Source organism: Anolis carolinensis, unplaced genomic scaffold (genome assembly GCF_035594765.1).
Source record: "Anolis carolinensis isolate JA03-04 unplaced genomic scaffold, rAnoCar3.1.pri scaffold_8, whole genome shotgun sequence".
Classification (NCBI taxonomy): domain Eukaryota; kingdom Metazoa; phylum Chordata; class Lepidosauria; order Squamata; family Dactyloidae; genus Anolis; species Anolis carolinensis.
This window is the reverse complement of record NW_026943819.1, coordinates 17,221,268-17,291,985: the sequence shown is the minus strand read 5'-3', so window position 1 is coordinate 17,291,985 and position 70,718 is coordinate 17,221,268. Positions and strand designations below refer to the sequence as shown.

The window sequence follows — 70,718 nt, the reverse complement described above, 5'->3', positions numbered from 1 at the left end:
GTGCTTATCCTTTGCTCTGCTTTGCAACCATCTTGTGATAAGTAGGCTTGTTCTTTCAAGCAGGAAAAATGTATTGTCTTCCCACTCCCTCTGTTTGTGTTGGATTAACAGCCTGTAGCTGATATTCAATTTAAGGCAGTGATGGACATTACCAAGGACATCCTTAGGTCTTCAGTAAAACCTATTTCATTTGGGGGGGGGGGGGTTGCATACTTCTGTGTTTTAAAGACAGTGCTGGTGGCAAACAAAACATTGAGGACTGCATGTATAAGCAATACAAGAGTTCTTTCTGCAACACGTATAACAAAATGATTCTTCCAGACAAGACTTTGAATGGAAGGAAATGGGTTTGGGGTAAGTAGATGTATTGCTTTCACACGTCAGCATTAACTGACCCCTGCAAGAATTTGAAAAATCTCAACTTTTGTAAGCCTTAGAAAAGTGAAGGTCAAGGTCTTCTGTTGAATCCCCACAATTCTATCAATGTTGTTTTTTAACATTTATTAACACAACGAAGTGTGTTAAAGCACTGAGCTGCTGAACTTGCAGACCAAAAGGGTTCAAATCCCGGGAGCGGAGTGAGTGCCTGCTGTTGCTCCAGCTTCTGCCAACCTAGCAGTTCGAAAACATGTCAATGTGAGTAGATCAATAGGTACTGCTCCAGCGGGAAGATAACAGCGCTCCATGCAGTCATGCCAATGGCCACATGACCTTGGAGATGTCTACGGACAACGCCGGCTCTTCGGCTTAGAAATTGAGATGAGCACCAACCCCCAGAGTCAGACATGACTGGACTTAACGTCAGGGGAAACCTTTACCTTTTACCTAATATCACACTTTATTGGAACTAAATGAGTTGTTTCATTTCCATGAAGCCTTATGCTAAAATAAAAATCCATTTGTAGTAAAGATGCTACATTACTTTCCCCGCTCCCTTCCTCCCTTTCATATTGCATGGGATTAACATGGCTACTACTTTGTCCCAAATATTTATACAAACATAACAGATACAGGTTTGGAGCATTTCAGGGTGTGGAGGTATTCATTCATACAAAAATGTAAAATATGTTAGTATAGACTGATTTCCTCTAAACCATTGACAAATGTGGTGGTCCTGATGTTGTTGACCTGGGAACCAGTTCATTGTCCTACTACAGTTTTTTTTATGATGGCCTCAACATGTCAGCAATGTTTGTAAGAAGCAGAGACAAGGCTACACTAAGAAGGGGTAGGAATGTGATTTTCCTGCTTCTTGGGAGGTGGTTGGACTGGATGGCCCACAAAGTCTCTTGCAACTCTATGATTTTATGATTCTATGAATCAAACCATCTCAAGTTGTTTTTGGATAAGTCCAAGGAGCTCTAGCCAGCGTAGCCAAGACCCAGACTATTGGGAGTAGCAGTCAGTTACATCCTATACACAAGGGTTCTTCTGCCTCAGAAACAGAGTTTTAAGGAATCGGAAAAGTGTCTAGATCAGAGCCAAGCAAAGTGTGCCATGTGTACCTGCATAGGACCAATTGTGTAGCCTCCAGGACTCTACAGGGTTAAGTTCTTTGGCCACAAAGGACTTCTTAGGGCATAGAATTACGTTATATGGTGTCCAGAGTGTCCATGGATTCCCCAGGAGTCAAAATAAAATTTAGCAAAGTTTTTATTAAAATGTGTTTTCCTTCCAAATGGCCCCAAAATACACGTAGCACAGGAAAGCTCAAATAAGTACATGGGATTGCAGGATAAATCTGAAAACAGATAATTTTGATTAAACTGGCAAGAAAAGTACAATGTGTGAAGAGGAATGAAATAAGGAAGGATGTTCTTCATAATGCTATGGGACAAAATGCCAAAGTAATATGCCCCCCCCCCCCCCCACACACACACAGTAGGATAGAGTCCTAGGTCAGGTCTAAACTTTTTTCATGTGTGACCTCTTTCCACCTGAGAATGTTTTCATGACCCTGCCAGGTATTTAGATACAAAATGTATAAAATACATATCAAACTAAACATTTACTGTTAAAAAATCAGAATTTGCAAACCTTGGAAAACAGGATGATTTTCCTTTTTATGAAGTACAGCTGAAGCATTTTCTGAAGAGTTCACTATAAAGAGTACAGTACACATTGTTGTTAAAAGATTCATATACATGTCTAGATGGCACTCAGAGAGAGCTGTGCTTTTTCTGATACTAAAGGTAATATGTCAAAGCCATGTGAAAATTTCAAAGACAGAGACCCTCTGGTTAAAAAGAAGTGGAAAATGCCAGGTTGTTTATTGGTTTTAAAGCTAATACTCTCTGCATTATGCTCTTTCCCTTTCCAGCTCCGAATCTGCTTCGCTGCCTAAGTTGCAAAAAAGTAGATCTCGCCACATCTACGTGTGTGACAGGAAGATCAACTTGTATAGCTGCACCAGGACAAAAATGCATCTCCGTGACTGTTAGCCCAAGTATGTTAAATTCCAAGTGACTTTGGGGACTTGATGGTGCAGTTACATATTAACTCATAGCATGACAAAACAGTCAACATGGATTTCTCAAGAACATGTCATGCCAGACTAATCTGTTCTAAGATGTCATAAGGAAGAAGGAGCAGGCTTGTTTTCTGCTGCCTTGAAAACTAAAACTTGGAGCAATGGGTCCAAATTATAGGAAAGGAGATTTCACATGAACATTAAGAAGAACTTCCTGACTGTAAGAGCTGTTTAGCATTGGAACTCTCTGCTTCAGAGTATGGTGGAATCTCCTTGCCTGGAGGCTTTTTAAATAGATGTTGGATGGCCATCCTCTGGGGTACTTTGATTGTGCTTTTCCTGCATGATAAGGGGTTGGACTAGATGGCCCATGAAATCTCTCCCAACACTATGATTCTATGGCACTTTTAACATGCCTTATTGTCTGCGTAGTTGTGCCACGTTATTCGTATGCTATAGTTATGTAGTACTAATATTTTTTCATGGTTCTCATTGTTTGTCCTGAGCTTCTCATTCAAGTAGTTACGGTGTCATCCCAAAACATATTAGATTGATCCGGAACTCTGGATTATTGCCCATCCTTGCCAAATTTTGTTTTAACTTCTACCATTGCTCCAAAAGATTTGTGAACATCGAGTTCATGAAAATAGGGAAGGATTCTGATTTCAAAGTATGGGTGTAAAATGGGATTTCAGGGCAGACATTAATAAGAGATGCAGCTATACTAACATGTTTCCTTTCCTCCTTTTCTACAGAAGACGGGGATAATTATCAGCAGGCTGGATGCACCAAGTCACTTTCTGAGTGCGGAGAAAGTGAATTTTTAACTAAATTCGGTCTTCCTTATCACATAGTAGCTAGATTCTGCTGCGATGAGCGGAGTTTATGCAATGGCATCCGATGAGCACTGGTATGAATATGAAGTTAATATTGTTTCTCCCCTACTGTATTAAGATTTCCAAGCCCTTTTCCCATTGTCACCCACACCTTGGGGAAAGGTGGTAGTGATCCATGATTGTGTATTCACTTTCTCCTGTCCAGCCTACCAGTTCATGCAACTGGATTATTCAGTCTGAAATACTAATATTGTTCTACCTGAGGGAAACAGTTTGCTGTCAGTGGAGTAGTGAATCTACTCTGCACTTCGAATTTTAAAGAAGTTATCCAAATTACTGACTCCTAAAAAGTAGGCTCATTGACTTATGAACATCTTTAAACATCTTTACCTTTTTTCTCAACTGTTATTGGGATAAGTCCCTTATCTAGCCCAACGATAGCATAAAATAAGGTTCACCATAGTATCAGGTGCCTAAGGGAGGTCTTGGAATGTATGAACTGAACGCATAGGGATTGTACTATCCTTGGATGCTTTTTTTTTTTTAAAAAAAACAACAACTTTTTTTGCTACAGTATCTCTTGGTATAAATGATTTATTCGCCTTCTCCATGCTAACTGCCAAAATGTTATTGGGATATTGAAGATGGTTGTGCCTTCTAATAGGTTGCTCCGTCAGAGTGCCTGGAGTTTTGAGGCTCAGCTGAGATGGCCCCGGATGACACCTCTCAATACTTCAAGGCGAAGTCTCAAGGCTACAGATGTAGCTACCACCATTCTTTCCACCACTGCACATCTGACTATGTTGTTTCAATAAAGAGGTGGCAACAATTCACTCAATCTTTTTGTGAGTTTATTTTCCTGGGTACAGTATATTGACAGTGAGATCCAAATGAAATATTAAAAACCCTCTGACCTAAACATCATTGAAATTTCGTGATTTTGATTTTAAATCTGGACATAATTTTTAGAATGGTTGTTTGAAATGTTTGTGAGGAAACTGAATTCTTTGAATCTCAGCACATACCAAACGCCACAAGATGCCCATCAGCAATTCATAAGGTTATCAACAAATACTATGACAAATCAGATCTGCGACCAGCTACCAAGCTGCAATGAGTTGCCTAAACCTTATGAAAATAGATGTGTAGATGGTGCACAACGTTTCTCAGATTCTTGTGATTAATAGTCAGAAACCCTATTTTAAGGAATATAGTCTGCATGAGTTTCTTAGATGACTTTATTAGCCACTTTCAGTCTCCTTTCTGGAGAGAAAAGAGGGGTAGAAATAAACATAAGAAGGAGGAGCCTAGGTATGATATGCCTGATCTTCTCAAGAATCATTATTTCATCACACTTTCTTTAACATTTTAGAATTACGAATTCAGCAGCTTCATCTTCACAATAACATTTTAAGAAAACAATCAGTCAACTAATAGCACGATGCATGCATGTTTGATGGCAACAGTGCTTCCAGTTGTGTTGCACTCATTCCAAACCTGGGAGCAATTTCACTTGTGCAAATACTATCTCACCAATTTGAACCTATTTCTAGAGCACTGTGGCGGGTTTGAGGGCTGAAGTAGTAAACAAACACAAAGTAGCAAGAAATCAACTTAAGGTGCCAGAAATTGTCCTCCTTTGATTTTGAGCAATGCAGAGAGGCCTTGTAACCTGTTCAAAAGGTAGATTGATGCTTGTGGCTCCTTCCAGGAGAAACATTTCTGCCCTTTGTTTTCCTCCATGGAAAGGACAGATTAGAGATGCCAAAACCCTCGGAACAGCTACCAGGAGCCAGATGCAGCCGTACGGTGGCACTCAAAGCAGCTCATCAATAAACATGAATTCAATGTAGTAAATCCAATATATTTATAAAAAATGTCTAAACCAGGGGGTGTCCAACTTTTTGGCTTTCATGGGCCACATCGGAAGAAGAATTATCTTTGGCCACACATAAAATACACCAACACGGATGGTAGCTCATGGGCAGGAAAGAAGTCCATGCATTATTTTTGTGATAATATTGTGCCACCACATATATTATCATAGAATCTAAGAGTTGGAAGAGCTATCTCGTAGGCTATCCAGTCCAACCGCCTGCCAAGAAGCAGGAAAATCTCATTTAAAGCACCCCCGACAAATGATTATCTAGCTTCTGATGCTATATTTCTGTTTATGCAGGCCAAAATCTCACTGGTTTTTTCAGCTGACACATCACATTGTTGGCTCATGTTCACCTTCCTCCCCATGAGGAATCCAAGATCTTTTTCACACGTAGAGCTGTTGAGCCAGGCGTCCCTCATTCTGTATCTTTGCATTTCATTTGTTCTGCCTAAGTGGAGTATTTTGCAGTTGTCCCTGTTGAACTTCATTTTGTTAGTTTTGGCCCATCTCTCTAACCTGTTAGGATCGTTTTGAATTCTGCTCCTGTCTTCTGGAATATTCCCTATCCCTCCCAATTTGGTGTTGTCTGCAAACTTGATGATCGTGCCTTCTAACCCTTCATCTTTGTCATTAATAAAGATGTTGAATAGAACCAGGACCAGGACCGGGCCCTTTGACACTCCACTAGACACTTCTTTCCAGGATGAAGTGGAAGTATTGGTGAGCATCCTATGGATGTGTTTGCTTAACCAGTTACAGATCCAGTGAACTGTGGTTCTGCCTAGCCCACATTTGACTCATTTGTTTACCAGGAAATCATGGGGAACCTTGTTGAAGGCCTTACTGAAATCCAGATACACCACATCCACAGCATTCCCTGCATCTACCCATCTTTTAACTCTAGCGAAAAAAGAGATAAGATTAGTCTGGCATTGTTTTTGAGAAATTCATATTGACTTTAAGTATCACAGCATTGCATTCTAATTGATTACAGATTGCTCCCTTAACAATCTGCTCCAGATTCTTGCCTTGTATTGACGTGAGGCTGAGCGGTATTTCCTAACACAGATGGAGACATTTATAGAATTGCACCAAAGCAGTGGTTGCCGCTCCCCAACCCACACCTCTCCACAGTGAACATAGCATTGGATTTGGGACTTCATCAAAAAGGTGAGAGGAAATCAGTGAATAGATTAGGAAGAGTGGAGACCCGTCTTTCCCCATGGTCTCCCATCATGGCCTCCATTGAATTCGGTTTTGCCAATGTGCGAACACAGAGGGAAAATGGAGGAAAACTTCCATGTGATGAGATCCCTAGTCCCAAATATCTGCTGCATATTCTCTAGTGTTAGAAGAAATCCTGTTGTGAACAATTAGTTCCAAATATCTTCTGCATATACTGTATTGCAAGAAGAAACCCTGTTCTGAACTATTAAATACACAATTATTGATTTCCTTCTTTCATGTCACAACTGATAACCATGCCATGAGTGGTCTCAGTCTTACATTTTTGTTATTTGCCCATTTCCTTCTTCAGATAATTCCAATCTCTGTGTTGTTCATTAAAGCACATTGTGCTGACCATTCAGTTGAATCTTCCAAATGGTCACAGGACACTCTATTTCTTGATTGTTATTTGTTGATAATGTCACCTAAGAATCGATATGCACTGTTCTTCGGGGCTGACTTCCTATTTCCTTCTGACTTAATCCTTAAAGTGATGAGGAACAGAGCTCACTGCACCATCTCCTCTCTCCACTTACATCCTTCCATGACTTTGTTTCTCTTCTGGATCAACCAAAGATGAATAAGATGCTGGCTTCCACTATCTCCATTTTTCTCTGCATGGTCCTCAGTGAGTCCTAGCAAATATGGTGAAAGAGATGAGAAATGTTTGTGAGAGAAAAGGTTAATCTTTTCAAGAACTCCAATAGTATGGGGATAGGAATTGAACTGCAATCTACGATGTGAGGGTGAACTGGCTGTGACATCTGTCACTCCATTGATTGCCAGGGTTGATTCAGCTGTCTGGAACTCTCCAAGAGTCAAAATAAATTCTGGCAAAATTTTATATTAAATAGGATTTTCCTCAAAATGACCCCAAGTCCCTTCTAGTGACAAAGGAAATTCCAAACATGGTATTGCAGGATCTAGTAAAATTCCATTTTTTTTACTTTCTCACATCTAGCCTCCCAGTTCTTGCAGTTTGATTGTGCAGTACACTGAGGCATCACTGCACTATTTGGCAGCTTCAGTTTGTTAAAAGCATGGAAATGAGATTTGTTACTAATGCATTTAGAAATGACCATAACAAGTCAATATCAAATCATTCCACTTTCTTTACATTTGTTTCAAGTAGTCAAATATTTATTGATGGATTTTAATATATATTGCTTTTATATGCACTTTTAACTAATGTTGTGTTTTTCATCATTTTCTTCCATAGTGACGGAGGTAGGTGAGTAATTTATCATCATTTTCATGATCATCAACCTCATGATCATCATCAACCTCTAGTCTGAAATACCAATGTATTTTTGCAAGAAGAAACAGTAACTCATCTGCTACTGTTTTGCCTTTAAAAGAGCAACCTATGACTTTATCACACACAATGGAGTACATGTTTCCATACACTTAGGAAACTGCCACAGATGGTGCCCTTCTCATGGCGTAAGATTCAAATGTGAGGTAGAGGTATCTTGCCTTTTCTAAAGTTTGGGATTTTCCTGTTAATGTGGGATTTGTGTATTGGTAGTGTTTAAATGAAATTTGTGTCTTGCCTGCTTTGCATACTGATTGCATCATCCAGAGTGTACTATAGTCTGGAAAGAGTTAATTACTAAGAAGCTGTGTTGACCTTGATGTGTGGCTGGAACTGGGGAGTGTCCAGACACAAGTGTGTGTGCATTACTGATTGCATCAGTTCAGTTCTGTTCTGCTGTCTGCTGAGAAGTCAAGTCCTGTGTCCATTGTCTGCAAGTCTGTTTGTCTTGATTATTACTGAAGTCAGTAAAACTTTGTATATAGTTTTACCAACGTCTCTGATGTCTCTTCATTCTGTGTTCCACTGATTCCATCCAATTACTGCTGCGCTGCAAATTACTCTGACATTTCCCATAATTTCTGAATTTATTGGCAAGTGACTTATTTTTCAATTCTCCGCATAGAGACGTTTAAAATGCCCAATCTATATATATAAAAGAGTGATGGCATCAGGGCAGCGGACAAAGCAACAAAACTACAGGCCCCCCAACCTCGAAATTTGACAACACAACCCATCACACATGCCTCAGGGTTGATACAACAAAAAGAAAAGAAAAATAAAGTCCTAATTAGAGGGAGAGCAATAATTGTTTTTATCCAATTGCTGCCACTTTAGAGGGCTAATCTCTGCCCACATGGTTGCCTAGCAACCAAGGGACAGCCAGGTTTCAGTTAGGGGACAGGCAAATTTAGGCCTCACTTAGGCCTCTTCCACAGATTATCAGATTTTAACTGGATTATATGGCAGTGTAGACTCAAGGCCCTTCCACACAGCTATATAACCCATTTAGAATCTTATATTATCTGCTTTGCACTGGATTATCTTGACTCCACACTGCCATATAATCCACTTCAGTGTGCATTTTATACAGCTGTGAAGAAGAGGCCTCATATAATCCAGTTCTAAGCAGATAATTTAAGATTATCAATATACAGTAGACTCTCACTTATCCAACATAAACAGGCCAGCAGGATAAGTAAATATATTGGATAATAAGAAGGGATTCAGGAAAAGCTGATTAAACATCAAATTAGGTAATCATTATACAAATTAAGCACCAAAACATCATATTATACAACAAATTTGACAGAAAAGGTAGTTCCACGCGCAGTAATGCTATGTAGTAATTACAGTAGAGTCTCACTTATCCAACACTCGCTTATCCAACGTTCTGGATTATCCAACGCATTTTTGTAGTCAATGTTTTCAATATATCGTGATATTTTGGTGCTAAATTAATAAATACAGTAATTAATACATAGCATTACTGCGTATTGAACTACTTTTTCTGCCAAATTTGTTGTCTAACATGATGTTTTGGTGTTTCATTTGTAAAATCATAACCTAATTTGATATTTAATAGGCTTTTCCTTAACGCCTCCTTATTATCCAACATATTCGCTTATCCAACATTTTGCCAGCCCACTTATGTTGGATAAGTAAGACTTTACTGTACTGTATTTACAAATTTACCAGTAAAATATCACAATGAATTTAAAACACTGACTACAAAAACATTGATTATGAAAAGGCAGACTGCGTTGGATAATCCAGAACATTGTATAAGCGAATGTTGGATAAGTGAGATTCTACTTTGATATGAAATAATTTCTAGGATAGAATAATGCAGAACAATATAATCTCTAAAACCAGGACAGTAAATAAAGAAATAAAGAAAGTAAATAAAGCAAGGAAATTGGAAATTCCACAAAGGAAACAATCAGGGCCAGCTAACACCTCCCAAGAAAGGATTCTTCCAGAAAGGAAGCTGAGAAGGCAGTGAAGCACTATGTATTACCAAAGTCATTATTATTACTATCATTACTATTATTATTATTATTATTATTATTATTATTATTATTATTATTATTGTGTTGCGGTCAACCGTGAAAATGAATACAATCTGGCTCCAAGTATTCAAAAACACTAAAATCAGAATATATAAAAATTAATGTGGTATAATAAAACAGAACAATACAATCTCTAAAATCAGAACACTAAATAAAGAACAACACTCTGAAAATAGGGGAATTCCACACAGAAAACAATCAGGGCCAGCTAACACCTCCCAACAAAGTATTCCCATCATCAAAGTCTGGCCAATCCTCTGTTTTCTCAGGGCCACAGACAGTAGAAGCATATAAAATATCGCAAACAACACCACTCTGAAAACAAGGGAATTCCAGACAGGAAAGAATCAGGGCCAGCTAACACCTCCCAACAAAAAAATCACTCAGAAGAAACTGCCAGGCTTTAAAGCTGCAAGGCCATTACATCCTAATCATTTTTCCTAATTGCAGCATTCATACTTGCCTCCAACAGACAAAAAAAACAACAATCAGAAATATTGTATATTCACAACCTTTAGGAAATAATATCCCCTGATGGCGCAGCATGTTAAAGCGCTGAGCTGCTGAACTTCTGGACCGAAAGGCCGCAGGTTTGAATTGGGGGAGCGGAGAGAGCCCCCACTGTTAGCCCCAGCTTCTACCAACCCAGAAGTTCAAAAACATGTAAATGTGAGTGCATCAATAGGTACTGCTCCGGCGGGAAGGTAACGCCGCTCCATGCAGTCATGCCACATGACCTTGGAAGAGTCTACAGACAACGCCGGCTCTTCGGCTTAGAAATGGAGATGAGCACCAACCCCCAGAATCAGACATGACTGGACTTAACGTCAGGGGAAACCTTTACCCTTGACCTTAACTACCACCAATTCCTCAATACTTTATTTCCCATACCACCATTCTTCGCCACAGCAACGCATGGCCGGGCACAGCTAGTTTAACATATGATGAGACTCCTCCTTTGCCTATTTGTAAATAAACGATGACGTAATTAAGGGGGAGAAGCTGAGATGGAAGGCATAGAATCCTTTCTTCCTCCATAATCTTTAGAACCAAGGAGGTAATTTATATCTTTTTTTAAAAATGGCTAATACTCCTTCATGCTTCATGCTCTGAAATAAGTGTTTTAAAAAGGTGCCTTCACTCAGCTTCAGTGAAAGGGTGTTGAGTGCAAACAACCCCAGGAAAAGTGGTTTCTAAAGTCTGATGCCTTAGATACAAAATATATAAAATAGATAACAAATAAAACATTTACTGATAAAAAAAATCAGCATTTGCAAGACTTGCAAAACAGGCTCATTTTCCTTTTTTATGGAGTACAGCTGAAGCATTTTCTGCAGAGTCTACTATAAACAGTACATATTGTTGTTAACAGATTCATATAAATGTCTAGACGGCACTCAGAGAGAGCTGTGCTTTTTCTGATACTAAAGGTAATATGTCATATCCATGTGAAAATTTCAAAGACAGAGAACCTCTGATTAAAAAAAGTGGAAATGCCAGATCATATTTGGTTTTAAATCTAATACTTTCTGCATTATGCTCTTTCCCTTTCCAGCTCCGAGTCAGCTTCGCTGCTTGGTCTGCAAAAGATTTGATCCCGTCACAGCTAAGTGTCTGACAGAAAAGTCAGCTTGTATAGCTGCACCAGGACAAAAATGCCTGTCTGTGACTATTAACCCAAGTATGTTAAATTCCAAGTGACTTTGGGGACTTGATGGTGCAGTTACATATTAACTCTTAGCATGACAAAACAGTTACTAAAAGTCAACATGGATTTCTCAAGAACAAGTCATGCCGGACTAATATCTTTTTTCGATAGAGTTACAAGCTTGGTAGATGCAGGCAATGCTGTGAATGTAGAATATCTTGATTTCAGCAAGGCCTTTGACAAGGTTCCCCATGACCTTCTTGCAAATGAATTTGTCAAATATAGGATAGCCAATGCTACTATCAGGTGGATATGTAATGTGACCAAACCCAAAAGGTGCTCACCAGTGGTCCCTCTTCATCCTGGAAAAAGCGACCAGTAGAGTGCTACAGGATTTGGTTCTGGGCCCAGTACTGATCATATTTAAAGTTTTTATGACTAAGATTCGGAGCAATGGGTTCAAATTACAGGAAAGGAGATTCCACCTGAACATTAAGAAGAACTTCCTGACAGTAAGAGCTGTTCAGCAATGAAACTCTCTGCCTCAGAGTGTGGTGGAACCTCCATGCTTGGAGGCTTTTTAAATAGAGGGCGGATGGCCATCTCTCAGGGGTACTTTGATTGTGCTTTTCCTGCATGGTAGGGAGTTGGACTAGATGGCCCATGTGGTCTCTCCCAACACTATGATTCTATGACATTATTAACATGTCTTATTGTCTGTATAGTTGTGCCATGTTATTAATATTCTGAAGTTATGTAGTACTAATGCCTTTTCATGATCTTCATTGTATGTCCTGAGTATTAAATTCATGGTAGTTACCATTTCAACCCAAGACATATTAGATTGATCCAGAATTCTGGATTATTGCCCATCCTTGCCAAATTTTGTTTTAACTTCTACCATTGCTCTAAATGATTTGTGAACACTGAGTTCATGAAAATAGGGAAGGACCCTGTTTTCAAAGTATGGGTGTAAAATGGGATTTCAGGGCAGACATTAATAAGAGATGCAGCTATACTAACATGTTTCTTTTCCTCCTTTTCTACATGTCACGACCCAGGCTGCAGAGCACCAATAACCATACACAGAGGCCAGAATCTATCTAATATCTTTATTGAGGAAATATATAAAGTTAATAAAAGCAAGTGTAGGAAATAGTTCAGAAGTAGACCTTTCAGGAAAGGTCAAAATTAGTCCAGGGAAACAATGTCCAATATGAAATATTAAGGTCCAAAGTTGTAATCCAGTAACCGAAACACTCACTTTGCCAAGCAAAGTGAGGGGAGATGACAAGGTCCTTTAGTCCATGAAACTTAGGCAAGGCAAGGAAATAACTTGATTCTTGGATACAAGGCTTAATTCAAGGCAACAAAGAACAAGGAGCAAAAACAGGATCCGTGATAAATTCGTGGCGAGGTCCGGAAGGCAAGGCTGGGTCCGTGAAGCAAAACAAGGTCCTGGGAAGCAAAGCAAGGCTGGAAACGGGAGCGTAGTCCACACACAACCTACTCCCGTAGTTGACGAATTGACTCCGCAAGATTCCTACGAGGGCAAAACACCTAAGTAGGGTCTCGTTTTCCCGCCAGAGAACAATTCTCTGGGGAACCAGAACCGAAAGCCATTCTCTGAGTCCAGATGCATGACTCCCTAAAGATTCCCATGGGAAGCAGGTTTAATCAACCATTTGTTTGGCCGCGATTCTCAGGCTTCTGCGATTAGCCTGTTGAGCTCCCCTTTGTTGTTGACAATAATCACGGCGAGAAAAAGGGGGAGATTTCGGCTCAGGGCTTGTTTGGGAAACTTCTGGGAGGCAAATCTCCTGCAGGTGCAGGGGCTCCATCTCTGGCTGTGAAAGCTCCAATTCTGGCTGAAACGGTGGGAAACCTAAGTTTTCCTCTTCATCTGTCACAACAGCGCTAGGAACAGGACTACATGGCCCATGAGTCATCACACTACAGAAGACGGGGATAATTTTCAGAGGACCGGATGCACCGAGTCACTTTCTGAATGCACAGATTCATCAGTTTCATTCGGTCTTGGTTATCACGTAATAGCTACATTCTGCTGTGATGAGCAGAGTTTCTGCAATGGCTTCCAATGAGCATTGGTATGAATATGAAGCTAATATTGTTTCTCCTCTACTGTATTAAGATTTCCAAGCCCTCTTCCTATTGTCCCACAGATCTTGGGAAAATGTGGTAGTGATCCATAATTGTGTGTTCACTTTCTCCGATCCAGTCTACTAGTTCATGCAACTGGATTATTCAGTCTGAAATACTAATATTGTTCTACCTGAAGGAAACAGTTTAATGTCAGTGGAGTTGTCAAGAGTCAGATGCCAATTAACAAACAAAACAGAGTTTATTCAGGAGATAGGCCAAAAAGTAAACATAAACACAGAAGATAGCTTTAAACACTTAACTATCAGTGTTTAAAAAGCAGTTCAAACAAAAATATATATCAAAAGTATGTTTTAGCAAGCCAACCGGAGTAGTCATCCATCAAAGGGCGAAGGCAGAAGCAAGGTCGAGTTACAGTCCAGGGTCCAAAAGGGTGCAGTCATCAAAACCAGGTCCACAAAATGGCACAAAGAGCCAAGGCAACGATGGTAACAGCAGATCAGAAGCAAAGTCCCAGTCCAGTCTTCTTGAACGAACAGAAATCCCAATGGCGCTTCAGCAACACCTTGCCACACGCAAAGTGAAGTGACCAAACATTCCCAATTTATTCCCCTTCCTCTTGGGTGTCCAAACACTCACACCCAAACAACAGGTGTCCCAGATCTTACTCAGAATCAGAACTCCACACAGCTAGAGCTCGTGGATCAGGCGTGCCTAATTGCTCGTCGGAGTTCCAATCATCCTGCCCACACTCAACCCCATGCACACTTAAAGAACCATCCTCCCTTCTCCAAGCAGCCCAAGTGGGATCTGCTCCTGAAGATACCCCAGGTTCAGTAGTATCCATAGGCCCCAATTCCCCAGACATCTCCGGTGGCTGTGCCCATTCAGTGCCCACTTCCTCAGCCACCACCTGTTCACCAGCATCCATTTCTTCCCCAAACTCCCCATCTGAAACTTCCTCAGAAGATTCCCCATTGAGCTCTCTAATCCGTTTCCTGCGCAACTCCTCCAATGAGCCCTCCTCGCGAGGGTTTTTCCTTCCTCTTCTAATTCCACCACCATCATCCATAGTCCCCGAAGGCGCAGTCACAACAGGAGTGGTGAATCTACTCTGCACTTTAGTTTGAATTTTAAAGAAGCTATCCAAACTAGCCTTATGAACGTCTTTAAACTTTGGACAAAAGCTCTATTATCTTGTTCTCAACTGCTATTGGATATCTAGTAGAAGTCCCTTATCCAGCCCAACTATAGTATAAAATAGGGTTCAGCATAGTATCAGGTGCCCAAGGGAGGTCTTGGAATGTATCAGCTGAACACATAGGGATTGTAATATCATTGGATGTTTTTGCTAGAGTAGCCCTTGTTATGAAAGATTTATTCACCTTCTCCATGCTATCTGCCAAAATGTCATTGGGATATTAATGATGGTTGTGCCTTCTAATAGGTTTCTCTGTCAGAGTGCCTACGGTTTTGAGACTCGGCTGAGATGGCCCCAGATGACACCTCTCAATACTTCAAGGCGAAGTCTCAAGGCGACAGATGTAGCTACTTTCCACCACGGCACATCTGACTATGTTGTTTTATTAAAGGGGTAGCACCAATTCACTCAATCTTTTTGTGAGTTTATTTTCCTGGGTAGAGTAGTAGGAATTACGCTACTTCATCTTCACAATAATATTTTAAGAAAACAATCAGTCAACTATTAACATGATGCATACATGCTTGATGATACCAGTGCCTACAGTTGCACTCTTTGGTGCACTCTTTGCAAATCTGGAAGCAATTACACCTGTGCAAATATTATTGCACCAATTTGAACCTCAAAGCAGCTCGTCATTGAACATGAATACAATGTAGTAAACACTGATAATCTATTTGTGCTATGTATGTATTATTTATTTTTATATTTAAACCCTGCCTTTTTAACCCCGAAGGGGACTCAAGGTGGCTTTGCATATAGGCAACTACTAGATGCCTCAAAACAATGTACAATTAAAATAAACATATTAAAATAGAATTTAAAACATTTTAAAACATTTAGAAACATTACTTTCACTATTAATCACACTATCTGCAATCAACAGTGTCTAAACTAGGGGTTGTCCAACTTTTTGGCTTGCATGCGCTACATTTTGTGATACCTGCCACCACATATAAACAAAGAAAGTCATCGCATAATAATCTGAATTATGTGCTGCTTACCCACGAAACTGCCAGGGTGGTTCAGGGGCTGTTGTGGCTTCCATGAAGCTCCCTAACCAGCTTGGGAGCTGACAGTGTAGTTACAATCACGTCTAAACTGAAGTAGCACAATCTGGATCTGTTCTGGGCTAAGTGCCCTGTTGAGATGCACCCTGGGTGGTAATTTTTTGGGATCCCATTTTCTCCTATTTTCAGAGCGGGGGTTCTGAGATTATTTACAGTTCATAGCTATTCTGAGTAATATTCACATATAGTTATTTTGTGCAAGAAACCCAATTTTATGCACAGATAATAAAATTGAAAATGATTTTCTCACCACAAAATTTTGCACAGAATAAACTTGAGCTGCAGACAGATTTTAACAAATCCAGAATGCTCCTGTTGTAGTTGGGCCAAGGGGCAATAATGATTCTATAGGTGAAACAGCTAGAAGGAGAAAAAGGGCTAATAGAGAGCAGGTGTTTGATGAAGAACAACAAATAAAACTTATGGCTCCTTCGGAGGATGAGATGTTTTATGGGTTTTCTAGTGATGAGGAGTCCATACTAGATGATGATTTCGCAGAGAGTAGAGGAACCAAAAGGTCTACTCGAGAGCAGGAGTCGGATGAGGAAAGAGAAAGGAAAAAGTCCGGGACATACTTACTGCTCCCACGGATGAGGAGACTTTTGAGGGATTCTCTGGGAATGATGGGTCTGGGAGTGAGATGGAGAGTGCTGACTGGACTCAAGTTAATGTGGATGATGAGCCAGCCCATGTGGCTGCATCAGGGGATTGGCAAGCCTCTCATACTTCTGGGACATGGGGAGATCTAAGTCTTGAACAAAGATGGACGGACTGGAGGGATGGGAGGCAAGGTCCACTAACAAGATCAAGATCAGCTGTGATTAATAAGGAAAGGGCGGAGGTCTCATCAGCATCGGACTCTGACGAGTAAGTTAAAAGTAGAGTTTGGAGAACTATTGCCTTGCAGAAGGCAAGGTGTCTTTTGGGACGTTGCTTGGTCGCTGCCTGTCTCCTTGGGTCATGGCTGTACAGCTTCGTGTGTTCCTGAATCCAGATTACTTCCTGCTTTGGCGTTCCTGTCTGACGACTGCTTTGGCGTTCCTGGTTGACGACTGCTTTGGCGTTCCTGGTTGACGACTGCTTTGGCGTTCCTGGTTGACGACTGCTTTGGCGTTCCTGGTTGACGACTGCTTTGGCGTTCCTGGTTGATGACTGCTTTGGCGTTCCTGGTTGACGACTGCTTTGGCGTTCCTGGTTGACGACTGCTTTGGCGTTCCTGGTTGACGACTGCTTTGGCGTTCCTGTTTGACGACTGCTTTGGCGTTCCTGGCTGACGACTGCTTTGGCGTTCCTGGTTGACGACTGCTTTGCCATCTCTGCTTTGGTGTTTCTGGCTCCTGTGTCACGACAGCTCCTTATTAGAGTTTTCAGGCACTTTTGGCTATTTTGTAGGGAAATCTGTTCACATGTCCTTCCCATTTCTCCCTGGAAATTTCCAAGCTCAACGTCAAGGAGTAACAGCCCATGGGAGAGAAACTTGGAGCTAGGAGATTATTACCTGAGACAGCTGCTGACTCTACCTCACATATAGAGAGCATTTCCTCTAATCTGGTGGTACTGAGCAGCCAAATAGGGCCTTATGAAAGATGTGGCTTAATGTTCAGAATCAGACTTCAGAGAAAAGGGATGGCATCATGGTAGTCTCCTCATGTTGAAAGGGCAACTTGTGATTAGGACACACCTCTTGCAACCTCGCTATAGTTTGGGAAGGGTTACAGAAGGGCTGCAGAAACATAATGCTCTTTCCTTAGCTGAATTCCTTTGAGTCTCTTTCCCTTATGCTAACTCTAGACCAGGTGTGGAAATTACGTATCCCTCCATTTATTGTTGGAATGCAACTCCCATCAGCCCTAGGCAGCAGCCAATGGCGAGGAATACCAGGAGTTACAGTCTTAATGCATGGTGGGTCACATTATTCACACTCTATGAATCCATTGCTGATACTCGCTCATTTGTAGCTGCTCTATTGCTATGTTTTCCTGGCAAGACTCTGGCATCTCCTACTTATAACCATTATGCACAAGCCTAAATTCAGTTGGTATTCCCAACTAGAGCAGATTCATAGAATCCGTGAGATTTACCTATGTGTTGACTCCCCATTCAAGACCTGATTCCATGCATCTACTAAGCAAGATTGATTTTTTTTTTTTCGTGTCAGGAGTGACTTGAGAAACTGCAAGTGGCTTCTGGTGTGAGAGAATTGGCTGTCTGCAAGAACGTTGCCCAGGGGATGCCTGGATGTTTTAATGTTTTTACCTTCCTTGTGGGTGGCTTCTCTCATGTCCCCACATGGAGCTAGAGTTGATAGAAGAAGCTCATCGGGACTCTCCCCGGGTTAGATTCAAACCAGCAACCTTTGGGTCAGCAACCCAACCTTCAAGTCATCAGTCCTGCCAGCATAAGGGTTTAACCCACTGCGCCACTGGGGCTCCACTAAACAAGGTGAGTCACAGGCTCCCAAATGGAGGAACTTTCTGTTCTGAATTACAAAAACTACATGTCATCTATTACTAATAGTACATCTCGCTATTAGTCTTTCCAGAGCATTCTGTACTCCTTCTGTTCCTTTTCTTTTAACGATAATTCCAACAATACTTATTCTGTGGTTCATTAAAGACAGCTCCCTGATTTACCTCCCAAAACCGAATCATTCAACTGAGCATGAAATATTCTACCCTTACTCTTTGACATCCGGGTAAGATTGTATTTATTGCAATAATATTACCAATGAGGAAGCCCATTATGCTTCTGTCCTGCCGACGCTTCCTGATAGGAAAAGCTTTAAATTTGTCTTTGAACTGACCCTTCAAAGTTTTGTGAAGAGTTCGTTCATATTTTCTCTGTACTCTGTTGACAAGATTTCTACTCTCCCCATAAAATCTGCATTTACTGGGCTGGAAGAAAAGATGGAGAGAGTTATGCTTGCCATCATCTGCCTCATGCTTTGCTGTGGCCTTGGTAAGTAAGTAGCATGAAATAAATCATTGATGATATTGCAGGAGGTCTGTATGTGAGGCTCAAGTTTTCAATACAAGCCACTTAAGTGTCAAACTCTGCTAGGCCTGTGTATAATCCCAAAGGTTGCAGCACAATCCCTTTCCCTTGACTCAATTGTAAAATGCCCAGTTACGTAAAATGTAAATTGGAGTTTGCATTTGATGAAGCTGTATTTCAAATGCAGCAAGGATTAAATACTTAAGGTGGAAGTGGTGCTTGAACAGAGGTGGAAGTGAAAGCATTGGAATGTCTCAAAAGTGGCCAGACTGATCATCCAATGTGACTGGGGTCAATACAAGTTATAAATGGAGATATATAAAAAATACAGGGTTCTGATTTCAACTGGCCGGTTGTAGTAATCTAACAACAATCGATCTTGACCAACATGGTCAACAGATAATGTGGGAGGGTTTTGTTTTTGGAGGAGTTGACCCTAGATTTTGGGAATTAAAGTTCATCAGCATCCAGAGAGCACTCTGAACCTACCAGATGATGGATCTGGACCAAACTTGGCATATACCAACATGACAAACTTTGAATACTGGCGAGGTTTGGGGGAAAATGATTCACAGTTTGGGGGGATTGTACCCTGTTTCCCCAAAAATAAGACAGTGTCTTATATTAATTTTTGCTCCCAAAGATGCACTATGTCTTATTTTCAAGGGATGTCTTATTTTTCCACAAATTCACATTTATGGTTGAATTTTTAAAAATGAAAATTTATTATCTACTGTACAGTAGTTGTCATCACAAAATAGCATAACCAAACTGGGAATCCTTTCAAGAATTTCTATATTATATTTGATTGCTATACCGTTTTTAAATTACTGTTTTAAATTTCTGTTCGTATGTAAATTTATGTTGTTGTTGGGCTTGTCCCTGTGTAAGCTACCCTGAGTCCCTTCTGGGAGATGGAGGTGGGATACAAGAATAAAGTTTTATTATTATTATTATTATTATTATTATTATTATTATTATTATTATTATTATTATTTCTTGTTACTACCTTTATTTCCATGTACAACAATCTATGGTATGTACATTTACCGATTCTGCATGCTTCCAAACAAAAACTTTACTAGGTCTTACTTTTGGGGGAGGCCTTATATTTAGCTATTCAGCAAAACCTCTACTAGGTCTTATTTTCTGGGGATGTCTTATTTTCAGGGAAACAGGGTAGTTCACCTACAGTCAAAGAACACTGCAAACCCAACCGGCGATGGATCTGGACCAAACTTGGCACACAATATTGCCAACAGAAAATACTGGTGGGGTTTGTGGGTAATTTACCATGATTTTGGGAGTTGTATTTCACACACATCCTTTCTAATAGGAGCATTTGTAAGAAAACAAAAGCAAAGACTGATTTTTCTAATAAATAGCATTACAAATTACCAGACCCAGGCATCACGAGTTACCTAAATTAATATATAAGAAAAATGAAAATACGTTTTTGGGTGACTTCCAGAGAGCACTGTGACTCCCATAGATGGCAGATCTGGACCAAACTCGGCACACAGATCCCCATAACCAAGAGAAAATACTAAACACCTAACCAATAATGGATCTTGATCAAACTTGGCACACATACACACACCGCAACATGGCCAATTTGAAATGCTGGTGAATAAATAGCATTACAAAACCTCTAACCCAGGCATCACCAAATACTTAAGTTAGTACATTTTATAAAACCAATTTTACTGTTTGTTGCAGGTGAGGCTCTCCTTTGCTATAGCTGTAAAATGTTTAAGCCTGGAGGATCGTGTATGCACACTGAAGGGTTTTGTATAGCTAAAAAACAAAATCAATGCAAGCAAGTTCACATCTATAAAGGTACGTCTGTCTCCAAAGTAGTCTTTGGCCATAATAATTTCAGGCAGTGACTCTCTTTATTGCGTGCTGATGTTTTGGATCTTGGAGCTCAATAACAGAGATGGCACGTACTACATTCTTCTGATGCTTCTTGAGAAAACAAAGGTTAGCAATGCCAAATGTTCTTTAACCGTGCCCAAGGAAGCTTCTTGATCCATCCAATGGCAAAAGAAAATGAGATGAAATTCACAGCTTTCCACCCATTTAGCCTGATCTGATTTTTAAAAACACATTACAAAAGTTGGTAAGTTCTAGAGCTCTTTGTGCCATTTCAGAATCCTTCAAAGCTCAGGAATGGAGTGCGACAGATGTCATGGAGAAGCAACATAAATGGAATGGGGAAGGCCTTGCTGTCAAACAGGTCTCAAAGCACACCCCCAAACCACATAGAGCTTCCAGTTTCCATACTCCTTTGTTCAGACCTGCTGCAATTTTATTTTATATATAATATGCTCCACATATAGGTTAAACAGATAAGGTGATAAAATGGGACCTTGTCTGACTTCTTTGTCAAATAGAAACTATTGTTTTCCTCCATATTCTGTCCTGACGATGGCCTTATCATGCAATGATTTCCTTGTTGGCCATGATGCACGGTCACTCTTTGATTTCTCGGATTTTATGGAACATATATTTGTTCCTTCTCTTTGGTTAACTTATTCTGTTTCTCTGCACTGATTATTATTTTGGTCCTATTTTGTTTTGTTTTGACTAGTACCTAGGTATGAAGCATGCAGAGTCACAAATGCATTTTAAATATCTCTTTAGTGTTAATGGGGGTCTGTGAAAGGCAAGCTGGACATGCTAACGCTGTTCTTTGCCTTCTTTTCTACAGCGGCTGTAAGGAATTTCTACAGGTATGGGTGCACTTTGCCAGAAGACAAATGTGGCACCAAGAAAGTGGATCCAAGCTGGGGTACCGTGGTAACCAAATGTTGCAAAAGCAAAAACTACTGCAATGACCCCAAACCTGAGTAATTCAGAACCTCCCCATGACTGGAAGTTGAGCATGGCCTCCAGACGCCAGAAGTGGAAAAAGGGGAAGCTCTTTACCTTATCTGTGCCATTGTATGTCATTGTTCATGTAAAAAGACATTGAAGGTTTGCCTTTTATGTATTGTAATTGCTCTGAGTCCCTCCAGGGAGATAAAGCGGAATATAAATAAAGTGTATTATTATTATTATTATTATTATTATTATTATTATTATTATTATTATTATAATATTATGACACAGCAAACAAGATAGATATGCTGGATTTCATATCGCAAAATCACAAGTCGAACACTTCCCAAGTGTCTAGGACTGTGTGATGTATTTTCGGAGGATGCGTGCAGATCCCAGCAGGGTGGCCTTTTGCAGTTGGCAGATCGTGATTTTGTCAATGTCTATTGTTTCCAAATACTGGCTGAGATCTTTTGGCACGGCACCCAATGTGCCGATCACCACCGGGACCACCTGCACTGGTTTCTGCCAGAGTCTTTGAAGTTCAATCTTGAGGTCCTGATAGCGGCTGAGTTTTTCCTGTTGTTTTTCATCAATGCGACTGTCACCTGGGATGGCGACATCAATGATCCAAAGCTTTTTCTTTTCCACAACTGTGATGTCTGGTGTGTTGTGTTCCAGAACTTTGTCAGTCTGGATTCGGAAGTCCCACAGTATCTTTGTGTGCTCATTTTCCACTACTTTTGCAGGTTTGCGATCCCACCAGTTTTTTTACTGCTGGCAGGTGGTACTTGAGGCATAAGTTCCAATGAATCATTTGGGCCGCATAGTTGTGCCTCTGTTTGTAGTCTGTCTGTCTGCAATTTTCTTACAGCAGCTGAGGATATGATCAATGGTTTCATCGGTTTCCTTACACAGTCTGCATTTTGGGTCATCAGCTAATTTTTTGATCTTGGCCTTAATTGCATTTGTTCTGATGGCTTGCTCCTGGGCTGCAAGGATCAGGCCTTCTGTCTCCTTCAGGGTCCCATTTGTGAACCAGAGCCAGGTCTTCTCCTTATCAGCTTTTCCTTCAATTTTGTCAAGGAACTTTCCATGCAAGGTTTTGTTGTGCCAGCTGTCAGCTCTAGTTTGTTGTATTATTATTATTATTATTATTATTATTATTATTATTATTATTATTATTAGCTGTCAACCCCACAATCTTCCCATTCCCTACCTTGTGCAATGGATCCATTCCATTTTTATGCCGACATGCCAGCACTGAACTCTTGGCAGGGGTATGCCTTTCTATACCCTCTTTGCTATTTTCAAACTGTTTATTTTATAATTTGGCTCCCCCATTATAATTGACCATTGCTGGAACTGAGATTTAGCTTAAACATAATAATAATATTACAGAGCAGTGGAAGTGTGGGAAGGTGGAACTACAAGTGAAGGGACCATAAGCCAGAAAATAGTAAACTTTTGCTTATGTGGCTTTGCCTTTGCATATACCCCTCCCTTCCTGTGAGCTGGTGCCTTTCTCCAGAAAGTTCCAAGACCAAAAGTTAGCTTGAAATCAACAAGTGAGGTCACAGGTATCACTTATGCCAAGTGCGTGTGGAAGGTGAGGAAAACCCTCAGCCATTGGTCAGTTTTAGATAAGCCAAGGGTATATAGTCTTTGTTTGCTACGACATGATTTTGCGATGGCCATTTGCATAGTACGGACCCATTGAGATGGGTGCCTACGGCTGTTCTGACTTATCATAGCTGTGATAACAATAAAAGGCTTGTTTTATTGCTCTTTTGGAATTCTCTCCTTTACTTCCACTCCGGGCCAGTCCCCAACACAAGGACATGCGGAAGCACAAGTGTGGGACCATGGATCAGTGAATCAATGTGGGCATTTGAATGGAGAAAGTCATAATAACAAGTTGTTGCTGATCACATGACTGCCATGGAATAGCAGCTTCTCATAATAAAGTCCTCAATAAACGTATCACTGCAATGTGTTTTCAGAAGTTTGTTTAGTTTATTTCTCTTTTGGCCAGATAGTGTGATTGTTGCAGCGGTCTTTAATACAGCAGAGCATTTGCTTTTGAAACATTTTTTTCTTGGCACTGATGGAACGACAGACAGAACTGCATCCCCGACTGACCTTTTTAATAGAAAATGCTGTGAAAATGCAGGAAAGGAAGGGGGAAAATGAATTATACTTTTGTCTATTTCTTCTGTTTCCAATAATTGTCTATCAACTGCATATGGTTACATCTACTATGGATCCTACCCAACCACATCCAGACATCCTCATTCCTTGTTATTCTTCTGGCACTTTCATGCCCTTATAGTTAATATTACATCAATATATGATCAAAACTCCATCAGGAATTTATATCTTCACTAGCTGTGCCCGGCCACGCATTGCTGCGGCGAAGTATGGTGGTATGGGATATAAAGTATTGAGGAATTGGTGGTAGTTAAGGTAAAGGGTAAAGGTGTGGAGTCCAGATAATCCAGTTAAAGCAGATAATATCAGATTATAAATGGGTTATATAGCTGTGTGGAAGGGCCTTGAGTCTACACTGCCATCTAATCCAGTTAAAATCTGATAATCTGTATTTTATAGGCAGTGTGGAAGAGGCCTAAGTGAGGCCTAACTCTGCCTGCGCCCTGGGCTGAGTGGGTTGCTAGGAGACCAAGTGGGCGGAGCTTAGCCTTCTAACTGGCAGCAATTGGATAAAAACAATTATTCCTCTCCCTCTAATTAGGACTTTATTTTTCTTTTCTTTTTGTTGTATCAACCTAGAGGCGTGGATGATGGGTTGTTTCGTCAATTTTCGAGGTTGTGGGGTGTTTAGTTTTGTTGTTTTGTGGGTCGCCGTGATGCCATCACTCATTTATATATATAGATAAGTGAACTGCCACAGACCTTACAGAAGCATTACATTCTAATTCTTGCTTAAGCGGCTGAGGGGGGAAAGGGAAAGGCCTGAGGCTGTTAGGAATGGTGGGAGTTGGAGTCCAAAACACTCGCAGGGCCAAAGTTGGCCCATGCCTGATTAAGAGCATGCAATGACAGATCATTCATCTTCCCTATCACCTAGCAAGAATGGATGTTTCTGGTGAACTCACCTGCAGAAACTATTTTGGTGTAGCAGTAATTCATTACTCCTGTATTGCAAATAGTTTCCTTGTACTGACAAGTGTTGTCAGTTTTGACTTTGGAACAATAATTGCAGCGCAGTGCACCAACTACGAAGAAAAATAATGGGAGATATTCCACCTGTTAAAAAAATAATTGGTCTCACAATAGTCACAGGCAGGCTGAGGAAGGACACGTGAAAAGTTTTCTTCAGAGGCTTTTTTTCGTGTCAGGAGTGACTTGAGAAACTGCAAGTCGCTTCTGGTGTGAGAGAATTGGCTGTCTGCAAGTACATTGCCCAGGGGACGCCTGGCTGTTTGGATGTTTTTACCATCCTTGTGGGAGGCTTCTCTCATGTCCCACAAGGAGCTGGAGCTCATAGAGGGAGCTCATCCGCACTCTCCCCGTGTTGGATTCGAACTGGCAACCTTCAGATCAGCAACCCAACCTTCAAGTCATCAGTCCTGCCGGCACAAGGGTTTAACCCACTGCAGCATCTGGGGCTCCTGATGTGGATGGGCAGTAATAATAATAATAATAATCATCATCATCATCATCATCATCATCATCATCATCTTTATTTGTAACCCACCCTATTTCCCCAAAGGGACTCAAAGGGGCCCGGGCTGTGGCGCAGGCTGGAGAGCAGCTGCAATGAATCACTGCAATGAATCACTCTGACCAGGAGGTCATGAGTTCGAGGCCCACTCGGAGCCTATGTTTATTTGTCTTTGTTCTATGTTAAAAGGCATTGAATGTTTGCCTATATGTGTAATGTGATCTGCCCTGAGTCCCCTTCGGGGTGAGAAGGGCGGAATATAAATACTGTAAATAAATAAATAAATAAATAAATAAATGTTCTCTTGTTGCATCGTCAGCTTCCTTACAAATCTCTTTATCACTGATGTGATGGAAGGCATTATAACTGGTTCATTACAAACGCTGGAATACAACACAGTTAGTGTGACCTTGTGCAGGATTGCTTCAGGATTCTTTCTGGTCTGTATGCCAATTTCTTCATCGATAAGACACTATAAAACAATCTTAATATCATTATGCTTATCACTCTTTTTGCAGAATACCTATCCCGCTATTTTATCCAAGAATTTTTTATTATAAAGATGGGAACAATGGATTAAAGTAAACTGAAATTATTGGGCTGCAACCCAAATGAGTGACGGCCAAGTATTATGCAGAGTGTGGTCTCTCGCGAATTTGCAGAACTTCAGATGTAAATTCAAAATCCTTTAACAACCTGTTAGATAGAAGAAGGGTCAGCTTTGGTTAGTACTTTGATGGAAGACCACCAACAAAGACCAGGTGCTGGGTGCTATATTTCAAAGAAAGGGCCTGGTAAAACCACCCCAGAGTGTTCCTTGTCTAAGAAAACCTGATGGAATTCATGAAGTCACTATAACTTTTTGACTATGCTGTTTGACCTCCAGTGCAAACACACAGCAATTTCCCATACACTTGATAAATATTAGTCACTTCTCTTATGTATCCCTCTAGCTCAGCTGTCCATCTTACACTTACGATTTTTGCAAAACTGCTAATTACATTTTCTTGTTGGTCCACCCTATTTTAGTTTGTAGGACTGTTTAGATTTACTATGAAGTACAGTAGAGTCTCACTTACCCAACATAAATGGGCCGGCAGAATGTTGGATAAGCGAATATGTTTTGAAAATACATATCACGATGTTTTGAAAACATTGACTACAAAAATGCGTTGGATAATCCAGAACGTTGGATAAATGAGACTCCACTGTATTTACATAAAGCTCAAATTTAAGATAAGACTGTCCAACTCTGATCAAATCATTATTCTCATTTTCCTCGGTGTAAATGTGCTTATGTATCCTTTTAATAACAATAGAGTAAAAGAATACATGTAATAATAATAATAATAATAATAATAATAATAATAAAAAATACAGGAAAATAATACATGTAATAATAAATATAATAAAATAATCAATGCAATAATAATAATAAGATCAGACTGAAATAATAAATGTACAGCAGAGTCTCACTTATCCAACATAAACGGGCCGGCAGAACGTTGGATAAGCAAATATGTTGGATAACAAGGAGAGATTAAGGAGAAGCCTATTAAACATCAAATTAGGTTATGATTTTACAAATTAAGCACCAAAACATCATGTTATACAACAAATTTGACAGAAAAAGTAGTTCAATACACAGTAATGCTATGCAGTAATTACTGTATTTATGAATTTAGCACCAAAATATCACAATGTATTGAAAACATTGACTACAAAAATGCGTTGGATAATCCAGAACGTTGGATAAGCGAGTCTTGGATAAGTGAGACTCTACTGTCCTGCTCTAAGAATTCTCTTCTGCAATGCTTACTTCTTCTTGTTTCTGAGACTTACCTATATTGATGTAGAGCAGAATGAAGTAACCCGTCACCAGAATAGTGTTCATGTTTGGTTCTCTTCTTCTAAAGAATGCAAGAAAGTGTAACACAGGACTACAATATCAAATATGAACCTATAACTGCTGAAATGACATCTGTTCTAAGCCCCAGTCTTCCTACTCTGGATTAGAAGAATGGAGTGGGAAGATTTAATTTTCATCCTGGAGATCAGAAAGGTTATTATTAGAACCTTGTTGGCAATGAAGCAGTGGCAGCCTGTGATCTGAACACTGAGAGTGCCCTGAATACAACATTTTGCCAGATACGAGATACCACTGTAATAATGTCATGAAACATAAATTCATGTGCATTTGTCAATTCTTATGACAAATTTGTCAGGTACAGGGGATAATCTGGGAGTTAGAATAGATGTCATTTCAGCAATTATAGAAATGAGGAAGGCTAAAAGGCTCTTGATAATTTATTTATTTATTTATTTGCAGTATTTATATTCCGCCCTTCTCACCCCGAAGGGGACTCAGGGCGGATCACATTATACACACATAGGGCAAACATTCAATGCCCATAAACACATTGAACCGAGACAGAGACAACAGACAGACAGACAGACGCAGAGGCAATTTAACCTTCTCCTGAGGGGATGTTCGATTCTGGCCACGGGGGGAGCAGCTGCTTCATCATCAACTCTGATGGCACTTCCTCATTCCAGGTCGTAAATTAGTTAAACTTGCCTCCCCACTTTTTTTTATAAGTGGTACCTTATTTCCTACTTGATAGATGCAACTATCTTTCAGGTTGCCAGGTCAGCAACGAGCAGGGGCTATTTTTAATTTTTAATTGACGGGTGCTCACTCCGCCACGGGCTGGCCTCGAACTCATGACCTCATGGTCAGAGTGATTTATTGCAGCTGCTCAACAGCCTGCGCCACAACCTGGATAACTGAGAATCAGCAACATTATCAACAGTATTCGTGGTGGAGGACGTCCTTGTTTTGCTAGGCTATTTCATAGGTTCATAGGGTTTTGAACTACAACTCCCATTGACTTTGCTGGCTAGAGTTGAGAAGAATTTCTGTTCGATAACATCTGGAAACCTGCATTTTGCCCACCTCTAATGTATACAATATGGAGTCCCCAGTGAGTTGTGAGGTCGTAAGAGTAGAGAATCACCCCTCTTATATTGTCACCGGTCCCGCTTCGATTTCAGCTTCAACATCACACTAATACGTGGAAACTTGAGAGCTGGCAATACATTCATCTTTTACATTCATCACAAGGTCAGTATTACTTTTTTTAAAATCAGGAGAAACAACAGTATCCAAAAATCAAGAGATCCCTTGCCTTGACCGAAGCCTCTTACACTTAAAAGGAAACTGACACCAGTTTAAAACCACTTTCCTCCATGGGATCCTATCCTTCTGCCCCAAGCCCCATAGAATAATAATAATAATAATAATAATAATAATAATAATAATAATAATAATCTTTATTTATACCCCGCCACCATCTCCCCAACGGGGACTCGGGGCGGCTTACATGGGGCCATGCCCAGAATAATACAATATAACAGAATATAATAGAACAACAAATCATAGCACATAAACAATAAAACAACAACAATAAAAGAAAATATACACTACATTAAACAAGATCAAAAGAACAATAAAACCAAGGGCGGGCCACATGAACACTAGGTTAAAACTCGGGGTGAGAAAGGAAGTAGGAGTAAAAACCACAGAATACAAGAGATGTTGATCCAGGTTAAAACTATTGCTTTCCATGGGATTCTATTGTTCTGCACCAAACAACAAAGAATACAAAAAACAATGATTAGGTTAAAACCATTGGTTTCCATGATATCATATTTTTCTGTATCAAACTCCATATGATACAAGAGACTGATGATGACTGGGCAATGGAATAGGATGGGAAACTTTTGATGGTTCCAGGCTGTGGCGCAGACTGGTAAACAGCTGCTGCAATAAATCACTCTGACCATGAGGTCATGAGTTCGAGGCCAGCCCATGGCAGGGTGAGCACCCGTCAATTAAAAATAAAATATAGCCCCTGCTCGTTGTTGACCTAGCAACCCGAAAGATAGTTGAATCTATCAAGTAGGAAATAAGGTACCACTTGTAAAAGTGGGAAGGCAAGTTTAACTAATTTACAACATTGGAATGAGGAAGTGCCATCACAGTGGATGATGAAGCAGTTGCTCCCCCCTGTGGCCAGAATCGAACATCCCCTCAGGAGAAGGTTAAATTGCTTCTGTGTCTGTCTGTCTCTGTCTCGTTCAATGTGTTTATGGCCATTGAATGTTTGCCCTATATGTACATAATGTGATCCGCCCTGAGTCCCCTTCAGGGTGAGAAGGGCGGAATATAAATACTGTAAATAAATAAATAAATAAATAATGGTTCCCACCCCACCTGCTCTTCGGTTGTAAACATGGGGGTAAAGTATAATAAGAGGTGGGAGCTCTGAACACAATTGCTGACCCATGTTCAGAGTTTCCTCCTTTCAGGACATTTCAACCTCTTTTCAACCCTGGAACTTGTGATGCGCTCCATGCTTCTCCATGTTAGAAAAGAGGTTGAAGTGTCCTACGAGGGGAACACAACTCAATGTGATGAGGTCGATTGCTGGAGTTTCTTCCTTTCAAGACACTTCTGCCTCTTCTCAATCATGGAGGGCTATGCATGATAGTTGGAAGTAGTTTAACTCATGTGATGAGCTCAGTACCTCTCCATGCTTGAAAAGGGGTTGAAGTGTCCTATGAGTGGGAAATTTCTCAATGTAATAAGTTGGCTAGTCTCTAGATGGAGACTAATCTCACTCAGGGTGTTATATGTTTTCCGGGCTGTATGGCCATGTTCCAGAAGTATTCTCTCCTGACGTTTCACCCACATCTATGGCAGGCATCCTCAGAGGTTGTGAGGTATGGAGAAACTAAGCAAGGAAGGTTTATATATCTGTGGAAGTTCCTGGGTGGAGGGAAGAACTCTTGTCTGTTGGAGGCCAGTGTGAATGTTGTAATTAATCACCTTTGTTAGCATTAGATGGCCTTCCCAGCCTTGCAACTTGGCCTGGGGGAATCCTTTGTTCAGAGTCTTTAGCTGCCCCTGATTGATTCCTCCATACCTCACAACCTCTGAGGTTGCCTGCCATAGATGTAGGTGAAACGTCAGGAGAGAATACTTTTGGAACATGGCTATACAGCCCGGAAGACATACAACAACCTTGTGATCCCATCCATGAAAGCCTTTGGCAACACATAATCTCACTCACTTCATCACTACCAACTCCCTGGAAAACAGGGGCCTGGCTTGGCTCCACTCTGTAAGAGGGGACACTCAGGAGTTATTGTGTCCACTGTTCTAGCCAGTTCCCTATTCCAGAGTTTCAACTAAATCCCCTGCTGAAGTGACAGGAAAGTCTCCACAAGTCATCAGGAATCCATCCAGATCCATTGGTCTCTCGGGACAGGGTATCTTATTTGATGAGTATAGGAGTGGCTGGAAGGGGCTATACCGTGTTTCCCCAAAAATAAGACAGTGTCTTATATTAATTTTTGCTCCCAAAGATGTGCTAGGTCTTATTTTCAGGGGATGTCTTATTTTTCCATGAAGAAGAATTCACATTTATTGTTGAACAAAAAAATGAACATTTATTATATACTGTACAGTAGTTGTCATCACAAACCAGCATAACCAGACAAACTGTGAATCCTATCAAGAATTTCTTGTTACTACCATTATTTCCATGTACAACTGGTATGTACATTTATCAATCCTGCATGCTCTGGTGTTCTGTTTGGCAGGCGCTGAGCATGCTTCCAAACAAAAACTGCTAGGTCTTACTTTCGGGGGAGGGCTTATATTTAGCAATTCAGCAAAACTTCTACTAGGTCTTATTTTTCGGGGATGTCTTATTTTCAGGGAAACAGGGTAGTATAACTCAGGGGAAAAAATCAGTTGATCTTCCAAGCTCATTCTCAATATACTTTATTAATCTTTGAGCCATATTAATCTTTGCTATAGGTATGTTGTAAAGACATTGCTGCATATTTTATTCTGCTTTACATGCTCCAGACGTTAAGATTATTGCAAAATTGTGTGTTACAGCACAGCGTGCGCAATTCGGTGTTATAAGTTCTCCTTGTCCTATCAATGCACCTTGATGCACAGCCTCTGGAGAGCCGTATTACTCCCTCTTCTGGAAAACAAAGAGCAAAAATGCACCATGAATTCCCCCAAATCTACAGTTGACAAGTCACCCTCCAATTCTATCTACTCCATTTACAGCATCAACCTGTTATGAAGTGCAATGTATACATTTGCATCTAATGACCAGAGATGCTGAGATGCTATTCTACTCAATTCAATATAATGTTTTCCTGTTGGTTTGATGCGTCCACCAGATTTCCACACTTTCTGCAGGTTTTTTCAATGACATCATTCAGGATATTCCGATCCATGAGCAAGTCCAGGTTGAAGTATGATTTCTACAAAATGCTTTAGATTATGGCATTTACTGCTTTTCTGATTTGCAGGCTATGTGACTTTATTTGTTACACTACCGTGTTTCCCCGAAAATATGACAGTGTCTTATATTAATTTTTGCTCCCAAAGATGTGCTAGGTCTTATTTTCAGGGGATGTCTTATTTTTCAATGAAGAAGAATTCGCATTTATTGTTGAACAAAAAAAATGAACATTTATTATATACTATACAGTAGTTGTCATCACAAACCAACATAACTAGACAAACTGTGAATCCTATCAAGAATTTCTTGTTACTACCATTATTTCCATGTACAACTGGTATGTACGAGGGCTATCCAGAAAGTAGGCTACGTTTTGGATTTTAAAAAGATCAAAGTATAGGATAAATCATTTACCATATGCAGCTGAAAGACACATCCCAAAACTACAATCTCATGTAATCCCTATTTAAATTTAGTCACATTTCTTATAGATAAATGAGTTTGAAAAGTACTGCACCAGTGTCGTCAGTTCTTCCCCCTTCTCCCTTCCTGCAGCGTAGCCAAAACGCCACGCTGCCAGACACGCCCCCATTGTTGGAAACGGAGGACAGAGGCGGCAAATTTACTGGTGCAGTACTTTTCAAACTCATTTATCTATAAGAAACGTGGCTAAATTTAAATGGGGATTACATGAGATTGTAGTTTTGGGATGTGTCTTTCAGCTGCATATGGTAAATGATTTATCCTATACTTTGATCTTTTTAAAATCCAAAACGTAGCCTACTTTCTGGATAGCCCTCGTACATTTACCATGCTCTGGTGTTCTGTTTGGCAGGCACCAGGCATGCTTCCAAACAAAAACTTTGCTAGGTCTTACTTGCGGGGGAGGCCTTATATTTAGCAATTCAGCAAAACCTCTACTAGGTCTTATTTTCCGGGGATGTCTTATCTTTTGGGAAACAGGGTAGGGGAGGGAAAAATGTGCTTTAAAAATGTGAATGTTGGGGAAACTATCAAATTTGCATTCTTGGGTCACACAAGAGCCTTTTTACCAAAAAAGTTGACAAATCTTTAGTTTCACTGATTCTACCACAGACACTGAAAATTACAATGGTTGGTGACTTATAGTTTAGTCTCAGTTGAAGTAGACCCATTCAATTAGCAGTTGAATTGAGAAATTTAATTGATGCAATGGTTCTACTTTAGTAAGGTTGATCAATCAGATTTCTGCATTTTCCATTCTACTGGTGAATATACCTTTAAAAGTTGTGCAAGCAGTGCTGTACTACAAAAATCTTCTTCGATATTGTCTCATGACTTTAGTTCTTACTGAGGGACTTACTTATAATTAGCACTTTAGTGTAACAGGACTTGAAGTTTCCTGATTCACATGTTCCTTCCTTATGTGCGCAGGTATTATCAATACGTATCTGCATACAGCGGAGGCATGTGACAGCTTCAACTGGAACAAAAAGATGAAAAAGCAAAGTACCAAGGCTTGTTTAAAGAAAGTTCTTTGAGAAAGAAAGAAAGAAAGAAAGAAAGAAAGAGGGCAGTAACAACATGCCCTCCCATGTTTCACAGGTAAGGAGAGAGAGAGATTGGTACATTTTAATAGTAGCTGGAATAATGGGACAACAGAGAATTAGTGTATATACTCGAGTATAAGCCTAGTTTTTCAGCCCTTTTTTTAGGACTAAAAAAGCCCGCCTTGGCTTATACTCGGGTGAGGATCCTGGTTGGCTTATATTTGGGTCAGCTTATATTCGAGAATATATGGTACATTTATTATTTTTCTCTATTATTATTGGTATTATTACATTTATTATTCTGCTCTATTATTGTTGCTACTATTACATTTTTTATTATTAATAATAATACATTTATTATTTCACTCTGATCTTATTATTATTATTACATTTATTATTCTACTCTATTTATTATTACATGTATTATTTTCCTGTATTTATTATTATTATTACATGAATTATTTTACTCTATTATTATTAAAAGGATACATAAGCACATTTACACTGAAGAAGATGAGAATAATGATTTAATCAGAGTTAGTCTTATCTTAAATTAGAGCTTGATGTAAATATTCAAAAACATTTAACCTACTGATGCCTCAATTAATGTAATTTTTGGTATCTATTTTTATTTCTGAAATTTCCCACCCTCAGCTTATACTAGAGTCAATGTTTTCCCAGTTTTTTTGTGGTAAAATTAGGTGCCTCGGCATATTTGAGTTGGCTTATATTCGAGTATATACAGTAACTTGGCAAGTGCCTGCCAAATCAAGGCATTTGAGAGATATGTAATTGCACTAAACAAATAAACATACAGAAACATGCAGTACAATGGGCAGACTCTAATATCCAACTGAGTTTCATTAATTCCCAGATGAACCAAGAATTCAGGAAGGATGAAGCACAGTGTAGAGCGAACAGAAAGGAAATTAACAAATACAAACAGGGAAAATAACATACAACAAACTTGTAAAATACCCTATAGCATATCATAAACCCAAAACTGGTTTCTTCAAGGAAGGAAGGAAGGAAGGAAGGAATAGCAGCACATGATGATGGTGATTTTGATGATTTTATTGTGTTTCTTTTATGACCGGTGGCGCAGCGGGTTAAACCACTGTGCTACTGAACTTACTGATCAAAAGGTTGGTGGTTCGAATCTGGGGAGTGGAGTGAGCCCCTGCTATTAGCCCCAGCTTCTGCCAACCTAGTACAGTAGAGTCTCGCTTATCCAAGACTCGCTTATCCAAGGTTCTGGATTATCCAAGGCATTTTTGTATTCCATGTTTTCAATATATCATGATATTTTGGTGCTAAATTTGTAAATACAGTAATTACAACATAACATTACTGCGGATTGAACTACTTTTTCTGTCAATGATGTTTGGGTGCTTAATTTGTAAAATCATAACTTAATTTGATGTTTAATAGGCTTTTCCTTAATCCCTCCTTATTATCCAAGATATTCGCTTATCCAAGGTTCTGCCGACCTTGGATAAGTGAGACTCCACTGTAGTTCGAAAACATGCCAATGTGAGTAGATCAATAGGTTCCGCTTCAGTGGGAAGGTAATGGTGCTCCATGCAGTCATGTGCTCCACATGACCTTGGAGGCATCTACGTACAATGCTGGCTCTTCGGCTTAGAAATGGAGATGAGCATCAACCCCCAGAGTCAGACATGACTAGACTTAATGTCAGGGGAAAACTTTTACTTTTACCTTATTTCTACTTATTGCTTCAGCAAGAGGATTGTCCTACTGAGTTCACCTAGTGATGGTAGAAATTTTGATCTGAGTCTTCCACTGGTGGCTTAAGGGTCTAATGTCAGTCAGGTGGTTAGTATTTTCAGCAAGATTTTGAACAAACTATCCAAATTATTGAATTATTTGGGGCACCAGGTTGTGCATTTTGGGGAATTATGATAAAAGTAAAACTAAAACTAAGAGCCGTGTGATGCCTAGGGCACCTTTGACCCTGGACCCTGTGCCCTTTCTGGACCCGGATGAAGAAGATTTGGGTTTTCTCTCAAGCCAGCCAGATTCGACACCCTTCCAGATGCCTCATGTTGACATTTCCGAGCCAGAGCCAATTAAGAATGTCCTTGAAACAATGCCGGCTCTCCCAGATTCTCCGGAAAACATAGCGTTTGATCGTAGGGCCTTTGTAAATACAGGCAGATCAAACAGACAGATTCTCCATAGAAGCGCCAGATTAGCGGAGCGTGGTGACTATGGTTAAGCCCAGTTCTCTTGGGAAGAATTGGGGAGTTAGACACCTGGTGTAATAACTGTAACAAGCTCAGTTCTCTTGGGAAGTTTTAGGGAGTTAGGCACCTGGTTTGAGGGAGCTTATGAACTTCAATAAAAGTGTTGTGTTGAGAACTTGCCTTTGCGGTGACAACTTTACATCTCACTGAGAAACATCATCGTCTCCAGCTCCTGGTTTCCGAGCAGCCTGACCGTGCGCTTACTCTTGAGTAGACCGGGCGCCAGTCTACCTCCTTGCCAAGTTTGGACTGCGTTTCAGATACAGAACATCTAGTTCCTGCCTTGCCCTGAAATCCTGTTTTTGGACATTTATTTGAGAGAACTCTTCTTGCTACTTGCTCTTTTCCCCACTCAAAACTCAGGCGGAGTTTGAGTGTGTTTTGATTTCTGGATTTTGAACTCTAATACTGGATATAAGACTCATACTTATTGGACAAAAACTGATCTTTCCTGAAAGGTCAATTGCTTCTACAACTTTGCTGCTTATTTCCTTTTGGAACTTTAATTGCTTTAATAAAGATATTATATTGTTATTGGTCTTTGTGTTGGTTTTCAGTGCTCCAGCTGCCTTGGGCGTAAGAAGCCTTATGACATTGAAGCCAACAGCCATCATTGAATTCTTATGCTAACAGAACTGTTGAAAATATATAGAAAAATGTAACATTTTAACATCACATCTTTGCTTACTGGTAGGGGGGCTGCACATATTATCCTTCAGTGTCTTTGCACCAGCACCACAGAACTTCTATCTCAGTTGAACTGTCTGGGCTTTTAGGGGGTCAAATTGGTTGGAGAATGTATACAACATGCCAGCTATCACTACCATGAAATGTCTCAGCATTCATTTATTTATATCCCATTTTTTCCCTCAAGTCAGGGACTCAATGAAATTTCTATTAGAATAATAGAATAATAGAGTTGGAAGAAACCACACGGGCCATCTAGTCCAACCCCCTGCTATGCAGGAAAAGCACAATCAAAATACCCGATTTAACTTATGGAAGTTAACTTATGTCCCATCTAACTCATGAAAGTTAAAACAAATACAGTCAAAGGTCTATTGTGTATAACATGACTGCTTTTAGTAATAAGAGATCTTCTCTGCACCATTTGATTCGACAAAACTTTTTCTGAGACTCACCTGCATTGATACAGAGTAGGGTTAATAGTCCTATTGCAAGAACTTTGCTCATCTCCGAGTTATTCTCTTCCAAGAATCAGCAGGAAGGAATGCAAGAGGGCCACACGGAAGGAGAAAAACAGAGGAAACAATATAACAGCCTTGCTGTACAGAATGATGGGGGAAATAGTGCATTTTATGTTATTTCCTGACACAATTAGTTTATTTTTAAAGCCTTCTCGACCGTGAGGATGTAGAAGATCAAAGTGATAATTTGCTTTTGGCAGGTCTCTTGTGTGCTTGATAGGGGCAAGAGATACGGGGAAACTGAGATGAGAGAACTGTTTTCCATTAATAACTTCCCAGGTTCTCCCACTCAACCTAGACTTATCATTCAAGTTCTGATGTACAAGGTTTTAAAATGTTACTCATCTGCATTAAAGAGACAAAATCAAACCCTGGTCTGAGATTCGTGGGTTGGGGGTTCAGGTCAGTTTTTTCCCCCTGTAGCACCAAGGGATCTGGAAAACCAATGGCCATAGACTGTCCCTATCACAGGCCACTTAATAGCTGATTATTTTTCTCCAAGAACAATATTTATCTCCCTGCAGACTCACTTTTACAAATCTCCTAAGTGCGGGTATGTTTCCATTGTAATGAGGGTTCCAATTTATAATTTTCAATCCTATATACAGTGTGTGTGTATTCCCCATGTGCAATTGTTATGCCAGTCTCTGCTCTCTGCTTTCCTTCTTTTTCCTGTGTTGCAATTCCTCTTTTGAGGACTGCGTAAGCAGCCACTAAAATCATAAGAAGGCCCAAAGAGAAGGCTAGAGACCTGACAATGACATCAGTGTGAGGTGTTTGACAATAGGGGTGTGCAATTGGGCGAAACCCCCCTGCTGAATCAGCCAGAGCCCAATTTGAAAAACGGATCTGTGCACAGCCCTATTTGGCAATGCATAATACTAATCAATTTTTAAAGTGACCAGTCTTAATCTATATATATAAAAGGATAATGGTATCGCTCCACCGGGCAAAACAACAAAACTAAAGCCCCCCCCCCCCAACGTAGAAAATTGACAACACAACCCCTCATCCACGTCTCTATGTTCTTACGCTCAACAAAGGATCCCCCCCCCCCAAACAGGGAAACACCCACTCTTTGAAGGTCCAAACCCATTCGGTACTCATCACTCTTTCATCTCAAAACACAAAATAAAGAACAACACTCTGAAAAGAAAAGAATTCCGTCCAGGAAACAATCAGGGCCACCTAACACCTCCCAACAAAGGATTCCCCCCCTCTAAGACACGGAACCACCTAAAAAAGCCACAGCAATGTGTGGCTGGGCACAGCTAGTTTACTATAAATATCCAATGTTTCTGTTTCTTAAATTTACTACTTGTTGCTATCTCTTTTAACTCAGGACTAGTTATTTCACACTTTAAGTGAACCAACAGTTTTCCAGTGAATTCTGTCTCATCATATGGGGCCCCCGGTGGCGTAGCAGATTAAAGCCTTGTGACTTGAAGGTTGGGTTGCTGATCTGAAAGCTGCCAGGTTCGAATCCCACTCGGGGAGAGCGCGGATAAGCTCCCTCTGTCATCTCCAGCTCCATGCGGGGACATGAGAGAAACCTCCCACAAGGATGGTAAAAACATCAAAACATCCTGGCGTCCCCTGTTAATGTGGGATTTGTGTATTGGTAGTGTTTAAATGAAATATGTGTCTTGCCTGTATTGCATACTGATTGCATCATCCAGAGTGTAAACATAGTCTGTAAAGAGTTAATTACTAAGAAGCTGTGATGTCCTTGATGTGTGGCTGGAACCAGGGAGTGTCCAGACACAAGTATGTGTGCATTGCTGATTGCATCAGATCAGTTCTGTTCTGTGTTGAGTCGAGTGCTGTCTGCTGAGAGTCAAGTCCTGTGTCTATTGTCTGCAAGTCTGTTTGTCTTTATTACTGCTTTCAGTAAAGCTTGTATATAGTTTTACAATCGTCTCTTATGTCTCTTCATGCTGCGTTCCACTGACTCCATCCAACTGCTGCTGCGCTGCGTAAATTACTCTGACATCCCCTGGGCAACGTCCTTGCAGATGGCCAATTCTCTCACACCAGAAGCGACTTACAGTTTCTTAAGTTGCTCCTGACAAGAAAAAAAAATATTGGGCTAGATTCAGCAGCAACCACCAATCTAGCCCTGGTCACCCATGGAGCCGGCCTGCTCCAATCACATGACGTTGTTCTGGCTCTGTGGGTGAAGGAGGGCAGAACCGGCATGCCGCCGCCACCTCCCTGGCAACACAGGAGGCTTCCTGTGTTGGCATTCCTTCAATGGGAGAAGCCACACACTCCATGGATGCACCATGCTTCCTATTATACTTGGTAGAGTTGAGATGAGGAAAAAGAAACAAAGGACCTCATAGATTGCAACCCTTATAGGAGGGATCAGACCTGTTTCCTGGCTGTGAGTTGGCATTCCTGGAGTAGATGGATCAGCGGCCTGACTTAAGAGATCATATATTCCAGGAGTCCATAATGTGTAGCCCTCCAAATGATTGCAGACTACAAGTTTGATCCCTTCTATCCAGCATAGGAAAGAGTGCAGTTATAAGGGTGCATCCATAGCCATCTGGAGGTACAGTCCAAAATCATCTGGCAGATGATAGGAAGAACAGACTTCTTTTTGCAACCGGCAGTACAATAACTTTCTCAGAAAACCTTTCCAGCAGTGATCCTCATAGTGACATAGGTTCTTGCACATTAACAACTGAGTCTCTAGACATGCAACAGTTTCATTTGAATTTTTGTAGATAAGACTTACTCACTAAAAGTATAGGACAAAAGATCCGATCTTATTAGTTCAATATTTAAGTGAAAATCAATCCATTTGTTTTTTAGAAAACAATTTATCAGTCCAGAAGTTGTGAATGTTGCAGTAGTCTCGCACACAGCATATCATATGCTCTTCAAAATTAATTTTGCTCTTCTTCAGGATACGACACACTTTAGTGCAACCCCGATCCACATTTTCAATATTGGTTCCTGAAAAAAATACCGAGAATGGAGAAAATGTACCATGGAATCCCCAGCAGACAAGATGATTTTCAAAAAGAACTTTCCTTCCTTCAGACTTGAGAAAGCTCAGATTATTCTCATATTACAGTAGAGTCTCACTTATCCAACATAAACGGGCCGGCAGAATGTTGGATAAGCGAATATGTTGGATAATAAGGAGGCATTAAGGAAAAGCCTATTAAACATCAAATTAGGTCATGATTTTACAAATGAAGCACCAAAACATCATGTTAGACAACAAATTTGGTAGAAAAAGTAGTTCAACACGTAGTAATGCTATGTAGTAATTACTGTATTTATGAATTTAGCACCAAAATATCACGATATATTGAAAACATTGACTACAAAAATGCGTTGGATAATCCAGAACGTTGGATAAGCGAGTGTTGGATAAGTGAGACTCTACTGTATTTTTGAATTATTGCCGTCTGGAAGACGGTACAGAGATAGCTTTTACCCTAAAGCCCTGGCTATGTTGAACTCCATGGTTTTGCACTGATGTGGCATTGGGGGCTATGTGCTGGTGGTTGGGGTGTGATGAGTGCATTGTTTTGTGATGTGTGCTGGGAGAGATATTTAATTTTGCGGTGCAATAGCACAATGACAATAAAGCTATTCTATTCTATTCTATTTTGTGCTCTCCAAGAGGAATAGGTGTTTCCTGGGCTCACCTTTGGCAATCACTCTACTGTAGCAGAAATCAAACCCTCCAGATTTGCAGCTTCTTTCGTTATGGAGGCAACTATTATCTTCTACAACCTTTTTGCAGGCCAAGCAGGTAAGCATTCTGACTGAAAAAGAAAACATTGAACACATGAATAATTGGGGTGCAAAAGAATGGGCAACAGCCCATTTTATTAGACACCCAATAAAATTGGAAAATGGGAAAAGATTTGGAATCAGAGAATCAAATACACATATGCATTCGACTTAAGAGAGAACTGGTATAAAATGATATATAGATGGTATATTACACCACAAAAAATTTCAAAATTTTACAAAAATGTCTCCAACCAATGTTGGAAATGTGAACAACAGGTAGGTACCTTTTTTTCATACATGGTGGACCTGTCCAAAAGCTAAAAAATTTTTGGAAAGATATACACGGAGAAATACAAAAAATATTAAAGACTAACATTAAAAAGGAGTCAGAATATTTCTTGCTAGGAATGTTGGATTTGGATAAAGACAAAGACAAAGAGATTCTATTTAACCACCTGACAATAGCAGCCAGAATAACATATGCGAAGAAGTGGAGATCAAAAGAAATACCGAAAAGAGAAGAATGGCAAAATAAAGTCCTAGAAATAATGAATATGGATAAATTAACTTACTGGCTCTCTCCGAACCAAGGATTACCGAAAAAACAAACGAACTGGGACACGGTAAAAGAATATTTTAATCAACTCAAAATTGAGCTTATAATTTGAAATTATAAGAACAACAAGAAAATATTAGAGACAAAGATGGTTTGGACTATAAAATACTAAAATACAGAAAGTCACAATACAAACACCAAGGAATAGATAGAAGTCAACCCCTCCCACATACCTTCCCCCCCCCCTTTTTTTCTCTTTGTTCTTATTTTCATTTTTTTCTTCATTTTTCTTTCTTTCTTTCTCTCCACCCATATTGTTCTCCCACTTTCCATGTATTTTTTTTATTTTTATCTTTAAATTTATTATTAATAAAAATTTACCGGAAAAACGAATGGGCAACAGCCATGCCTAACTGCAAAACTGCTTGTCGAGCTAGATCTCCATGTGAATTCGGAGTATAGGGAAGAATTAATCCATCTATTTATTTGAAAATATTTCATGCAAGTGGAAGAAGGGAGCTATGGGTCTTATTTACTTCTTCAGTGTCTTCTTGTTACTTTGGTGCTTTCTTGAAGTACTTTTGTCCCTCCCTGGAGAAGGTGTGGAAGAATAAGAGGGAACTGCCATTCTTGAATTCATTGTTACAAACAACCCCAATGTTGAGACCATGTCCATTAAAACCAGAAGAGCAATCTAACTTTTGGAAATCTTGTCAGTTAGAGAGAATTCTGTAGCAAACTGCCATCCCAAGCATCAGCCAACCCCCATGGGCCATTACTCCAAGTGTCCATGGAATGCACTGGAGATTTTTTTAAAATCCAATATAGTTTTCTGGAGTGAGAGTGAGAGGAATCATGTCATCATTGCTCTTGTGCCTCTCCCTGTATCAACTTGCAGAGTGAGACAAAACCATCCTTATTGCCCAGTCACCTTCCTCCCTCCCTCTCCCTTCCCCATCTTTGTCTATTTAATAGCCATAGGCCTTAGCAGTTGCTGGAGGTGTGCGGAGATAGGCACAGAAGTTCACATGTGGAGTAGTTATGCTTCCTCAACACTATCTAGAGCAGGGGTCCCCAAACTAAGGCCCGGGGGCCAGATGTGGCCCTCCAAGGTCATTTACCTGGCCCCCGCCCTCAGTTTTATAATATAAAATATTGTATATACATATAATATTGATCATTTATTTATTTATTTATTTATTTGCTACATTTATATGCCGCCCTTCTCACCCCGAAGGGGACTCAGAGAGGCTTACAAATTAAATTTACATACAATATTATATTATTAGCATAGTACAATACTGGCAATAAATTACTATATTGTACTGTATCAATATATTGTAATATTATTAGTAATATTACATGTAAAATATAATATATAATTAATATTATTATATTGTATTATTAGTATTATATTGTATATTGTAATATAATAATATTACCATGTTATACAATATAATACTACAAATAATGCCATATAATAATAGTAATTATATGTTATATATTACATATAATATTACAGTATAGTGGTATAGTTCAATATAGTAATATATAATGTGAATATTGTGCTATGCTAATAATCTATATATATAAAAGAGTGATGGCATCACGGCAGCGGACAAAACAACTAAACTAAACACCCCACAACCTCGAAAATTGACATCACAACCCCTCATCCATGCCTCTAGGTTGATACAACAAAAAGAAAAGAAAAATAAAGTCCTAATTAGAGGGAGAGGAATAATTGTTTTTATCCAATTGCTGCCAGTTAGAAGGCTAAGCTCCGCTCACTTGGTCTCCTACCAACCCACTCAGCCCAGGGGACCCTTTACCTTAACTACCACCAATTCCTCAATAATTTATTTCCCAAACCACCATACTTCGCAACAGCAACGCGTGGCCGGGCACAGCTAGTATAATATACTGTATGTACATACAGCTGCTCTGAGTCCCCTTTGGGGTGAGAAGGGTGGGATATAAATGTAGTAAATAAATGTAGTAAATGAATAAATAAATAATTTTAGACTAGGCTCACCCAAAGTCTGAAATGACTTGAAGCCACACAACAAAAACAATCCTAATTCACTTGATTATCTCATTAGCCAGAAGCAGGCCCACACTTCCCATTGAAATCCTGATAGGTTTATGTTGGTTAAAATTGCTTTCATTTTTAAATATTGTATTGTTCTTTCATTGTTGTTGTTATTTTGCACTACAAATAAGACATGTGCAGTGTACATAAGAATTTGTTCATTTTTTTTTTCAAATGATAATTTGGCTCCTCGACAGTCTGAAGGATTGTGGACCGGCCCTCTGCTTTAAAAGTTTGAGGACCCCTGGTCTAGAGCAATGGTTCTCAACCTGTGGGTCCCCTGACGTTTTGGCCTTCAACTCCCAGAAACACTAACAGCTGGTAAACTGGCTGGGATTTCTGGGAGCTGTAGGCCAAAAACATCTGAGAACCCACAGGTTGAAAACCACTGATCTAGATCTTCAAATGTCTTTGAACAGAAAATAATCATTTTGTGCAAAATACTTTTTTTTTTCATGAAACAACAGGTTTGTTCAAAAGAATGGCTAGCATTCTGTATGGTAGTTTTCATAATCTACATTAGACCTAAGACCTTGTTTGTTGTTGCTGTTGTTGTGTGTTCCTTCAGATAGTTTTTGGGGTCAGATCAGGAGATGGAGCATAACTGTGGAGCGATTGTGGAAAAAAAATATTAAAGGCCCTTTTCTCTATGGACTTTTCTTTCCCCTTTTTGCCTCTGGAACTTACCTGTATCAAAGGAGAGCAAAGTTAGGAAGCTTACTGCTACAACTTTGTTCATGGTTAGCTTCCTTCTTCTGACCATAGGAAAGAGGGACGCGAAGGGATTCAAAGTTAAAATCAGAGGCTCGTGAGAGGACACAAACATCCCACACTCCAAAGTGGGAAGAATTGGCTTGGAGGGCTTATTTTGAAGTCTGGACCAATGAGTTTATAATTAGAAAGTTATTCATCCTCAGAATGTAGGACAGCTGGAACAGGTTTTTCATGTACCTGAAGGATAGTGACAGTAGGTGTATAACCAAGATAACTTTCCATCAGGCATTTTTAAGTTAATGTCAGACACAGAAATGCCAGTTTTAGAGACAGGTACATATTGCCTTCAGCCACCCTTGATATTTGGCACTGATATTTAAAATGAGAAGCTATTACAATACCTAATTTTACTTTTCATTTCATTTCTCATCTATTAAACACAGAAACAAGAATAAATACAGAATATAGGGAAGCTTCGATAACAATGAATAAAAGAAATAAGAGAAACACCGGGGAAGATTCCCCGACGGACTAGTTTCAATACAGATAAGGATGGAAGTCATGGAAACTTTACACTTTTTCCATTTTTTAAAAAAAATCTCACCTCTTTTTTGCCCTACACCCTCCCTCTTTTTTCTCTATCTTTTCCTACTTTACTAAATTATTTTGTTCCACCACTTTCGTTGTATTCCTTTCTAAAAAGCACATAAATAAAATTTAAAAAACAAAACAAAAACAAAACACAGAAACAGATACAGTAGAGTCTCACTTATCCAACATAAATGGGCCGGCAGAACGTTGGATAAGCGAATATGTTGGATAATAAGGAGAGATTAAGGAGAAGCCTATTAAACATCAATTTAGGTTATGATTTTACAAATTAAGCACCAAAACATCATGTTATACAACAAATTTGACAGCAAAAGTAGTTCAATATGATGTAATGCTACGTAGTAATTACTGTATTTAGAAATTTAGCACCAAAATATCACGATGTATTGAAAACATTGACTACAAAAATGCGTTGGATAATCCAGAACATTGGATAAGCGAATGTTGGATAAGTGAGACTCTACTGTATGTATCCACAGATGTCTACTACAAGATGTCAGTTAAGACATGGAGTAAACTATAGGAAAAGAGATTCCAACTAAACAGTCAGATAAACACTATGTACTTTGTTAAAGATTAGAAACATCCCAGAAAAGAGAAGATGCCATAATGCTTAGTTTTGCACTGATGTGTTTACTTCAATTGTTTAATTCAATGCCAGACTCTTAAAAAAAACAAAGAAATTATTCAGGGTTGGTAAAGTGGTCAATCTTTAATTTATTTATTATTTATTTACCTTATTTATACCCTACCTTTCCCTACCCCAAGGGGGTATCCACCTACATTTCATTTTTCTACATATGTCTCAATGCTTTTCATCACAGATATGGAAAAATCATACAGCTGGTTAAATTCTAATCAGAAATCAACTGAAACAAAATATTCACTTGACCCTATGTAGGGACAAGGTGAGATTAGGGGTGCACAGAAGGTTATGACAACTCTAACACCTCTGGCTGGATATTAACAGGCCAGACATTATCCTGATTGCAGTTGTCTCTTTTGTTGCAGCACCAGGTGAAGTTCTTATACCGATCGTCATTCTGTATATGGATACAATTAGAAATACAGCCACGATCCACATAGAGAAGAACTCCTTCTGCAAAGGTATGACAAAAGAAACAAAGAGGAGAAGAATTAAGTGGAGATGAATTTCCATGGCCAAACATGAAGTACAGCTCACATGAATGTACATGCACAAACATATATATTTACTAGCTGTGCCCGGCCACGTGTTGCTGTGGCTTAGTGTGGTGGTGTTGGTTGGATAAAAACAATTATTCCTCTCCCTCTAATTAGGACTTTATTTTTCTTTCCTTTTTGTTGTATGAACATAGAGGCATGGATGAGGGGTTGTGCTGCCAAGTTTAGTGTTTCTGGGATGTGTAGTTTTGTTGTTTTGTCCTAGGCCGAAGTTTCATTACCCTTTTATATATATAGATTTATTACAGTCGATGACCAGCACAAAAAAATGTACAAGCATCAGAACAGAATAGAAACATATACATTTAGGTATTAAGAAACCCAGTACAAAGTTAAAACCCAGTACAGTAGAGTCTCACTTATCCAACATAAACGGGCCAGCAGAACGTTGGATAAGCGAATATGTTGGATAATAAGGAAAAACCTATTAAACATCAAATTAGGTTATGATTTTACAAATTAAGCACCAAAACATCATGTTAGACAACAAATTTGACAGAAAAAAGTAGTTCAATATACAGTAATGCTATGCAGTAATTACTGTATTTACGAATTTAGCACCAAAATATCACAATATATTGAAAATATTGATTACAAAAATGCGTTGGATAATCCAGAACATTGGATAAGTGAGACTCTACTGTTAAACATTTATATCCTAAGATGACAAAGATAAATACTGAAATAAATATTAAAACTTTCTAAGACTGTGACAACATCTTGCGCCGACAAGCTATTGCTGCTGCACAAAAGCTAGCAACTTTTGACAGTAATTTTGGGGTCTTGGTCCACTAAAAGATAATCACCATAAAATCTTACAGATCTCCCTGGTAAACTTTCTAAAACTGTATTTATAAAATGTTTCTTAATACCTAAATGTATATGTTTCTATACTATTTTGATGCTTGTACATTTTTGGGGGTTTTTTTTTCGTGTCAGGAGCAACCGAAGTTGCTTCTGGAGTGAGAGAATTGGCCGTCTGCAAGGACGTTGCCCAGGGGATGCCCAGATGTTTTGATGTTTTACCATCCTTGTGGGAGGCTTCTCTCATGTCCCCGCATGGAGCTGGAGCTGATAGAGGGAGCTCATCCGCACTCTCCCTGGTGGGATTCGAACCTGGCAGCCTTCAGGTCAGCAACCCAACCTTCAAGACACAAGGCTTTTATCCCCTAGGGCACCGGAGGTGCTGGTCATCGACTGTAATAAATAAATATATATATGCACAAACATAGCCCTGTTATCTATACAGTGGGATTTCTCCAGTGGTGTACTATATTTATGCCCATTGACTCCAACAATTTCTTTATTTCTGGGAACTCCTTACAGAAAGGCAATTGATTGCTCATGACCCAGAACCATCCATGGATCATCTTTTCTGAGCAGCCCTAGTGTTGGTCATACATTTAATTGACATGTTCATTAACACCTTTGAGATTTAACTCACAAACTATGGCTAGAAACCTGTTGCCAACATATAAAGGCACAATTGCATATTACCCCTGTTTATCTCTTTCTTAGAATAAATCTTTTTACACACACACACACACACATATATGGATAAGATTTAAGAAATAGAGTGGGGGGGATAGATATAGATCATTAAGAATAGCTTTGGCCATAACTTAATAACCACAGATGTATTAAAAATATGTTACCCTAAGCTCTTACAAAGAGCAGTACAAAATAAAATATTATACTAACACAACACAAATATACACTAGAGTCTCACTTATCCAACATAAACGGGCCGGCAGAACATTGGATAAGCAAATATGTTGGATAATAAGGAGAGATTAAGGAAAAGCCTATTAAACATCAAATTAGATTATGATTTTAGAAATTAAGCACCAAAACATCATGTTATACAACAAATTTGACAGAAAAAGTAGTTCAATATGCAGTAATGTTATGTTGTAATTACTGTATTTATGAATTTAGCACCAAAATATCATGATGTTTTGAAAACATTGACTACAAAAATGCATTGGATAATCCAGAATGTTGGATAACCGAGTGTTGGATAAGTGAGACTCTATCTACTTCTTTAAACATCTTATATTATTGGCTTCTTCCACTATCATCTAATACAAAAAAAAAGGTTACTACGATGTTTTAAAAAAAGAACAAATAAATAATTTCTTGGTTGCTATGAGTTTTCTGGGCTATATGGCCATGTTCTAGAAGCATTCTCTCCTGACGTTTCACCCACATCTATGGTAGACATCCTTGGATATTGTCAGATCTTTTGGAAACTAGGCAAGTGGGGTTTATAGATCCAGGGTGGGAGACAGAACTCTTGTCTGCTTTATGCTAATCAAGCTGGCTAATTGCAACATTCACACTTGCCTCAAATAATTCTTTCTCCCACCCTAGACATTATTCCACATATATATAAACCCCACTTGCCTAGTTTCCAACAGACCTCACAACCTCTGAGGATGCCTGCCATAGATGTGGGCGAACCATGAGGAGAGAATGCTTCTGAAACATGGCCATACAGCCCGGAAAACACACAGCAAGCCCATGCCTTAATTTACACCAGATCTCATGCCACAGGAATTCAGACTATTGCAGATATACTATTTTCCTGATTGTTTTTAAGCTGCTCTTTTGGCATTCCATATGTATAGAATTGGGGCCCCTGGTGGCACAGTGTGTTAAAGCACTGAGCTACTGAACTTGCAGACCGAAAGGTCCCAGGTTCAAATCCCGGGAGCGGAATGAGTGCTCGCTGTTAGCCCCAGCTCCTGCCAACCTAGCAGTTCAAAAACATGCAAATGCGAGTAGATCAATAGGTACCGCTCCAGCAGGAAGGTAACGATGCTCCATGCAGTCATGCCGGCCACATGACCTGGAGATGTCTATGGACAACGCCGGCTCTTTGGCTTTGAAATGGAGATGAGCACCAACCCCCAGAGTCGGATGTGACTGGACTTAACGTCAGGGGAAACCTTTACCTTTACTATGTATAGAATATATAGATACATTAATCCTATATATCACTACCAGAGAACCAGTTAGAAATTCCATCCCGCCATATGTGTTCTCTTTAGCACTTACGCATGCTCACTATCCGACTGAAGCAATATTCTGATGCCTTCTTGGCTTTACATCTGTGTGGCCTTCGCACACAGTTGTTGTATGGGTCAACCCGGTCACAACCAAGACAGTAGTGATAATCTCTTTCACGCCAAACTGCAGAAAAAGAATTAATATGATTCACAAAATGGCTACAATGCATTGAGTTATATTGGCTAATTAATCCACCAAATACACACTCCATGTTTGTTCCCATGTAGGATTCAAGGATACATTACAAACAAACAAATGGAAAACACAGTTAAAACAGCTTTCCAATAATAATGATGGGACTGTGAGATAGCCTTCCCACATTGCTCTTGAAGCACCACCTGGGTTTTGGAACAGTATCAAGATCTGCATCATCATCATTTACAAAGTTATTGTTTTATTGTATTTTATGCCCCATACCACATAGTAAAAATGGCCTTCTTCTTTGATGATGGTCTGTGACTATAACAAATCACACTGATCTGTTTCTGGGTTTATTTGACTTGCTGATTCCAAAAATGGCACCAGTTTTCCCCTATCAGCTCTAGTTCGTGAGATACAGCATATATGTCATATACCACTCTTCACTATGCTTGCTCATAGAAAAACCAGGTATTTTAAGGTAGTGTTTAAAATAATATCTTTAAAGGATGAAGTAAGCATATTAAACATTAAAGAAAAGTGTACTACATGAAAATATACTTATTTCATACCAGAAGCACAGATTTATGATACAAAAATTTTCATTATAAATTCAACCATATCTAAGAAACTGAAGCTGATGTGGTCTACCCAATGTGATTTTTTGAACCAGGACCCCAGATAACCCCAGGAACAAACCTAAAAACCAAGACACCAAGATTTTGTTTTTGTTGAGCTTCATTGACTAATTTAAAACATTGCTTGGCGCCTATAGAGATATAGATGTTTTCATAGTCAGCACTTTTAATTCTGTCTAGGAATTGGTCAGCAGCCAGTGGAGTTGCTCAAGTAAAGGGGTTATACTGTGTTTCCCCTAAAATAAGACCTCCCCAAAGAATAAGACCTAGTAGGGGTTTGGGGGGATTGCCAAATATAAGTTCTCCCCTGAAAGTAAGACCTAGCAACTAAGAATGGGACCTTCCAGGGCTGAGTGGGTTGCTCGGAGACCAAGTGGACGGGGCTTAGCCTTCTAACTGGCAGCAATTGGATAAAAACAATTATTCATCTCCCTCTAATTAGGACTTTATTTTTCTTTCCTTTTTGTTGTATGAACGTAGAGGCATGGATGAGGGTTTGTGCTGCCAGGTTTAGTGTTTCTGGAATGTGTAGTTTTGTTGTTTTGTCCTAGGCCAGTGCAAAAAACAACAACAATGAAAGAACAATACAATATTTGAATATAAGAACAATTTTAACCAACATAAACCTATCAGGATTTCAATGGAAAGTGTGGACCTGCTTCTGGCCAATGAGATAGTCAAGTTAATTAGGATTGTTGTTGTTGTTGTTGTTGTTGTTGTTGTTGTTGTTGTTGTTGTTGTTGTGTGCCTTCAAGTCATGTCAGACTTTGGGCGAGCCTGAGTCTAAAATAATTCATTTATTTATTTACTACATTTATATCCCACCCTTCTCACCCCGAAGGGGACTCAGAGCAGCTGTATGTACAAACAATATATTATATTATTAGCATAGCACAATATTAGCATTATATATTACTATATATTGAACTACAACACTGTACTGTAATATTATATGTAATATATAACATATAATTTAATATTATTATATGGTATTATTATTAGTATTATATTGTATACCATTATAATATTTTTATCAATATTATATCTATATATAATTTATTAAAACAGATATAAAAATATATTATAAAATGGAGGGCGGCGGCCAGGTAAATGACCTTGGAGGGCCGCATCCGGCCCCCGGGCCTTAGTTTGGGGACCCCTGATCTAGGAGGTGTCTACGGATAATGCTGGTTCTTTGGCTTAGAAATGGAGATGAACACCAACCCTCAGAGTTGGACATGACTAGACTTCATGTCAGGGGAAAACCTTTACCTTACCTTTACTATTCTGGATAAATGTGTGCTCTAACACAAAAAGTAGAATTCTCAACCTGAACGAAGGCACTGATCAGTGATGAGCAATGCGTCCCAGTCTTGAGTCTTCAGGTGTTAGGCTTTCAACTGTTAGAAACCCCACCTAGCATAACTGATGATAAGGGATTCTGGGAGTTGTAGTCCAATGACATTTGGGGAACCACTGCACTAGAGAAGACCTTTTGATCTAAGACAGGCTGTTGGAAAGACTAAACAGAAAATTAAAATTGTATGTGTCAAATCCTCTTTAATAAATATACCTGTTGGTCTCCTTCTCCTCCTAGGTAAGACCTGAAACACAAAAGTCACCAAGAAGAAGATTGTTACAAAACTCAGACTTAGTCTCTTGTTCATTTTCTTCCCCTATATTTCCAAAGCCGCCGAAAGAACTCAGAGGAGCAGAAATTCAAAGCTCCAACATGAAAAAGCTCAATTCATCTAGTAAACTTGCTTGTAGGCTGGACGATTGTACATCTTAAGGTTTAATGGGTTATTTATTAAGATATCAATCCATAAATGCATTTCAGGAACACAAAGCTCCTCAGACCCAATGTCCTTAGAAGGAATATCATGAAACTTGAGAAAATATACATCCTGTTTTGGATATACAAGTGATGCACTTTGATAGGAAACTTTAAAACAACACACTGTGATCTTTATGCTAGAAAAAAAATCCCAATTATCCATACAGAACTGGTGTACATGAAGGGCTTTCTTTCATGTGCTTTTGTAGGAGTTTGTTGTCTAGCTAGCACAGTTGAAGGTGGCTTTAAGCAGCATTAAATCATCAGTGAAGGTGATGCCTAAGAAAATGTGATTTGTCCATGGTTTTCCAGTAGAACCCCATGGTTGAGTGGGATCCAAACACTGCTTTCCAGAATGGTAGCCCAATGCTTAGACCACTACACTATGCTGGCTCTCATCCATTCCTGCATCTCAACCACTTGAGGACTGACAGGATGAGGCAGATCAAGGAACGCTCACCTACATCATTCCTCCCAAAGGACACAGCAAACCTATCAAGAATACATGAGCTGTTCTTCCTGCTCATTGCCCATGAAACTCTAAGAATAAACTCAATAAGCTTCAAGACAGGGAATCAAAACCACCCAGTGTTTTTTCCAAGAAACATCTGCCCATATTTCGAACCCATTGGCTTCCCTCTCCTTGGATTCCTAGCCCAAGGATCCAAAGATGAGCATGGTTCTGGCAGTAGGAATCATCATCCTAGTCTACATTGGCATGGGTAAGTCTGTGTAGGCAAGGTAAACTAAATGCTATGGAGAAGGCCTAATGGAATATAAGTCATTGAAAGGAGAATACTAAATTTAGAAATGTCCTGGTATTCCAATGAAAGTGGAAAGAGTTGTTACAGCATGAAAGTTGGCATGATGTAGTGCAGGGGTCCTCAAACTTTTAAAGTGGAGGGCCGGTTCATGGTCCCTCAGATTGTTGAGGGGCCGAATTATCATTTGAAAAAAAAATGAACAAATTCCTATGTACACTGCACATGTCTTATTTGTAGTACAAAAAAAACAACAACCCAACAACAATCATTTATTTCCTGCTTCTTGCAGGGGGTTGGCCCGCTAGGTCTCTTCCAACTCTACGATTCTATGATTCTATGATTTATTTATTTATTTGCTACATCTATACCCCACCCCCTCTCACCCCGAAGGGGACTCGGCGACTTACAAGTTGTATGTACATACAATATATTATATTATTAGCATAGAACAATATTAGCATTATATATTACTATATTGTACTATACCACTATACCATATTATTATTAGTAATATTACATTTAATATATAATATATAATTAATATTATTATATTATACAATATTATTACATTGTAGTATTATTATTAGCCTCCCTAAGTCCCATACTGGGTGAGAAGGGCAGGGTAGAAATACTGTAATAAATAAATAAATAAATATTATATTGTATTACATTATAATATTATTATCAATATTATATGTATACACAATATATTATATTATTACCATAGCACAATATTAGTAAATGAATGAACAATACAATATTTAAAAATAAAAACAATTTTAACCAACATAAACCTATCAGGATTTCAATGGGAAGTGTGGGCCTGTTTCTGCCCAATGTTAAGTAGGATTGTTGTTGTGTGCCTTCAAGTCATTTCAGACTTTGGGCAAGCCTAAGTCTAAAACTGAGGGCGGGGGCCAGGTCAATGGCTTTGGAGGGCCGCATCCGGCCCCCGGGCCTTAGTTTGGGGACCCCTGATGTAGTGGTTTGAGTTGGACTATGATTCAATGAGACTAGGCTTCAAAACCCATTGAGAGCTCGGGCAAATCACAATCTCTCAGAGGAAGATAATGACAAGCTTCCCCTGAACAAATCTTGCCAAGAAAACTCTGTGATAGATCACCTTGGGTTTATCATAAGTCAGAAATGACATAAAACACCACCACCACCATCATCATGATGAATTTCATAGGGATTTCTTAGTCAAAAGATACTGAGAGGGACTTTTGCCAATTCCTTCCTCAGAAATAAAGCCTACAGCACTGGGTATTCATTGGTGGTCCAGCAATGATTGACTCTACTAAGCTTCCTAGGATGCATCTACACTGTAGGATTAGTGCAGTTGGATACTATGGGCCAATGCTGTGTAATCATGGGAGTTGCCAAAGAGTGCTGAGGCATTGCTTAACCGCAAATCCCTGGATTCCATAGCACTAAACTGCATTAATTCTACAGTACAGATGCACCCCAAGATCAGATGGGATCTGGTGCCTTTGCAGCATTTAGGACTGTCTCTGCAGATACAGATAACACATAATACATTCTTATTTCATTACCAAATTATAGGATGTTTGTCTCATCATGTAATTCATCATTGCTGGCCATTTTTCATTAAAATGGCTATAACCAGCTATTTCTATAATATTGTTCCCTTTGTGTCCTAGGGGAAGCTGTGAGGTGTTATGAATGTAACAAAGTGCTACATGATAACAGTTGTGCGACACAACCTGAATCAATATGTTCCTATGGCATGCTTAATCTCTGTTACAATCGAGTAATCCGTAGAGGTGAGTCCTAAAAGATAACATTCTGATTCTTGGAAAACAGCTGCGACAAAAATATTTTAGCAACATGCAGTTCCTGGGAAAAATGGGGAAAAAACAGAATTGGTTTCTCCAAATATCATTATTCCAGAAAAACTGGGGGAAATGTATTTTGGAATATTTTATTTTGGAATGATGAATAAAATATTCAAGACAAACTATTCATATAATCAATCCCACCATATTATTTCTAAAAGCAATATAGCAGATAAACTTTTATGTAAGACTATGTGTGATAAGGTCCTTGATGTTTCTTCTTTTTTCATTAGTGTTTATTTCCAGGATGAACAGAGATATACCTGGAAAATAAGCCAGTTGTTATAAGTTTTTGAGTTGGATGAGTCTCTAATACACTTTTTTTTGTTCTTCTCCAGGAGGTAGAATCACAGAAGTGACACGGGGCTGCTCCTCTCTATGCCGTCATATCAGTAGGAGAGATTATGAAGATATTATGCTCTGCTGTGTGTCAGAACTTTGCAATAATCACGACTTCTATAATAATTAATAATCAAGAAAATGCATACTTGACTATATATGTTCAACCTTCGTTATCAGGTGGATTTCGACAATCTTTCAAAGTGTTCTAGTAATAAATTGGTGCTGGTGCTCTTCCTCACTAGCCAAGTAGCCAATTACTCATAATGGAAATAAATGATGTGAGAATTATTCACAATATTTTTGTTCCTCAGTAAAAAAGGTTATTTTCTCACAGGTAAGGAAAACCAATAAAAAAAACCCACTCTGACTATTTCCATAAGTTTGTGTGTGCCCTTTTAAGAGACAAAAGAAAAATACTCTTTTTTTAAAGTCAAGCTATGTATGTGTGCAAAGAACCTCTGCACAAAGTTATTGCTCTTTCCATTTGAAGGGCACAATATGCACATGCATGTTGTGTCGAAAGATTACACTGGATGCAAAAAAGATGGAAACAACCCATTCGGTGATACAACTGCTATAAAGTCCATGGTAACAGGCAGCAGTAATAAGCAGTGCTTGTGCAAAGATGTAGTTTGTGCAAGAATTGTTTGTGTAATATGTGCAGCAGCACACAATTAAAGCCCTCCGAACAGACCGACATCCAAACCTACAGAGAAAGAGATGACAACACACTACAAGGCAAGATATTCCACTCCCAAACAGCTCTTGCCATCAGGAAATTCTTCCTAATGTTTCAGTGGAATCTCTTTTCTTCCTATTGGAATCTATTCCTAGTCTCTAGAACAGGGGTCCTCAAACTTTTAAAGCAGAGGGCCGGTCCACAATCCTTCAGACTGTTGAGGGGCCGAATTATCATTTGGGGAAAAAAACCAAACCAATTCCTATGGACACTGCACATATCTTATATGTAGTACAAAACAACAACAATAACAATAAAAGAACAATACAATATTTAAAAATGAAAATAATTTTAACCAACATAAACCTATGAGGATTTCAATAGGAAGTGTGGGCCTGCTTCTGGCCAATGAGATAGTCAGGTTAATTAGGATTGTTGTTGTTGTGTGTCTTCAAGTCATTTCAGACTTTGGGCGAGTCCAAAATTATTTATTTATTCATTTACTACATTTATTTACTACATTTATATCCCACCCTTCTCACCCCGAAGGGAAGTCAGAGCAGCTGTATGTACATACAATATATTATATTATTAGCATAGCACAATATTGGCATTATACTATATTGAACTATACCACTATACTGTAATATTATATGTAATATATAACATATAATTAATATTATTATATGATATTATTGTTAGTATTGTATTGTATAAAATGATAATATTATTATCAGTATTATATGTATATACAATATATTATATTATTAAAACGGATATAAAAATATTATATTATAAATGAGGGCGAGGGCCAGGTAAATTACCTTGGAGGGCCGCATCCGGCCCCCGGGCCTTAGTTTGGGGACCCCTGCTCTAGAACAACAGAAAACAAGTTTGTGGCATCCTTTTAAATATTTAAACATGGCTATCATATGCTCACTCATTCTTTTTTTTCCTCTCCTAACTAAACATACCTAGCTCCCTAAACTGCTCCTTGTAGGGTTTGGTGTCTTTGATCATTTTTCTTCCAGATTATTATTATTATTTCAGTTGAGATTTGACCAAAGCAGAGAAGAATGGGAGTATAACTATAAGCTCCTGCAGTCTGTACCAGGCATCCTCAAACTACAGCCCTTTAGCTGTTTGGACCTCCAACTCCCAGAAGCCCTAGTCGATAACCAGGAAGGCCCAAAACTGCTGGAAGGCTTTAGTTTGAGGGTGTCTAGTCTAGACACTATACTCCTATTGATGCAGCCTAGAATCTCATTGGCTTCTTTAGTTGCCTCATTACACTGTTGACTCATTTTTCATCTTGTGGTCTACTAAGATGCCCAGATCCCTTTCACATGGATTGTTTTCAAGCCAGGTGTCACCCATCCTGTACCTGTGCATTTTATCTCTATTGCCACTGTTGAAATTCATTTTGTTAATTTTGGCCCAGCTCTCTAATAATAATAATAATAATAATAATAATAATAATAATAATAATAATAATAATAATAATAATAATAATAAGTTTATTTATACCCTGCCTCCATCTCCCCCGAAGGGGACTCGGGGCAGCTTACATGGGCCAAGCCTGGATAAAAACAACCCTAACCCTAACCTGTTAAGGTCATTTTTTATTCTGATCCTGTCCTTTGGGATATTAACTACTCCTCTCAATTTGGTGTCACCTGCAAATTGGATAAGCATGCCTTCTATTCTGTCATCCAAGTCATTGATAAAGGTGCTAAATGGAACTGGGGCCAGAACAGATCCCTGTGGCACTCCACCGATCACTTCTCTCTAGGATGAGGAGGAACCATTGGTAGGCACCCTTGGGTTCAGCCAGTCAACCAATTCCCAATTCAACTAACAGTAGCATTGCTGCATCTATTTACTATGTTCACATTCTCTTAGAAATTTCACATGCCCCATTTTTTGGATTCCTAAATTGTATTGTTAAATGGTCAAATGAAGTTTTAAGTCATTACTGTACTCAGGTTTTTGAGACTCAAATAAAATTCCATGGTGAAATAAAATTCCACAATGGCCTTATTCCTCTCACTGGTAGCTATACATCTGGATTTTCTTGGACCATTCTTTCTCTGTAGGTACCACTATTTGGAACACTGATATTGCAGTATATGCATATAATCAATTACAATTCAATGCCAACACCATGCAAATCAAAATGCACAAATGCAAAACATTTCAGAAGCCTGCTTAAAAACACACAAGCCATGACTGAGTTTAGACTTCAAGAACACGACTTTGACTAAATGATGTTTGTCCAAATACACAATCGTGGAATCTAATTGCTAAAAGATTAAAATTGAGTGAAAGCAACATACTACTGCGATGAACTTAGAAGAAATCTGATAGAGCCATGAATGAGACAGATTGACCACAATTGAGTAGCTAACCTAGAATGAGTAATTTTAGTTTCTAAGACCCAGTGCTTAATTAAATTTAATGTGTTAAGATTCAACATCATGGGATCTTGTTGCCAACAACATTTAAACAGTGCTGAAGCAATGCAGGAGGCTGATGAACCAAAAAAGTTGACAAAACTGAATGAGGTTGATTTATCATAATGCAGTAACAAGTGACGGAGAGGTGTATGCAAGTGTCTGGATACAACAATCCAATATCCTAAAATCATAGAATCATAGAATAGTAGAGTTGGAAGAGACCTCATGGGCCATCCAGTCCAACCCCCCGCTAAGAAGCAGGAAATCGCATTCAAAACACCTCCGACAGATGGCCATCCAGACTCTGCTTAAAAGCCTCCAAAGAAGGAGCCTCCACCACAGCCCGGGGCAGAGAGTTCCACTGTTGAATACCTCTCACAGTGAGGAAGTTCTTCCTGATGTTCAGGTGGAATCTCCTTTCCTGTAGTTTGAAGCCATTGTTCCGCGTCCTAGTCTGCAGGGCAGCAGAAAACAAGCTTGCTCCCTCCTCCCTATGACTTCCCCTCACATATTTGTACATGGCTATCATGTCTCCTCTTAGCCTTCTCTTCTGCAGACTAAACATGCCCAGTTCTTTAAGCCTCTCCTCATAGGGCTTGTTCTCCAGACCTTTGATCATTTTAGTTGCCCTCCTCTGGATGCTTTCCAGCTTGTCAACATCTCCCTTCAACTGCGTTGCCCAGAATTGGACACAGTGTGATTCCAGGTGTGGTCTGACCAAGGCAGAATAGAGGGGGAGCAGGACTTCCCTGGATCTAGACACTATTCCCCTATTGATGCAGGCCAGAATCCCATTGGCTTTCTTAGCAGCCGCATCACATTGTTGGCTCATGTTTAACTTGTTGTCCACGAGGACTCCAAGGTCTTTTTCACATGTACTGCTGTCGAGCCAGGTGTCCCCCATTCTGTACCTTTGCATTCCATTTTTTCTGCCGAAGTGAAGTATCTTGCATTTGTCCCTGTTGAACTTCATTTTGTTAGTTTCGGCCCATCTCTCTAGTCTGTCAAGATTGTTTTGAATTCTGATCCTTTCTTCTGGAGTGTTGGCTCTCCTTCCCAATTTGGTATCATCTGCAAACTTGATGATCGTGCCTTCTAACCCTTCGTCTAAGTCGTTAATAAAGATGTTGAACAGAACCGGGCCCAGGACGGAACCCTGCGGCACTCCACTCGTGACTTCTTTCCAAGATGAAGACGACGCATTGGTGAGCACCCTTTGGGTTAGTTCGCTTAGCCAATTAGAGATCCACCTAACCGTAGTTTTGTCTAGCCCACATTTTACTAGTTTGTTTGCCAGAAAGTCGTGGGGAACTTGGTCGAAGGCCTTACTGAAATCCAGGTACGCTACATCCACGGCATTCCCTGTATCGACCCAACTCGTAACTCTATCGAAAAAAGAGATCAGATTAGTCTGGCATGACTTGTTTTTGGTAAATCCATGTTGGCTATTAGCAATGACCGCATTTGTTTCTAAGTGTTCGCAGACCACTTCCTTAATGATCTTTTCCAGAATCTTGCCTGGTATCGATGTGAGGCTGACCGGACGGTAATTGTTTGGGTCGTTCTTTTTTCCCTTCTTGAAGATAGGGACCACATTCGCCCTCCTCCAATCTGCTGGGACTTCTCCCGTTCTCCAAGAACTCTCGAAGATAATTGCCAGTGGTTCTGAAATAACTTCCGCTAGTTCCTTCAGTACTCTTGGATGTAGCTGATCTGGCCCTGGGAACTTGAATTCATTTAGAGCGGCCAGGTGTTTCTGGACAACTTGTCCTTGGTAAATGTATACTATGAAATGTATGTTTGATGTTTTATTTTCAGTGAAGTCTCTCTTGAGGAATTCCCTTTAGAGGGCCATGTCTATTTTGTTGGAATTACAGTAGAGTCTCATTTATCCAAGCTAAACAGGCTGGCAGAAGCTTGGATAAGCGAATATCTTAATAAGGAGGGATTAAGGAAAAGCCTATTTAACATCAAATTAGATTATGATTAAGCACCAAAACATCATGTTATACAACAAATTTGACAGAAAAAGTAGTTCAATACGCAGTAATGTTATGTTGTAATTACTGTATTTACGAATTTAGCACCAAAATATCATGATATATTGAAAACATTGACTACAAAAATGGCTTGGATAATCCAGAAACTTGTTTAAGCGAGGCTTGGATAAGTATGACTCTACTGTAGTTCTGGTCTTCACTTTGATAGCATTGGCAGATGTCAAGGAAGGCTAACAGTGTTATCAATATCAAATCTGAAAGATCCATTCTTATTTCCCACCCACATGAAAAGGAAATGTCTGAGGCTGGTCAAAGGGATGCTCACCTACACCATTCTTCCAAAGGTACAGAGTAGTCTGCCAAAACCAAGCCAGTGCCTTGATGTTCTATGCCCTCAAGGTTACAAAAATTTTAATAATAAAACTCATGGGCCCCAAGAATGCAAAATGAAATCCAGATATACTGTTCCTCCCCTATTTCTCTAGGAAGGCAGCGGTATTACATCATCTGTTTCTTCTTGTCTTTGTGGACCTTTACCTCTCTTTCTTTTGTCACTTGGGTGAAGAAAACACTAAGATGAATGAAGTTCTTACTATAGCCTTCTTTTCCCTAATCTACCTTCATACAGGTGAGTCCAGAGGCAGTTCTGGGGGGAAACTCTACCATTTTGTTGAGGACATAAGTAACCTTATATATGTGAGAAGGAGAACTGAGCAGAGGCGCAATGTTTATATTCACCAAGAGGCTGCCATGAGGTTACCACATAATGGTAGCCATTGACCAACCACTGGCAAGATAAACTTGTTTTAATCTGTTTCTGTAAACCGCTCCGAGCCAAACTGGGAGTAGCGGTATACAAGTCTAATAAATAAAAAAATAAAAAATAAAAAATAAAATAAAACTAGCATATATCATGCCCTCAGTTGCATCAGTCCATTGCTCATCGGGGTTCTGTAGCTAATGCCCAGCTATGCATCATCACAATGACAGGGCTTCATTGGGTGCCTCCTACTTAATTATGGATGTGGAAACTTGTCAAGATGTAGAATCCCATTGAGCATTTCTTAGTATGGAAGGCACTTGTTTTCATAACTCAGTAATGAGACTGACAAAAGGACATGCACAAAAGAAGAAAGTGCTAAAGAAATAAATCATATTTAGCAGAGCTGTAACATTCCGGGTGTAAAATGGGATTAGTTAACTTAGATATAAGAAGAGCAGAGTGAGACTATAACTTCCCTTGATATTAGACACTATACTTCTTTTGATGCATCCCAGAATCACATTGGCTTTATTTAATGCTACATCATACTGTTGATTCATGTTCAGCTTATGGGCTTCTAGATCTCTTTCATATGGATAGTTTTTGAGCCAAGTGTCATCCATTCTATACCTTTACATTTCATTTTTTGGGCCAAAGTGTAGCACCGTACATTTCTCCTTGTTGAAATTCATTTTATTAGTTTTGGTCCAGCTCCTTAATCTTTTAAGGTTATTTTGGATCATGATCTTAGCCTGTGGGGTGTTAGCTATCCCTCCCAATTTGGTGTCATCTGCAAATTTGATAAGCATGCCCTCCAGGAATGGCATATGCCTGATCTTCTTCTGTACCCTGTTTCCCCTAAAATAAGACATCCCCGAAAAATAAGACCTAGTAGAAGTTTTGCTGAATTGCTAAATATAAGGCCTCCCCCGAAAGTAAGACCTAGCAAAGTTTTTGTTTGGAAGCATGCCCAACGAACAGAACACCAGAGCATTCAGGATCGGTAAATGTACATACCATAGAGTGTTGTACATGGAAATAATGGTAGTAACAAGACATTCTTGATAGGATTCATTGTTTGTCTGGTTATGTTGGTTTGTGATGACAAATATATAATAAATGTTCATTTTTTTTGTTCAACAATAAATGTGAATTCTTCTTCATGGAAAAATAAGACATCCCCTGAAAATAAGACCTAGAGCATCTTTGGGGTCAAAAATTAATATAAGACACTGTCTTATTTTCGGGGAAACACGGTAGCTTCAGCAGGGAGGGTAAGAATGCCTCACAAAAGCACCCAAGCAATTAACAGCCAGGGGACACCAAAGAGTAAAATTGCACCATAACTCCCCTTTTCCAGCTATAAGCAGTTGCAAGCATTAAATACCAGTGGTTAATTAATCACAGACTCACTAATATACCTGATCTGTAGTTTCTTCCCAATTAGACTTTTGAAACTCTGCAGCTATCCATGTGCTTGATGTTTTCCATTTTAGGAGGAGCACTTTCATGCTGGGTATGTAAATTTGTTGCAAAAGATGATAGATGCAAACATCCTGAGAAGCTCTGTGAATCAAGAGGGTTTGATTTCTGCTACAATCGGCTGATTACTAAAGGTGAGCTCGGCAAAGAACTGTTCCTTTTGAAGAGCATAAGATGCCCAACCTGTGTAAACATTTCCTATAATTATCTGATTTGAAGTGACAGGGCTCCCATGCCTCTAATGATTTTCTGAGTAGAAAATCTCCAGGGGTTGCTTGCTTATCATTCTAGCAGCGTGCAAAGAGAAACTTCCTTTGCTGCGCATTTCACTGTGATTGCAGTGAAATGCGCAGTACAAAAGCTTGTATAATCCTCCTAAGTCAATGATGGGCAACCTTTTGCGCTTGGTGTGTCAAAATTTACCAAAAAAAACCTAACATGATTTGGGTGGTGTGTCACTTTGAGATAAAAAATAATTTCACAATATGTATAGTTTAAATAACAAAAATATATAATTGTAATATATAACTGTATTTAATAAATCAAAAACTATTTACTACCCTTATTTCCATGTACAACAATCTATGGTACCTCGTGCACTTTCCACACTGATTTCTCTCTATTCTAGTTTCAATGTAGTTATGAATAATAAATAATATAATAATAATATACTAGTAATAATATGATAATATTAGATAGTAATAGAATGACATAATTATATACCCTGTTTCCCCGAAAATAAGACATCCCTGGAAAATAAGACCTAGTAGAGGTTTTGCTGAATTGCTAAATATAAGACCTCCCCCAAAAGTAAGACCTAGCAAAGTTTTTGTTTGGAAGCATGCCTGCCAAACAGAACACCAGAGCTTGCAGGATTGGTGAATGTACATATCATAGAGTATTGTACATGGAAATAATGGTAATAACAAGGATTCACAGTTTGTCTGATTATACTGGTTTCTGATGACAACTACTGTACAGTATATAATAAATGTTCATTTTTTTTGTTCAACACTAAATGTGAATTCTTCTTCATGGAAAAATAAGACATCCTCTGAAAATAAGACCTAGAGCATCTTTGGGAGCAAAAATTAATATAAGACACTGTCTTATTTTCAGAGGAACACGGTATATATATATGCAGTAGAGTTCCGGTTAACCGACTTCCGGTTAACCGACATTCCGTATTATCCAACATCCCAGGCCCCTTGGCAGACGCTCATGCACGTTGCTAGGTAGCTTGCTATCTACCTAGCAATGCGCACAGGCACCTCCCAAGAGGCAGGGCGGCGAGCAGAGAAGCGCCCGTGCACGTTGCTAGGTAGATAGCAAGCTACCTAGCAACGCGCACAGGTGCTTCGTTAAGCCGAATGCTCGCTGCTCTGCCCCTTGGGAGGCGCCTGTGCGCGTTGCTAGGTAGATAGCAAGCTACCTAGTAATGCGCACGGACGCTTCCCAAGGGGCGGAGGGGTGAGCACTCTGCTTAGGAAGCACCCCTAAGCGTTGTTAGGTAGCTTGTTATCTACCTAGCAACGCGCACGGGCACCTCCCAAGAGGCTGAGCAGAAGCGCTCCTGCACGTTGCTAGGTAGCTTGCTATCTACCTAGCAACATGCATGGGACACTTCCTTCAACCGGCTTGCTGGATAATAGGGCCTCCCTATTATCCGTCAGATCCAGTTATTCGACATTCTGCCCACCCGTTTATGTCGAATAACCGGAACTCTACTGTATGTATATATATATATATATATTGTGCATAATTCCCATGGAGTAAACAACAAAACCACTGGACCAAATCACACCAAATTTGGCCACAAAATACATAGTCATCCAATCAATCTGCATACGGCAGTGTGTCAGCCAAAATGGCCAGGTGTGTCAGTGCTGACACGCGTGTCATAGGTTGGCCATCACTGTCCTAAGTCTTCCACAGGTCCAACAGTTGTTATCTATGTCATTTGATCTGCTGGCTACTCTATACAACCTCAAGTATCAGTGGCAATTTATTTAGGCTACTAGGAATCTTATAAATCAGGAAGAAAGATGAAACATGATCGAAGTCTTTCCAGCTGTCCTAAGGTATAGCGAACGGCCACATGTAACCTAAGGGGTTTAAACTCTCCTATCAACTCACAGGACCCCATACCCTCCAATGTTTGATAGATGAAAACTGGGACATATGTGGCCAAATAGCATCACAGTGTAGTCAAGATGGAGAAATGTATTAATGAGGATGGACACACAAGCTAGGAAAAGCTGAAGCATTTTAACTTTGTTTTAGTCTAATGGAAAGATTCCACCCTTGTTACATCTCCCCCACCTGTTGAGTTAATTTCGTACAAATGTCTTTTGTATGTTGAAGAACCGAAATGAGCTGAAGACAAAGGGGAAAGAGGGAGGAGAAGCAAAACTGGGACTTTTGAAAAGCAGGCTTCTGATTCACCTGTTACAGTTTATCTTTCTTGTTCTTCGTTCCAGGAAAGACTATTGTAAAGGTGGACCGAGGTTGCACTTCAGTGTGTCGTAATACAAAGAAGAGTCAGGAGGACTTTGAAGAAATAATGGTGTGTTGTGTGAAAGACTATTGTAATTTTCACAACTTTTGGATCAATGATTGATCAAATGAATCAATGAATTAAAGAATGAATGCCTCTGTCTTTATTGAGCACTTATTTGTGATGCCTACAGATTCTGCTTTTCTCAGGTACTCTTATTGAGTCACTTATCTCAGCAACTTTTGAAGATATCCTACAAGCACCTGATCTTGACAGATCTTGGAAAATAATCAAGGTCAGACCCAGATAGTATTTTGATGGAAGACCACCAATAAATACCATATGCAGATATTCTGAAAATCACTTCTGAGTATTTCTTGCCTTAGAAAGCTCTATGAAATTCATGAGGTCACCATAAGTCAACAAATGACTTGAAAGCACATACACACACACACACACACACACACACAAACATCTCAGCAAATTGCAATGTCAACCATGGTAGTTCTGACAGATAATTTAAAAATATATGAATACCTACATCAATATGAGACTATGGTCCCTTCTACATTGCCATAGAATATGGATTATCAAATCAGATAATCCACATTATCTGTATTGAACTGGATTATATGAGTCTATACTGCCATATAATCCAGTTCAAAACAGATTTTATATGGCAGTGTAGAAAGGGCCCCAGTCAGTCTGATATCAAAACCAGGAAAGATTATGGAGCAGATCCTTAAAGAGGCCATGCCAGTCTCACAAAGAAGGTAACAAAATGTGGACTAGACAATGTTACTATTACATGGGTTGGGATTTGGATGACTGGCAGAATCCAATGTGACCACAATGTTCTTTGACACTTTGAAGCTAAAGTAAAGAAATAGCTTACTTGTCCGAACGTGTCTCCCACTACGACCCACCACGTAATTTAAGATCTTCAGGGGAGGCCCTGCTTTCGGTCCCGCCGGCCTCACAAATGTGGCTGACGGAGATGAGAAACAGGGCCTTTTCAGTGGTGGCCTCTCGCCTATGGAACACGCTCCCAAGTGAAATCAGGCAGGCTCCCTCTCTCCTATCCTTCCATAAAAGTTGTGGTTGTGGTTGTGGGACCAGGCTTTTGAACAACAGAAGCAGCATTAACAACTATATGTTTCAGGATACAATGACAGACCCGGCTCGGATTTGAAACGCGCCTAAATGTATATTTTATATATGTGATTTATGAAGGTTTTAATTAACTTAATTTTAAATTGAATTGAAATGTTATTGTAATTGTTTATATGTGTGTTTTATATTTGTAAGCTGCCCTGAGTCCCCTGTTAGGTGAGAAGGGCGGGGTAGAAATACTGTAATGAATATATATATATATATATATATATATATATATATATATATATATTCATTATGCTCCAGTGGCGGAGTGTATAAAAGCACTGAGCTGGAGACCGCCGGGAGCGGCGTGAGTGGCCGCTGTTAGCTCCAGCTCCTGCCAACCTAGCAGTTCGAAAACATGCCAATGTGAGTAGATCAATAGGTACTGCTCCGGCAGGAAGGTAACAGCGCTCCATGCAGTCATGCCGGCCACATGACCTTGGAGGTGTCTATGGACAACGCCGGCTCTTCGGCTTAGAAATGGAGATGAGCACCAACCCCCAGAGTTAGACATGACTGGACTTAACGTCAGGGGAAAACCTTAACCTTTACCTATATATTGACTCTATGACAAAATACTAAAAACCAGCTTTGGTAACTGGGATTCTGGGCAAAGAAAGCAAAAGGGATGCTCTTGAAAAGAACAAGATATAACATCCTTAAAGTTCTCATTAGCTCCTCTGCAAAATGAGATCCATGGAGAAACTTCAGATCATGGCTTTGTTGCTAATAGGAAAAGCTATTTGTTGAGCTCTCTTGCCACTTTTCAGGCATTATCCAGCTTCAGGCCAAGCAAAAGATGTAGCAGCCTGTTCTCAAGGAACGAAGAAGGCCTGACATTAAAGCTTGCTGGCCGGTAGATGGCACACTTGATTCAAACTAATGTTGAATGTTACAAATTTGTAATGTACAAACTTGAAAACTATGCTGCAAGGAACCCATCTGGAACCACTCTTACTGTGTTTAGCACATATGGTCATGCCCTCATGCACACAAACGCACACATATCAACATATGTGAGCTCTTAAGATGACTGGTACAACGAATCATAGAAACAGGTTGCATACAGATGCACGTACAAAGGGATTGTGTTTAATAATATACACAAAAATCCCTCTGTGTTGGTGACTACAAATGCAAACAGAAACAACATTTTGATTTTGTGCACAAACAAGAGTGCAGGTGCTAATAATCACACTAGTTTTTAGCAAAAAAAAAAAAAAAAGATTTCAGGGCAAGAGAGCTGTCCTTGGAATACATTTGAGCATTATGAGATGGAAATACTCACATTACATTGTGTGCTTTGGCATTATCACCAATGGCTAATTTCTTTGAGGACTTTCAAGCCACATATTGCAATAAGTGTCTGACCACTGAGATAACTTTTAAATAAGTACATAGTATACTTCACAAACCAACCCTTAGTTCCACATACATTGAAAAGGAACAGTCATTCTACCTGAAACTGGAAATAATGAATATGGTTTTGCAGCCAATATGGTGTCCCAAGTGATTTTTTTTTTATTTTGCATTTCAAATCTGATTTGGATGGAGAACCTCCACAATGAACAAAGTGGCAGCATTGTACAATCCACTTGCAAAACTATCTTTTTTGCCCCTGAAACAGTGCCAAGATTCCAGCGCTAGCTGGGATGGGTTTACCATTTAAATCATCACATGACATTTAAAAGATCTCCACGTTCTTGATACAGAGCATACCATTATCTCCAGGTGGAAAGGAACAACCTGACCTCTGTGCAATATGATTCAAGGATAGCTTCCTGGCAGCTCAGGATGTTTGTGACATGATCCAGGAAAGTGCTTGGAATTTCTCTAGCCCACCCAAGGATACTTTGGACTCCTTTAAAAAGAAACGTGATGAAGCTGGTGCTTGGCATGCCAGTTTTAATATCAGCAAGGATCTGGGCCCCCCATTGAGAAGTTCAGTCTCCTGATCTATTCACATTTCTGATGTGAGAGAAAATCTGGAGCAGAGTTTGGAATTTCACTTAGAATCTTAGTGTTGGAAGGGATTGCAAGAGTGATCTAGTCCAGGAACACATAACTAAAGCACTCTTGAGAAAGAAATATCCATCTGATCTCTGTCTAAAGACCTCCAAAGATGAAGAATCTATCATCCTCCAAAGCAATCGATTCCACTGTCAAAACCCCCAACAGTCTCAGTATTCTGTCCATTGCCTGTTGCATCTCCTCGTATCAGAATGGGGCACCCACACAACCAGAAAAGAGGAGGGGGTCGATTGGCCACCTTCTTGCTGGTCTCATGGGTGCCCATTCTGATATCAGCAGATGGGACTGAACAGCCAGGCATTCAGATGGAGTTCTGTGGCTGTAAAGAAGTATGAATTTTAGTTTACAGGTGTCATGTTTAACTGTGTTTTAAAAGAGTCAGTATTTCAGTTACTCTGCACTCATGAGTGGTTGCCATGGAGAAGGGGGCGGATCCAACTGCGTTTAGCTGAAGAGAGAGTAGAATTTGGAGGAAAACTCAGTCTGTGGTCAGAGAACCACAGGGAAGGTTGATTTTAGAGTCAGTGCCCTTATGAGGTACCGGGGAGACTGATTCTGGTTGAGGGATCAGGGTGGCTCAAATGTTTGATTTTTGAGTCAATTTTAAAATAAGTTTGGTGGCTTATTTTAAGATAGTCTGTTTCCAGATAAGGAACAGATAGTCTGTGATTGAAATTCACAGGGTGACTGCAGGTTAAAGCAGTGGAGAAAGAAGTGACATTTTAGGAAGTTTGAATCACCTCATTCTGTTATTCTAACTGTTAGTCAAAGTGCCTCGAAGAAGAAAAGTTATTGTAACCATTAAGCTTGTGCCTCAATAAACGTGATGTTGTTCTTTTTAACATCTCAGCTTCTGTCATCTATTTTACCATCAAAAGCAAACAAGAAAAAAGAAAAAGAAAATTTTAAAAGTCTCCTCTCTAAGAAGCCAGTGGCTAAATCTTCCAATAGTGGTGACAAGAGTTGATAATTCCCTTAACATTTGGTGGCAGCATTATAAAACCTCTATAATTTGGTGGCAGCATTTTAAAATAAACATCGTTAAATTGGTGGCAGCGGATATCCCCATGAATGCAAAAAAACAAGAATTTGGAAATGCTCTTTTTTTTACTTGAGAGAACATTCCTCTAGGAATCTCTAGATCCTCTAGGAGAAGTTGAACATAGACTCACAATGGAGACATACGGCCCTTCCACACAGCCATATAACCCAGAATATCAAGGCTGGGTTGACCTTGAAGGAACTGGGGGTGGTGACGGCTGACAGGGAGCTCTGGCATGGACTGGTCCATGTGGTCACGAAGAGTCGGAGACGACTAAACGACTGAGCAGCAGCCACAATCCACAATATCTGCTTTGAACTGGATTATCTGCGCTCACACTGCCATATTATTTAGTTCAATGTGGATTTTATACAGCTGTGTGAAAGGGGCCCAAGAGATTCCCGGGGGGAGCATTTTAATCAAATCTGCCAATAATCAAAACTGCAAATAATCAAATCTGCAAAAGCAGAGGCCCAACTGCATATGATTTTCTTTCATTATTTTAAATCAATTTGACTCTCGTGACTTTTCCCCAGAGATTCCATGATTTGTAGCTCACTGAAGTTTTGAGAATTGGTAAAGAAAGATCCCTGCCCTTTCCCCCCTCCCCAGACCATTAACCTACAGAGAGAGGGAATAACTATTAAACCAGTTCAAGGCTTCCATTTAGATATATCATAAAATAATTTCCAATACATTTTTGTAGACCTTTAAAACAGAAACACAAAGCTCCTCATTTATAAAATGAAAACTCTCATTTATACTGTTGGCTTTTACTATATCCTGTGGCAGTCATTTCCAATATCGTATGTAAACTCTGTGGAAAAAGTTATTTCCTTTTGTTCCATTTTGAACTGATCATATGTTAATGTCATCAGGGGCCTCTCTCTTTCTTTCTTTTGTGCACATTGCGAATTTTCCTATCCCCTTTCCCAAAGCAATCATGAATTTTTATGCCTTGTCCGCATTCTCTTACTCTTTCATAAGCTGCAACCCAGCCCAAAAAAACAAACTACCTTTGCTTATCCTCTCATCAGACAGAGAGCTACCTGGCATATTAATGTAAGGATCACATTCAACATTCAGGGTTGAAAATTACTGTGTTTGGAATATTTACAAGAAAACCCTATGCATGAGAATTTAGCCTTTCCACACACACACACATGTACGTTCTTTCAGCTCCATTTATATAAGAAGACACATCTGCATTTTTCCACTCTCAGGTAAATATTCTCCTTTCTAAATAGAGAGCTTGCTGTTTTGATATAAATAAAATTGCTTTTTGGGGACTCTTAATACAAGATTATCTCACAGCTTGGTTTCTTGCATTTAGGATCACTCACTGCACTAGGCTATGACCCTGAGATTTCCGAGCCAAAATCGGAGACCAGCGAATAACCCCTTCTGATGTCCCAGCTTCCACTGATGATCAGTGTGTCCCTGCTGGTTCTGCTGGACCTCTCAGTGGCCTTCGATACTGTCAATCACAGTATCCTTCTGGGGGATGGGACTTGGAGGTACTGTTCTGCAGTGGCTCCGCTCATTCTCTGGAGGGTCGTTCCCAGATGGTGTCACTGGGGGACACCTGCTTGGCCCCACAACCATTGTCTTGTGGAGTCCCGCAGGGTTCTGTACTGTCCCCCATGTTATTTAACATCTACATGAAGCCGCTGGGAGAAATCATCCGGAGTTTCGGGGTTCGGTGTCATCTGTACGCAGATGATGTCCAGCTCTGTCACTCCTTCCCACCTGTCACTAAGGAGGCTGTTCAGGTCCTGAACCAATGCTTGGCCCCTGTGTTGGACTAGATGAGCGTGAACAAATTGAAACTAAATCCAGACAAGATGGAGGTCCTCCTGGTCAGTCATAAGGCTGAACAGGGAATAGGGTTACAGCCTGTGTTGGACGGGGTCGCACTCTCCCTGAAGACACAGGTTCGCAGTCTGGGTGTTCTCCTGGACTCATCACTGAGCCTGGAGGCCCAGGTTTTGGCGGTGGCCAGGGGAGACTTTGCACAACTTAGACTTGTGCGCCAGCTGTGCCCATACCTTGGGAAGCCGGACTTGACCATGATGGTCCACTCTCTGGTTACATCCCACTTGGACTACTGCAATGCTCTCTACGTGGGGTTGCCTTTGAAGACGGCCCGGAAGCTTCAACTAGTACAATGAGCGCAGCCAGATTAATAACTGGGGCAGCATACAGGGAGTGTACCATCCCCCTGCTAAGCCAGCTCCACTGGCTGCCAATATGCTGCCGATCCCAATTCAAAGTGCTGGTTTTGACCTATGAAGCCCTAAACGGTTCTGGCCCAAACTACATGTCCGAACATATCTTCTCCTAT

The 70,718-nt window shown here is 39.7% G+C and overlaps 6 protein-coding genes and 1 long non-coding RNA gene across 8 annotated transcripts; 4 read left to right on the top strand and 3 right to left on the bottom strand.

The window, feature by feature from the left end:
- Positions 1–6,890: 6,890 nt before the first annotated feature.
- Positions 6,891–15,179, top strand: LOC134293500 (uncharacterized). The gene is made up of 4 exons (XR_010000444.1): positions 6,891–7,043; positions 11,358–11,483; positions 13,410–13,558; positions 15,019–15,179. It is a non-coding gene; the product is annotated as an uncharacterized LOC134293500 (long non-coding RNA).
- A 3,436-nt stretch (positions 15,180–18,615) lies between these two features.
- LOC134293498 (acrosomal protein SP-10-like) lies at positions 18,616–21,901 on the top strand. Its single transcript, XM_062961217.1, has 3 exons — positions 18,616–18,800; positions 20,556–20,675; positions 21,550–21,901. The coding sequence occupies exons 1-3, from the start codon at positions 18,749–18,751 to the stop codon at positions 21,690–21,692; spliced, it is 315 nt and encodes a 104-aa protein (XP_062817287.1). The 5' UTR covers positions 18,616–18,748; the 3' UTR covers positions 21,693–21,901.
- A 1,758-nt stretch (positions 21,902–23,659) lies between these two features.
- LOC134293499 (prostate stem cell antigen-like) lies at positions 23,660–27,849 on the bottom strand. Of its 2 annotated transcripts, none has more exons than XR_010000442.1 (3): positions 27,187–27,849; positions 24,776–24,926; positions 23,660–23,818 (listed from the first exon to the last, which is right to left on the bottom strand). XR_010000442.1 is itself a non-coding variant. In XM_062961218.1 (3 exons), the coding sequence occupies exons 1-3, from the start codon at positions 27,236–27,238 to the stop codon at positions 23,676–23,678; spliced, it is 315 nt and encodes a 104-aa protein (XP_062817288.1). In that variant the 5' UTR covers positions 27,239–27,440; the 3' UTR covers positions 23,660–23,675. The 2 variants fall into 2 exon arrangements, 1 of the variants encoding a protein (XP_062817288.1); XM_062961218.1 differs by having other exon boundaries at positions 24,776–24,895; positions 27,187–27,440.
- Positions 27,850–31,179: 3,330 nt separating this feature from the next.
- On the bottom strand, positions 31,180–37,655 carry acrv1 (acrosomal vesicle protein 1). Its single transcript, XM_062961373.1, has 3 exons — positions 36,615–37,655; positions 33,019–33,138; positions 31,180–31,406 (listed from the first exon to the last, which is right to left on the bottom strand). The coding sequence occupies exons 1-3, from the start codon at positions 36,664–36,666 to the stop codon at positions 31,270–31,272; spliced, it is 309 nt and encodes a 102-aa protein (XP_062817443.1). The 5' UTR covers positions 36,667–37,655; the 3' UTR covers positions 31,180–31,269.
- Positions 37,656–39,378: 1,723 nt separating this feature from the next.
- Positions 39,379–44,944, bottom strand: LOC134293549 (toxin 3FTx-Lei1-like). The gene is made up of 3 exons (XM_062961455.1): positions 43,775–44,944; positions 40,349–40,468; positions 39,379–39,644 (listed from the first exon to the last, which is right to left on the bottom strand). The coding sequence occupies exons 1-3, from the start codon at positions 43,911–43,913 to the stop codon at positions 39,481–39,483; spliced, it is 423 nt and encodes a 140-aa protein (XP_062817525.1). The 5' UTR covers positions 43,914–44,944; the 3' UTR covers positions 39,379–39,480.
- A 6,342-nt stretch (positions 44,945–51,286) lies between these two features.
- LOC134293555 (muscarinic toxin 7-like) lies at positions 51,287–54,563 on the top strand. Its single transcript, XM_062961473.1, has 3 exons — positions 51,287–52,023; positions 53,730–53,852; positions 54,263–54,563. The coding sequence occupies exons 1-3, from the start codon at positions 51,972–51,974 to the stop codon at positions 54,391–54,393; spliced, it is 306 nt and encodes a 101-aa protein (XP_062817543.1). The 5' UTR covers positions 51,287–51,971; the 3' UTR covers positions 54,394–54,563.
- Positions 54,564–59,871: 5,308 nt separating this feature from the next.
- On the top strand, positions 59,872–64,305 carry LOC134293540 (three-finger toxin W-V-like). Its single transcript, XM_062961412.1, has 3 exons — positions 59,872–60,029; positions 61,661–61,780; positions 64,127–64,305. The coding sequence occupies exons 1-3, from the start codon at positions 59,978–59,980 to the stop codon at positions 64,264–64,266; spliced, it is 312 nt and encodes a 103-aa protein (XP_062817482.1). The 5' UTR covers positions 59,872–59,977; the 3' UTR covers positions 64,267–64,305.
- The last annotated feature ends 6,413 nt before the right edge of the window (positions 64,306–70,718 follow it).

Bases quoted from the DNA above. Each gene is read 5' to 3' on its own strand.
- LOC134293499 (XM_062961218.1), bottom strand. From the start codon at position 27,238: ATGAACACTATTCTGGTGACGGGTTACTTCATTCTGCTCTACATCAAT. The intron at 24,896-27,186 runs GTAAGTCTCAGA...TTTTCTTCGTAG, and splicing joins TCTGCTCTACATCAATATAG to TTGGTGCACTGCGCTGCAAT. The intron at 23,819-24,775 runs GTGAGTTCACCA...GCATTTTCACAG, and splicing joins CACCAAAATAGTTTCTGCAG to CATTTTCTATTAAAAAGGTC.
- LOC134293498 (XM_062961217.1), top strand. From the start codon at position 18,749: ATGGAGAGAGTTATGCTTGCCATCATCTGCCTCATGCTTTGCTGTGGC. The intron at 18,801-20,555 runs GTAAGTAAGTAG...TGTTTGTTGCAG, and splicing joins CATGCTTTGCTGTGGCCTTG to GTGAGGCTCTCCTTTGCTAT. The intron at 20,676-21,549 runs GTACGTCTGTCT...TCTTTTCTACAG, and splicing joins GCAAGTTCACATCTATAAAG to CGGCTGTAAGGAATTTCTAC.
- LOC134293555 (XM_062961473.1), top strand. From the start codon at position 51,972: ATGAGCATGGTTCTGGCAGTAGGAATCATCATCCTAGTCTACATTGGC. The intron at 52,024-53,729 runs GTAAGTCTGTGT...TTTGTGTCCTAG, and splicing joins CCTAGTCTACATTGGCATGG to GGGAAGCTGTGAGGTGTTAT. The intron at 53,853-54,262 runs GTGAGTCCTAAA...GTTCTTCTCCAG, and splicing joins CAATCGAGTAATCCGTAGAG to GAGGTAGAATCACAGAAGTG.
- acrv1 (XM_062961373.1), bottom strand. From the start codon at position 36,666: ATGAGCAAAGTTCTTGCAATAGGACTATTAACCCTACTCTGTATCAAT. The intron at 33,139-36,614 runs GTGAGTCTCAGA...TTTTTGTTCCAG, and splicing joins CCTACTCTGTATCAATGCAG to TTGAAGCTGTCACATGCCTC. The intron at 31,407-33,018 runs GTAAGTCCCTCA...TTTGTTTTCCAG, and splicing joins CACTAAAGTGCTAATTATAA to AAGAGGGAGTAATACGGCTC.
- LOC134293540 (XM_062961412.1), top strand. From the start codon at position 59,978: ATGAATGAAGTTCTTACTATAGCCTTCTTTTCCCTAATCTACCTTCAT. The intron at 60,030-61,660 runs GTGAGTCCAGAG...TTTCCATTTTAG, and splicing joins CCTAATCTACCTTCATACAG to GAGGAGCACTTTCATGCTGG. The intron at 61,781-64,126 runs GTGAGCTCGGCA...TCTTCGTTCCAG, and splicing joins CAATCGGCTGATTACTAAAG to GAAAGACTATTGTAAAGGTG.
- LOC134293549 (XM_062961455.1), bottom strand. From the start codon at position 43,913: ATGTTTGTGTCCTCTCACGAGCCTCTGATTTTAACTTTGAATCCCTTC. The intron at 40,469-43,774 runs GTAAGTTCCAGA...TTTCTTTTTCAG, and splicing joins TTTGCTCTCCTTTGATACAG to TCAGAATGCTTACCTGCTTG. The intron at 39,645-40,348 runs GTGAGCCCAGGA...TATTTTTTTCAG, and splicing joins CAGTAGAGTGATTGCCAAAG to GAACCAATATTGAAAATGTG.